The sequence below is a fragment of the Neofelis nebulosa genome, chromosome X (genome assembly GCF_028018385.1).
Source record: "Neofelis nebulosa isolate mNeoNeb1 chromosome X, mNeoNeb1.pri, whole genome shotgun sequence".
Lineage (NCBI taxonomy): Eukaryota > Metazoa > Chordata > Mammalia > Carnivora > Felidae > Neofelis > Neofelis nebulosa.
Genome location: NC_080800.1, coordinates 84,408,928 through 84,481,016, shown reverse-complemented (window position 1 = coordinate 84,481,016; position 72,089 = coordinate 84,408,928). Strand labels below are relative to the sequence as shown.

The window sequence follows — 72,089 nt, the reverse complement described above, 5'->3', positions numbered from 1 at the left end:
CTCCTGGAGAGGTCTCTCTGTGAATTCTGCCTCTCTGGGACATGCTCTGAGATGAGCAAATAACTCCCTACGGTGTGCTCCAGGCACTCTTCAGATCGCTGATTCCACAGTATGTCTGTGGGCTGTTTGCTCTGCCATCTCTCTAGGAGCACCCCCAATGCCCTCTGAGCTATCCTTGAGGAAAGCCCACTGACCTTTGAACTTCAGGGTTTAATACTTGCTGGTTGCAAGATCTCAGAATTTGGCCCCTCTCATTTTCCAAGGCAATTGTGGGGTCTCATTTTACTCATGTGCTCCCCTGTGTGATAGTCTGTCTCTCCCCCTTCTCCATGACTGCAGCTCTGTCCCCACTGCAGTGGCCAGGATCCAAACCACATCTCTGCACTTCCTAACTTCTTCAATGTGGCCTCTACCTTTATTTTTGGAGTTGTTCTGCCAGTCTTCAGGTTGATTTCTGGGGTACTAAGGATGATTTGATAGTTATCTAGTTGTATTCATAGGACAAGGCAAGCCTAGTATCCTCCTACTCCACCACTGTCTTCTCCTATATTGATTATAGTAAGTTTTGAAATCATGAAGTGTGAGTCTCTAACTTTATTTTAGTTTTGCAGGAGTGTGACTATTTTGGGTCTCATATTTCCACATCAATTTTTGTATCAGATTGTCATTTTATTCAAAAAAATAGGTGGTTATGATTTTGATAGGGATTGTGTTGATTCTAGAGATTAATTTGGGATCTTTAAACAATGTGGGGGTTAGATGTGCTGACCCCCTGATGCAGTGGAAAATTTGTACGTAATTTTTCACTTTCCCAAAATTTAGCCTTCAATAGCCAACTGTTGACTAGAATCCTTACTTATAACATAGTCAATTATATGTTATATATATATATTATATACTATATTCTCACAATAAAGTGAGCTAGAGAAAATAATATATTATTAAGAGCGTCATAAGGAAGAGAAAATACATTTACATTACTGTAATTTATTTACTGGATCAAAATCCACATATAAATGGACCTGCACTGTTCAAACCCTTGTTTTTCAAGGTCAACTATATCTCCTGATTTATGAAAATGGGGTGTCATCCAATTTATTTAGGTCTTTAATTTATTTTAATGATGTTTTGTTCTTTACTATGTGTGTCTCAAAGTTTTGTTAAATTTATTTCTAAGTATTTTATTCTTTTTGATGTTATTGTAAATGGAATTGTTTCCTAATTTCTTTTTGGATTGTTCATTGCTAATGTACAGAAATTCAATCTATTTTATATCCTGAAGCTTTGTTGAACTTGACTATTAGTTCTAATAGTTTTTAACAAATTTCTTGGGATTTTCTATATTTAAGATCATGTCATCTGTGGATAAAAATAATTTTACTTCTTTCTTTCCAATTTGGATGCCTTTTATTTCATTTTCTTGCCTATTTGTCCTTGGCTAGAACTTTAAATACAATGTTAAGTAGAAATGATGATAGCAGACATTCTTGTCTTATTCCTGATCTTATGTGAAAAGTTTCCTGTCTTTTCCCATTAAGTGTGATGCTATCTGTGGGGGTTTTGTTGATAACCTTTATTAATTTGAGGAATTTCCCTTCTACTTCTAGTTTATTAAATGTTTTTCACCAATGAAATCTGACAATCTGCCTTTGATCTGGAGTACCTAAATCCAGAGGCCAGCAAATTATGGCCTGTAGGCCAATTCTAGCCCAGCCCACTGCCTGGTTTTATAAATGTTACTAGAACAAAGTCAATCTCATTCTTTTATATATTATCTATAGTTGTTTTCATACTATAATGGCAGAGTTAATTCAAAGTTTCTACAACCCTCAAAGCCTAAAATATTAGCTATCTTATCCTTTACAGAATAGCACTGACCACTGATTTAGGTAATTTAAATTTTTGTAAATGTTTATTTATTTTTGAGAGGGCGGAGGGGCAGAGAGGGAGACAGAGAATCCCAAGCAGACTCCACACTGACAGCAGAGCCCAACGTGGGTCTCGAACCCAAAACCCGTGCGATGATGACCTGACATTAAATCGAGTCAGACACCCAAACAATTGAGCCACCAGACGCCCCTAGGCAATTTAAATTTAATGTCATTATGGAGGTGGTTTTAAATCTTGCTATTTGTATTTGTATTATATTTATTATATCTGTTCTCTCTTCCTTTGTTTCCCCCTCTTTTCTTGTCCTCTTCTGGACTAATTGAATTTTTCTTAGAATTCATTTCATCTCCACAAATTGACTTATAAACTATTTCTTTGTTTTGTACTTTTTAGTGGCTGTTAAGCACTTCTTATCACAATTTAACTTATCACAGTTTACTTTCAAATAAATTTATACTACTGAACATATAGTGTTAGAATTTATAACAATATGTTTTCTTTTCCCCACTTTTGTCCTTTGTACTATTGTAATATGCTTTACTTATACATATGTTATAAACCCCACAATATATTTGGGGGCTTTGTTTGCTTTAAAATATTATCTTTTTGGTGTCTACATCTTTAAATTCATTTTTAAATTTACATTTGATAAAATTTTCTTTTTCTGGAGTATAGTTCTATGAATTTGGACCAAAAACATAAAGTTGTGTATCTTCCACAAAAATCAAGGTTCAGAACATGCCATGGATGCTGTCCTGTCATGCTTGATATTTATAGAAAGGATTTTTTTTTTGTCATTCTTGTACATCCTAATTGTTTTCTCACAAAATTGGTAGTTGGGCAGTGAAATGATTTACACATTTCTTGAGAGCTGGAAGGCAGTACTCTATAACTGAGAAAACAAATTCTTTCTTTTCTAAAGACCTATAGGTATCTCCTAAACACAATTCACTAATACATTTGTTCTCATAAGCAAACCAAGGAAAAATCACAGGTTTTTATTCCCAGAATATCTCAGACTAGTTTTCTTTTTTTTTTTAAATGTGTATTTATTTTTGAGAGAGATAGAGTGTGACCGGGGGAGGGGGAGAGAGAGAGAGGGAGACACGGAATCCAAAGTAGGTTCCAGAATCTGAGCTGTCAGAACTGAGCCCAGTGTGAGGCTCAAGCCCACAGCCGTGAGATCATGACCTGCGCTGAAGTCAGATGGCCAACTGAGACACCCAGGCGCCCCTCAGACTAGCTGTTTTCAAATTTTAGTGTGCCTCAGAATCAACTGGAGGCCATGTTAATATGCAGATTTCTGGGTCCCACATAAAATGATTGGTAGGTCTGGAGAAGGAGCAGGGAATTTGCATTTCTAACAAATTTCCAAGCAAGGCTGATGCTTACACATGGTGAAACCACACTTTAAGAATCATGGGCTCATATTATAGCTATTGTTTTTTTTTTTTTTTTAAATCTGCATTCCTTATCCAGCATGCTACTTCCAGTCCCTTCTATTTTGTGGTAGCAGTAAGGAAGTGTGGGAAGGGGAAAATAAGTGCATCTGAAGTAGATTTCAGTCTTCTGGCACCATCAACAGCACTAATACCATATAATGCACATGTTGAAAAAACCAGGTATGTGATATTTTCTATTGTTTAATGTTGTTTGTTGTCTGATATTTTGTAAGTAGACAAGAATGACATAGAGAGGGGCACCTGAGTGGCTCAGTCGATTAAGAGTCCAACTTCAGCTCAGGTCATGATCTCTGTGACTTCAAGCCCCATGTCGGGCTCTGTGCTGACAGTTCAGAGCTGAAAGCCTGCTTAGGATTCTGTGTCTCCCACTTTCTCTGCCCCTTGCCTGCTCACACTCTGTGTGATTTTTGCTCTCTCAAAAATAAACATTTTTTAAAAATTAAAAAAGAATGACATAGAACCCATAAGTCAGAGTGTTAAAAATTGATAATCATGAAAGATGAATGCATTAAAGGTTACTGCTTATACCCTCTAACTTTAAATTTTTTTTTAAAGACTGAGTTTTTCTGTGAGGTAATTAATCTGCAGTACTTTTCACACTACCCAAGTGTCAATGATATTATATTAAATTTCATTTTTATTTAAAAAATGCTTATGTGATCTTTCTCTTTATTGTATGCTCTAGAAAGGCCTCAAGCAAATGCATTGGAATTCCATAGACACGATGAAATAATAGCAAGTAGATCATGACATAAACTTTCCCTACAAACTGGAGTAATTATGTAGTTAGAGCTATTTCAAGAGGTGAAGTATTTCATCATTTTATTTTCTCCTTGACTGAAATTTATCAGAAAAATAATTCTTTCTATCTGGCTCTGCTTTTGGTTGTGTGGTGGCATGATTTTTTCAGGGGAAGTGATTTTTTTTCAAAAACAGCTTCTGAAAATGTAAAGCAATATACAAACTGTAGTGATCAATACTCTAAAATTTCCTTATGGAAGAATTATAAAACTGTGTAAAGGGATAAGCTTTTTACCCTGTTCAGAATTGAAATACAATGACTAATGAAAGAGATTTCTATTTGTATACTGATTTTCATTTTCCAAAGTGCTTTATGGACATTATCTCATTTAGTTTTTCCCAGAAACATTATGATGATGGCAGGGTAGATAATATTACCCTGATTCTATAGATGAAGAGATTGTGGCAGGGAGGTTAAATTACTTGGCAAAGATCACATACATCCTATAAAATTCAGCCAGTACAAATCCCCAGGCATGCTGACAACTGGTCTCATGTACTTTCCGTGATGTCAACTGCCTTCTCCAAATAATAATAGAAACACATTTCACTCATACACTACTCCATTTATATATAACCATGGGTCCCTCAGCGCCACTTCCAGTCTGTATCTTAATGTTGTCTAGATTTTGCTGTTAATTTATAGTGAAGAATCTACACGAATATTTTCTACTGTAAGAATCAAAAATTTGAGTATTGGGATTATTGTACTGAAAGAAGATAGAAGATATTTTCCTTAATTGGAAATTTAAACTTTGACTTTTTTCCAGCAAATTACAATTTTTATAGTGAATTATAGTCCTGTCCAAACACTTTCCATGTAAACAGAGCTTCTTATCCTCTAATACACCTCTATGAATGTCCAAGCCATGAGTCTTTCAGTTCCCTTCTGTAATAAATGATGTCATTGATGTTATTGATATCCTATACATATTGTGACATTTAGATTTTTTAAACTTTTTAAATCAAGATTTTCCTTTTAAAGTAATTTTAAGTTCAAAGAAAAATTGAAGGGAAGGTACAGAAATATACCTTCTCCCCCACATATGCATAGCCTCCCCAATTATCAACATTCCCCACCAGAGTGGAAATTTGTTACAATTGATAAACCTACATTAACATGTTATAATCATTTAAACTCCATCACTTATGGTTCACTCTTGTAGTTGTCCATTCTATGAGTTTAGACATGTTTATGATGACAGATGTCCATTATTATGATAACATACAGAGTATTTTCACTTCTCAAAAAAGCCCTGGCAACCACTGATCTTTTTACTGTCTCCATAATTTTTCTTTTTTGAGAATGTCATATAGTTGGAATCTCACAGTATGAAACCTTTTCAGATTGGCTTCTTCTACATAGTAATATGCATTTAAGGTTCCTCCATGTCTTTTCATGACTTGTTAGCTCATTTATTTTTAGCACTGAATAATATCCCATTGTCTGGATGTACTGCAGTTTATTTCTCCATTCACCTACTGAAGGACATCTGAATTGCTTCCAAGTTTTGGGAATTATGAACAAAGCTGCTATAAACATCCATGTGCAGCTTTTTATGTGGAAATAAGTTGTAAGAAACTGCCAAACTATTCTCCAATGTGATTGTACCACATAGATTTTAATCTAATAAATTGTAACCCATGAGACCAGGTGCTATCTTTTTTTTTTTTTAACGTTTATTTACTTTTGAGACAGAGAGAGACAGAGCATGAACGGGGGAGGGTCAGAGAGAGAGAGGGAGACACAGAATCTGAAACAGGCTCCAGGCTCTGAGCTGTCAGCACGGTGCCTGATGCGGGGCTCGAACTCACGAACTGCGAGATCATGACCTGAGCCAAAGTCAGACATTTAGCCGACTGAGCCACCCGGGCGCCCCAAGGTGCTATCTCTTTTTGCTCACCACCAAAATTCTAGGTTTTAGAGCAGGATCAGGCACAAAGTAGACAATTATATTTGCTAAATAGGTGGATAAATTAATTACCTAAATTATAGAATCAAGAACATGCTCACAAAATTTATAAAGGAAGCTAAATTAAGATGAGACTAGAAGGGGAGGGAAGATGGCGGCATAGGAGGACGCTGGGCTCACCGCGCATCCTGCTGATCACTTAGATTCCACCTACACCTGCCTAAAGAACCCAGAAAACCGCCAGAGGATTAGCAGAATGGAGTCTCCAGAGCCAAGCGCAGACGAGAGGCCCACGGAAGAGGGTAGGAAGGGCGGCGAGGCGGTGCGCGCTCCACGGACTGGCAGGAGGGAGCCGGGGTGGAGGGGCAGCTCGCCGGCCAAGCAGAGCCCCCGAGTCTGGCTGGCAAAAGCGGAGGGGCCTGACAGACTGTGTTCCGACAGCAAGCGCGACTTAGCGTCTGGGAGGTCATAAGTTAACAGCTCTGCTCAGAAAGCGGGAAGGCTGGAGGACAAAGGGAGGGAGAGCTGCTGAGCCCCCGACGGCAGAGCTCAGCTTGGCGGGGAACAAAGGCGCTCGCCAGCGCCATCTCCCCCGCCCATCCCCCAGCCAAAATCCCAAAGAGAACCAGTTCCTGCCAGGGAACTTGCTCACTCCGCGCAAACACCCAACTCTGTGCTTCTGCGGAGCCAAACCTCCGGCAGTGAATCTGACTCCCTCCCGCTGCCACAGGGCCCCTCCTGAAGTGGATCACCTAAGGAGAAGCGAGCTAAGCCTGCCCCTCCTGCCCCCGTGCACCTTGCCTACCCACCCCAGCTAATACGCCAGCTCCCCAGCACCACAAGCCTGGCAGTGTGCAAGTAGCCCAGACGGGCCACGCCACCCCACAGTGAATCCCGCCCCTAGGAGAGGGGAAGAGAAGGCACACACCAGTTTGACTGTGGCCCCAGCGGTGGGCTGGGGGCAGACATTAGGTCAGACTGCGGCCCCGCCCACCAACTCCAGTTATACACCACAGCACAGGGGAAGTGCCCTGCAGGTCCTTACCACTCCAGGGACTATCCAAAATGACCAAACGGAAGAATTCCCCTCAGAAGAATCTCCAGGAAATAACAACAGCTAATGAACTGATCAAAAAGGATTTAAATAATATAACAGAAAGTGAATTTAGAATAATAGTCATAAAATTAATCGCTGGGCTTGAAAACAGTATACAGGACAGCAGAGAATCTCTTGCCACAGAGATCAAGGGACTAAGGAACAGTCACGAGGAGCTGAAAAACGCTTTAAATGAAATGCAAAACAAAATGGAAACGACGACAGCTCGGATTGAAGAGGCAGAGGAGAGAATAGGTGAACTAGAAGATAAAGTTATGGAAAAAGAGGAAGCTGAGAGAAAGAGAGATAAAAAAATCCAGGAGTATGAGGGGAAATTTAGAGAACTAAGTGATACACTAAAAAGAAATAATATACGCATAATTGGTATCCCAGAGGAGGAAGAGAGAGGGAAAGGTGCTGAAGGGGTACTTGAAGAAATTATAGCTGAGAACCTCCCTGAACTGGGGAAGGAAAAAGGCATTGAAATCCAAGAGGCACAGAGAACTCCCTTCAGACGTAACTTGAATCGATCTTCTGCACGACATATCATAGTGAAACTGGCAAAATACAAGGATAAAGAGAAAATTCTGAAAGCAGCAAGGGATAAACGTGCCCTCACATATAAAGGGAGACCTATAAGACTCGTGACTGATCTCTCCTTTGAAACTTGGCAGGCCAGAAAGGCTTGGCACGAGATCTTCAGTGTGCTAAACAGAAAAAAATATGCAGCCGAGAATCCTTTATCCAGCAAGTCTGTCATTTAGAATAGAAAGAGAGATAAAGGTCTTCCCAAACAAACAAAAACTGAAGGAATTTGTCACCACTAAACCAGCCCTACAAGAGATCCTAAGGGGGATCCTGTGAGACAAAGTACCAGAGACATCACTACAAGCATAAAACATACAGACATCACAATGACTCTAAATCCGTATCTTTCTATAATAACACTGAATGTAAATGGATTAAATGCGCCAACCAAAAGACATAGGGTATCAGAATGGATAAAAAAAACAAGACCCATCTATTTGCTGTCTACAAGAGACTCATTTTATTTTTTTTATTTTTATTTTTTTTTAATTTTTTTTTTTTAATGTTTTTTATTTATTTTTGGGACAGACAGAGACAGAGCATGAACGGGGGAGGGGCAGAGAGAGAGGGAGACACAGAATCGGAAACAGGCTCCAGGCTCCGAGCCATCAGCCCAGAGCCTGATGCGGGGCTCGAACTCACGGACCGCGAGATCGTGACCTGGCTGAAGTCGGACGCTTAACCGACTGCGCCACCCAGGCGCCCCAAGAGACTCATTTTAGATCTGAGGACACCTTTAGATTGAGAGTGAGGGGATGGAGAACTATTTATCATGCTACTGGAAGCCAAAAGAAAGCTGGAGTAGCCATACTTATATCAGACAAACTAGACTTTAAATTAAAGGCTGTAAAAAGAGATGAAGAAGGACATTATATAATAATTACAGGGCCTATCCATCAGGAAGAGCTAACAATTATAAATGTCTATGCGCCGAATACCGGAGCCCCCAGATAGAGAAAACAATTACTCATAAACATAAGCAACCTTATTGATAAGAATGTGGTCATTGCAGGGGACTTTAACACTCCACTTACAGAAATGGATAGATCATCTAGACACACAGTCAATAAAGAAACAAGGGCCCTGAATGATACATTGGATCAGATGGACTTGACAGATCTAGTTAGAACTCTGCATCCCAAAGCAACAGAATATACTTTCTTCTCGAGTGCACATGGAACATTCTCCAAGATAGATCATATACTGGGTCACAAAACAGCCCTTCATAAGTTTACAAGAATTGAAACTATACCATGCCTACTTTCAGACCACAATGCTATGAAGCTTGAAATCAACCACAGGAAAAAGTCTGGAAAACCTCCAAAAGCATGGAGGTTAAAGAACACCCTACTAACGAATGAGTGGGTCAACCAGGCAATTAGAGAAGAAATTAAAAAATATATGGAAACAAACGAAAATGAAAATACAACAATCCAAATGCTTTGGGACGCAGCAAAGGCAGTCCTGAGAGGAAAATACATTGCAATCCAGGCCTATCTCGAGAAACAAGAAAAATCCCAAATACAAAATCTAACAGCACACCTAAAGGAAATAGAAGCAGAAGAGCAAAGACACCCCAAACCCAGCAGAAGAAGAGAAATAATAAAGATCAGAGCAGAAATAAACAATATAGAATCTAAAAAAACGGTAGAGCAGATCAACGAAACCAAGAGTTGGTTTTTTGAAAAAATAAACAAAATTGACAAACCTCTAGCCAGGCTTCTCAAAAAGAAAAGGGAGATGACCCAAATAGATTCAATCATGAATGAAAATGGAATTATTACAACCAATCCCTCAGAGATACAAACAATTATCAGGGAATACTATGAAAAATTATATGCCAACAAATTGGACAACCTGGAAGAAATGGACAAGTTCCTAAACACCCACACTCTTCCAAAACTCAATCAGGAGGAAATAGAAAGCTTGAACAGACCCATAACCAGCGAAGAAATTGAATCGGTTATCAAAAATCTCCCAACAAATAAGAGTCCAGGACCAGATGGCTTCCCAGGGGAGTTCTACCAGACGTTTAAAGCAGAGATAATACCTATCCTTCTCAAGCTATTCCAAGAAATAGAAAGGGAAGGAAAACTTCCAGACTCATTCTATGAAGCCAGTATTACTTTGATTCCTAAACCAGACAGAGACCCAGTAAAAAAGAGAACTACAGGCCAATATCCCTGATGAATATGGATGCAAAAATTCTCAATAAGATACTAGCAAATCGAATTCAACAGCATATAAAAAGAATTATTCACCATGATCAAGTGGGATTCGTTCCTGGGATGCAGGGCTGGTTCAACATTCGCAAATCGATCAACGTGATACATCACATTAACAAAAAAAAAAAGAGAAGAACCATATGATCCTGTCAATCGATGCAGAAAAGGCCTTTGACAAAATCCAGCACCCTTTCTTAATAAAAACCCTTGAGAAAGTCGGGATAGAAGGAACATACTTAAAGATCATAAAAGCCATTTATGAAAAGCCCACAGCTAACATCATCCTCAACGGGGAAAAACTGAGAGCTTTTTCCCTGAGATCAGGAACACGACAGGGATGCCCACTCTCACCGCTATTGTTTAACATAGTGCTGGAAGTTCTAGCATCAGCAATCAGACAACAAAAGGAAATCAAAGGCATCAAAATTGGCAAAGATGAAGTCAAGCTTTCGCTTTTTGCAGATGACATGATATTATACATGGAAAATCCGATAGACTCCACCAAAAGTCTGCTAGAACTGATACATGAATTCAGCAAAGTTGCAGGATACAAAATCAATGTACAGAAATCAGTTGCATTCTTATACACTAACAATGAAGCAACAGAAAGACAAATAAAGAAACTGATCCCATTCACAATTGCACCAAGAAGCATCAAATACCTAGGAATAAATCTAACCAAAGATGTAAAAGATCTGTATGCTGAAAACTATAGAAAGCTTATGCAGGTAATTGAAGAAGATATAAAGAAATGGAAAGACATTCCCTGCTCATGGATTGGAAGAATAAATACTGTCAAAATGTCAATACTACCCAAAGCTATCTACACATTCAATGCAATCCCAATCAAAATTGCACCAGCATTCTTCTCGAAACTAGAACAAGCAATCCTAAAATTCATATGGAACCACAAAAGGCCCCGAATAGCCAAAGTCATTTTGAAGAAGAAGACCAAAGCAGGAGGCATCACAATCCCAGACTTTAGCCTCTACTACAAAGCTGTCATCATCAAGACAGCATGGTATTGGCATAAAAACAGACACATAGACCAATGGAATAGAATAGAAACCCCAGAACTAGACCCACAAACGTATGGCCAACTCATCTTTGACAAAGCAGGAAAGAACATCCAATGGAAAAAAGACAGTCTCTTTAACAAATGGTGCTGGGAGAACTGGACAGCAACATGCAGAAGGTTGAAACTAGACCACTTTCTCACACCATTCACAAAAGTAAACTCAAAATGGATAAAGGACCTGAATGTGAGACAGGAAACCATCAAAACCTTAGAGGAGAAAGCAGGAAAAGACCTCTCTGACCTCAGCCGTAGCAATTTCTTACTTGATACATCCCCAAAGGCAAGGGAATTAAAAGCAAAAGTGAATTACTGGGACCTCATGAAGATAAAAAGCTTCTGCACAGCAAAGGAAACAACCAACAAAACTAAAAGGCAACCAACGGAATGGGAAAAGATATTTGCAAACGACATATCGGACAAAGGGCTAGTGTCCAAAATCTATAAAGAGTTCACCAAACTCCACACCCAAAAAACAAATAACCCAGTGAAGAAATGGGCAGAAAACATGAATAGACACTTCTCTAAAGAAGACATCCGGATGGCCAACAGGCACATGAAAAGATGCTCAACGTCGCTCCTTATCAGGGAAATACAAATCAAAACCACACTCAGATATCACCTGACGCCAGTCAGAGTGGCCAAAATGAAGAAATCAGGAGACTATAGATGCTGGAGAGGATGTGGAGAAACGGGAACCCTCTTGCACTGTTGGTGGGAATGCAAATTGGTGCAGCTGCTCTGGAAAGCAGTGTGAAGGTTCCTCAGAAAATTAAAAATAGACCTAACCTATGACCCAGCAATAGCACTGCTAGGAATTTATCCAAGGGATACAGGAGTACTGATGCATAGGGGCACTTGTACCCCAATGTTTATAGCAGCACTCTCAACAATAGCCAGATTATGGAAAGAGCCTAAATGTCCATCAACTGATGAATGGATAAAGAAATTGTGGTTTATATACACAATGGAATACTACGTGGCAATGAGAAAAAATGAAATATGGCCTTTTGTAGCAACGTGGATGGAACTGGAGAGTGTGATGCTAAGTGAAATAAGCCATACAGAGAAAGACAGATACCATATGGTTTCACTCTTATGTGGATCCTGAGAAACGTAACAGAAACCCATGAGGGAGGGGAAGGGAAAAAAAAAAAGAGTTTAGAGTGGGAGAGAGCCAAAGCATAAGAGACTGTTAAAAACTGAGAACAAACTGAGGGTTGATGGGGGGTGGGAGGGAGGGCAGGGTGGGTGATGGGTATTGAGGAGGGCACCTTTTCAGATGAGCACTGGGTGTTGTATGGAAACCAATTTGACAGTAAATTTCATATATTAAAAAATAAATTTAAAAAAAAAGACAAAAAAAAAGAGATGAGACTAATATCTCAATATACACAGTAAGAATTTTGTTTGACCCTGACAAATGGGAGAAATGGCTAGAAATGAAACAAAGTGAGCATTGATAGGGTAAAATAGGTAATCATTTTCATAAATTATTGTTAATGTTATAAATGTGGTCAAAGCATTATTTGTATTAACTTCACATCTAGCCACCATATTTAGAAGAACAATGATGTCATAGACTCTGGGTCTAAAGTTCTCTCTTGTCCAGCAAGAGAACTGATGTAGGATTAAAATACAAGAGATGGCTAATGTCTGGGAAAAGACAAGAGCCCTGAATAAGGGTCCTTGCTCCGTATTTATTAAGATCAGAAGGCTTAAAAACGTGATGGGCATACACAAAGAGACAGTGAATCTGTGAACATTAACTCATGGGTATAAGGGAAAGGAGGTTTTGAAGATATATTATATTATGGTTTTGGGTCAATATAAGCCAAAATCCTGGTGCTAGGCAGATGGATGTTAGCGGCAGACAGGAGGCACTGTGTCTATCTTACCTAGCCTAGGGGATAAGACAGATAAAGCATGTAACCTCAGGGTTAACAAGGCACCTTTTTTTGTTAATTAGCTCTGCTCTGGGCAACATCACCACACAGGCCTGTAGCCGTATTTACTTGTTTACCTAATTTGGTCCTTCCTTTCTGTGAAAGCAGCTTTCTGCTATAGTACTAAATTGGGAGGGGGTGCATATCTGCCCCAAATACCTAATCTTGTTTACCTCATATACCTTTGTATTGGGGACTTTGCGGAACACCTGCGTGGCTCAGTCAGTTGAGAATTGACTTCAACTCAGGTCATGATCTCACACTTGATGAGTTCGAGTCCCGCATCAGGCTGTGTGGTGACAACTCAGGGCCTGGAGCCTGCTTTGGATTCTGTGTCTCCCTCTCTCTCTTCCCCTCCCCCATTCATGTTCTGTCTCTCTCTGTCTCAAAAATAAACATTAAATTTTTTTTTTGCGTTGGGGTCTTTGCCCCACCCTCTCTATCCTGGAGCCTCAGCCTCACCCTCTTTATACTGGGGCCTTTGCCCCACCCTCTCTATACTGGGGCCTTTATCTCACCCTCTCTATACTTATTTACCTAATCTTATTTACCCAAACTTGGGTGTGAGCATCCTATGGCTTTGTAATTCTTTTTTGCCTTGTTAACCCATCTGTGCAGGCTCAGGGAATTCTTAAACTTATTCTCCACACAATGAAAATGTGGATGTTTGGTGGGGAAGAGAAGAATGAAGGATCTAAAAACCAGGTCTATATGAAGCCTTATTAAGGGAAAAGAAGACTTAAAGGGTGTATGAAAGCAATCTAAATATTCAGAGGTCTATTATGTTGAAGAGGAATTGCATTGACTAGGGCATGGTGTGCATACTGCCACCATCCCACTCCCATCCCCACAGCAGACATCACAACATGTTTTCCCATTGTGATCTAAGCAGTAAATATCAATTGATCTAAGTTGGCAAATGAGATGAAACTATCATTAGTTAGATAAAATTTTATACTATATGTAAAATTTAGGAAAACCATTTTTATTTATAAGGCAATAAGAAGATGAAGCATTATCCTGTTTAAAATGTCTATTTATTTTTGAGAGTGAGAGAGATTGAGTAGGGGAGGGGCAGAGAGAGGGAGACAGAGAGTTCCAAGCAGACTCTGCACTGTCAGTGTAGAGCCCGATTCTAGGCTCAAACACATGAACCGTGAGATGATGACCTGAGCTAAAATCAAGAGTCGAATATGCAACTCACTGAACCACCCAGGTGCCCCAATGAAGTTTTATCTTGACTTTAACATTACAGTCCAGATAAATTGATCTTCTACACCCATGCTGCAGCATAGCTACATGTCACAGCCAAGTGGAGTATCAGCACCATTCACTCTCACAGCACAGCACAGCTACTATCACAGCCAGATTGGGTGCCATCCCCACCCAATACAACCTTATCATAGCAGACAGATGTGCGGGGGGTGCTTCTTGGGTACCCAGCTCTGGTGTTTGGAGAGGATTGAGCTTCTGGTCTCCACATAATGTCTTCTATACAAGACTGCTCCTTTAAGACTGGGAAAGGTAGTTGATTTGCCTAATACATAGAAATCAACACAGAGACAGGCAAAATGAGACAGAGGAATAAATTCCAAATAAAAGAATAAAACATCAGAAAAATAAAATGACACAGAGATAAGTAATCTGCCTGATAAAGAATATGAAGTAGTGGTCATAAAGGTGCTCACCAAACTCAGCAGAAAAATGGATGGGCATAGTGAGATCCTCCACAGAGGTAGAAAATATAAGAAAGTTCCAAACAAAAGTTACAGAGCTGAAGAATATAATAATGGAACTGAAAAAAATTCACTAGAGGTGTTCAACAGCAGACTGGATAAAGCTGAAGACTGGATTGGCAAACTAGAAGACAAAGGAATAGAACTTACCCACACAGAGCAGCAAAAAGAAAAAAAGAATTTTAAAAGATGGAAACCTAAGAGACCGTTGGGACAACATCAAGCAGAATACTATTTGCATTATAGGTGTCCCAGAAGGAGAATAAAGAGAGAAAGGGCTAGAAAACTTATTTGAAGAAATAGCTGCTGAAAAGTTTCCTATTCTGGGGAAGGAAACAAACATACAAGTCCAGGATGCACAGAGTTCCAAATGAGATTAACCCAGAGACCCAAAGATCCACATCAAGACACATTATAATTAAAATGGTAAGTTAAACATAAAAGAGAGTATTTTTATTTATTTATTTTATTTTTTAACTTTATTTCTTTATTTTGAAAGAGAGAGAGAGGGTGAGACAGAATACCAAGCAGGCTCCGTGACATCAGCACAGAGCCTGGTGTGGGGTTCAATCCCACAAACCGTGAAATCATGACCCGAGCTGAAATCAAGAGTTGGATGCTTAACCAACTGAGCCACCCAAGCACCTCAAAGAGTGAATCTTTAAAGCATCATGAGAAAAACAGCTTATTACAAACAAGGGAAACCCCATGAGTCTATCAGATTTTTCAGCAGAAACTTTGCAAGTCAGAATTGAATGGTACAACATATTTGAAGTGATGAAAAGAAAAAAAAAACTTCCAGTTGAGAACTCTCTACTTGATAAGTTATTATTCAGAGTTGAATGATAATTTAAGAATTTTCCAGATAAGCAAAAGCCACTAAACTAGCATTACAAAAAATGTTAATGTGATTTTTCAAAACTGAAAAGAAAGGTCACTAATTACTAACAAGAAAGCATAGAAAGTAAATTCTTACTGGAAAAAGTAAATATATAATAAAAATTATGGATCAGTTACTTATAAAGAAGTATTGAAGGTTAAAAGACAAAAAGAAAACTTAACTAAAACTATAGTAATTTTTTAACAGATGCATAAAACAAAAAATATATAAAAGATGACAACAAAAATATAAAATGTGGAGGGGGAGAAAAAATGTAAAGTTGTGGTATATGTTCAAAATTAAGTTGCTATCAACTCAAAGACAAATGAAAACAGATATGCAACATACCAAATGTTGTATATCTTTAGAATGCAGCAAAAACAATTCTGAAAGGGAAGATAATAACAATGCAGGCCTACCTCAAGAAACAATAAAAACTTCAAATAGACAATCTAACTTTACAAATAAAGGAACTAGAAAAAGAAGAACAAATGAAACCCAAGGTCAATAGAAGGATGGAAATAATAAAGATATAAGCAGAAATAAATGAAATAGAGACTGAGAAAAAAAAGACAAGATCAATAAAACTAAGAGCTGTTTCTCTGAAAAATTTTAGAAAATGACAAACCTTTAGTTTGACTAACAAAGTAAAAGAAGAGTTCTAATAAAAATAGAAGAAATGAAAGAAAAGAAGTTACAACTAGCACCACAGAAATACAAAGGATTATAAAAAACTAGTATGAACAATTATATGCCAGCAAATTAGACAACCTAGAAGAAATGGATAAAACGTTGTGTCTTAGAAAACACAATTTTCCAAGACTAAATAATGAAGAAGTAGAAAATTTGAATAGACCAATTATTAGTAAGGATATTGAACCAGTAATAAAAATCCTCCCAGCAAACAAAAGTTCAGGACCAGATGGTTTCACTGGTGAATTCTACCAAACATTCAAACAAGGTTTAATATCTATCCTTCTCAAACTTTCCCAAAAAGTTGAAGAGGCTGGAACACTTCCAAATTCATTTTATGAAGCCAGCATTACCCTGATACCCAAACCAGACAAGGGCACCACAAAAGAAGATAATTACAGGCCAATATTCCTGATGAACACAGATGCAAAAATCCTCAATAAAATATTAGCAAACTGAATTCAACAATCCATTAAAAGGATCACACACAATGATCAAGTGGGATTTATTTCAGGGAGTCAAGGATGATTCAACATCTGCAAATCAATTAACATGATTTTCCAAATTAACAAAAATAAAGGATAAAAAGCATATGATTACCTCAATTGATGCAGAAAAAGCATTTGACAAAATTCAACATCCATTTGATAAAAACTCTCAACAACGTGGATTTAGAGGGAATATAATTCAACATAGTAAAGGTTCTACATGACAAACCCACAGCTAACATCATAGTCAATGGTGAAAAGCTGAAAGATTTTCCTCTATGATCAGGATCAAGACAAGGGGGCCCACTTTCACCACTTGTATTTAACATAGTATTGCTCCAGCCACAGCAATGACAATAAAAGGTATAGAGTTCATAATGGAAAAAAAATAGAAGTGTCGCTATTTGCAGATGACATGATACTATATATAGAGAACCCAAAAGACTACCAAAAACTGTTAGAGCTAATAAATGAATTCAGTAAAGTAGCCAGATACAAAATTAACATTAAAAAATCTGTGGCTTTTCTATATACTAATAACAAACTATCAGAAAAAGAAATTAAAAAATAATCTGATTTATAATTACATCAAACAAAACACAATAAAATAAAATACCTAGGTATAAATTTAACCAAGGAGGTAAAAAGGTTGTGAAACTGTGTAAATTCTGTGAAAACTATAGGACACTAAAGAAAGAAACTGAAGAACACACAAATAAATGGAAAGATACTCTGTGCTCATGGATTGGAAAACTTAATATTGTTAAAATGTCCATATGACACAAAGCAGCCTACAGATTCAATAAAATCCCTACCAAAATTCAAATGGCACTTTTCACAGAATTGGAACAAGCAATTCTAAAAATTATGTGGAACAATAAAAAATCCTGAATAGCCAAAGCATTCTTGAGAAAGAAGGACAAAGGTAGAGGTATTACACTCCCTGATTTCAAGTTATACTACAAAGCTCTAGTAATCAAAGCAGTATGGTATTGGCATAAAAACAGACACACTAATCAATGAAATAGAATAAACAGCCCAGAAATAAGCCCACAGATATATGAACAATTCATTCATGACAAAAGAACCAAGAACATAAAGTGAAAAAAGGACAGTCTCTTAAGTAAATGATGCTAGGAAAACTGGGCAACCACTTGCAAAAGAAAGAAAGTAGACCATCTTATAATATACACAAAACTTAACTCAAAATGGATTAAAGACGTGAATGTAAGACCTGAAACCATAAAATTCCTAGAAGAAAACATAAGTAGTAAGCTCCTTGACATTGGTCTTAGTGATATTTTTTTCGATCTGACTCCAACTCACAGGAAACAAAAGGAAAAATAAACAAATGGGATTACATCAAATTAAAATGCTTCTGCCCAGAAGAAAAAATCATAAAAATGAGAAGACAAGCTACTGAATGGGAAAAGATTTTTGCTAATTATATATCTGAAAAGGGATTACTATCCAAAATATATAACGAATTCATATAACACAATAACAACAAAACCCAATTTAAAAATGGGCACAGTATTTGAGTAGAGATTTTTCCAAATAAGACATACAAATAGCCAACAGACACATGCAAAGATGTTCAACACAACTAATTATTAGGGAAATGCAAATCAAAACTATAATGAGATATCACTTCTCACCTGTTATAATGGCTAATATAAAAAAGACAAAAGGAGCAACTGGGTGACTCAGTGGGTTAAGCATCTGACTCTTAATCTCGGCTCAGGTCATGACCTAAGGGTTTGTGGGTTCAAGCCCTACATTGGGCCCTCTGCTGACAGAGCAGAGCCTTCTTGGGATCCTGTCTCCTCTCTCTGCCCCTCCCCCACTTGCTCTCTAAATAAATAAATAAATAAATAAAATTTTAAAAAGTTATTAAAAATAAAATAAAAACAAAAGAAAAAAGAGGTGGAGAGAATGTGGAGAAAAGGAAACTTTTATACACTGTTGGTAGGAATGTAAATTGGTACAGCTACTATGGCAAACAGTATGGAGATTCCTCAAAATATTAAGAATAGAACTGCCATATGATCTAGCTATTCCACTTCTTGGTATTTATCCAAAGAACACAAAAATGCTGATTCAAAAATATATATGTACCTTTATGTCCATTGTAGCATTATTTACAATAGCCAAGAAATGGAAACAACTTAAATGTCCACTGATTGATGAATAGATGAAAATGTGGTAGATAATTAGATAGATAGATGATAGATAGATAGATAGATAGATACAATACTACTCAGCATTAAAAAGAAATCTTGTCATTTGCGACAACATGGATGAACCTTAAAGGTATTATGCTAAGTGAAATAACTCAGATAGAAAATGATAAATATTGTATTTCACTCATGTGGAATCTTAAAAAAAAACTGAAGAAAACAAAAACAAACTCATGGTTACCAGAGGGGAAGGAAAATGGGGGTGGGTGAAATGGGTGAAAAGGGTTGATTGTATAGTGATGGATGGTAACTAGATTTTTTAGTAGTGATCACTCTGTAGTGCATATAGATGTCAAATCATAATGTTGTACACCTGAAACATATAATTTTATATACTAATTTTACCTTAAAAAATCTGGCTAGGATGGACCGCACTTTATTTTTTTATCTCTATTATAACTGAATCATTAAAACAGCTATGAGTTGAGAAAAAAGATAAAACTAACTTCTTATAGACTTAGAACACAATGCTTTATTTTTGAAAAGTTGAATAAGCTTACTTTGGATATTTTACATTAGCCAACGCAATTTTCAAAATGTTAATTTTCATGCAAACCATCATATTATGACTTAAACACTCATCTGAATTTATACGACAACATACCTGTAATGGTCTCAAAACAAAAAGAGTAAAATATTGACTCTTCAGCCTTAGAAAATTCTTATTTTTCAAAGAGAAATTGTTAGTGTTTTAGTGAACAATGACTTCTTGTACAGAGATGCTGAGCATAGTATTTGCTTTGATTTTTTTTTCTATTAATCTGCATTCTTGCTAACAAGCAATGTATTTTAAGAAGCTACTCACCATCCTCAAAATAAAAAAATATATTTCTTATATTTTTTTTCCTTAAGAGATACTTCTACAAAACTTACAAAAACTCTGAGGAAAAACTAGTAACAAAATAGTAGGAGTTAGAAGTTGCATATTTCATCATTTCATAAGGAAAAACTTTCTAGCAAAGTAAACTAAATAATGGAATAAGCTGCTTGTGAAGTCATCATTCAGAGGCTGAATCGCCACAAGTCAGGGAGTTATAGAAGGGATTCCGGCAATAGGTGAGAGGCTAGAAAAAGTTTGATTCCTAAATGCTTATACAAGGGCCAGATTATTAGAATTCCCCAGATAACTTGTTAAAAACATACATTCCTGGGTCCCACTGCAGAGATTTCAATGCCAGGGACTTGGAATCCATACTTTTGATAAATCCTCTAAGTGATTTTGATGGCAGTTGGTTTGGGTTTCAAAGGATTAGGTCATTTTTAATATCCCTGCCAAGACCAACAGTCTATATACTGAATTCTGAAGACATCAGGGAAAGATGGATTTTCTTCTATTAAAGGGGGAATTCAGGGGCGTCTGGGTGGCTCAGTCCATTAAATGACTGACTTTTGATTTCGACTCAGGTCATGGTCTCAGGGTTTATGATATTGAGCCCCACATCAAGCTCTACACTGAAAGTATGGAGCCTGCTTGAGATTCTCTCTCTTCCTCTCTCTCTGCCTCTCTCTCTCTCTCTCTCTGAAAATAAATAATAATAAATTAAAAAGGGTAGGACTTCAAAAGGTAGAAAGACTGTAATAAACAGGCAAGATGTAAGATATTGTCCTTAGTTTTTCAGATTCCAGAAACCTCGAAGGAGACTAATACATGTCAATCAAACTCATGATAGCCATATGTCAATTTATCCACTTATAATGGATAAGTTGTAAATTTACAAAATATCCCTATGGATTTTAGGATCAGCTTATAAGTTTCTTTTTTTTTTTTCAATGTTTTTTATTTATTTTTGGGACAGAGAGAGACAGAGCATGAACGGGGGAGGGGCAGAGAGAGAGGGAGACACAGAATCGGAAACAGGCTCCAGGCTCCGAGCCATCAGCCCAGAGCCTGACGCGGGGCTCGAACTCACGGACCGCGAGATCGTGACCTGGCTGAAGTCGGACGCTTAACCGACTGCGCCACCCAGGCGCCCCTCAGCTTATAAGTTTCTACAAAGAAGCTACCTGGGATTCTAGTAGATATTGCATTGAATATGTAGATCAATTTGGAGAGTATTGCCATCTTAATAATATTAAGTTTTTTGATCCACAAACATGGGATACATTTCCAATTACTTAGATCTTCTTTAATTTCTTTCAAAAGTTTGTTGTTTTTAAGACTACAAGTTTTGTACTTCATTTTACAAATTTACTCCCAAATATTTTATTCTCTTTGAAGCTATTATAATTCAATTTTTTCTTACTTCCACTTTCAGATTTTCTCTTTCAATCTATTTGTTGAAGAAACCATGCTGATTTCTATAGAGTCCTTTTCCCCAACATCCCCACTCTAAACTCAAGTCTAGATATTCTTTTCTTATATCCTTGTGATGTTATTTAACATCATTGTCCTTATAAGTTCCTAAAAATTCATGGTTATATTTAGAGGCTTTATAAGATTCAAATTCCATTTTTTTGACAAAAATATTTCATAGGTGCTGCCTTGTTTTTCTATTAGGAGTCATATGATATTTGGTTATTACTCTTTTTGTAATACTAGCCGACCTTAGTGATCATTGCCTAGATCCATTAATTCGTTAACCATTGTAAAATTCTATCATTCTTTCTTTAAATTTTTTTAATGTTTATTTATTTTTGAAGGAAAAAGAGACAGAGCATGAGCAGGGGAGGAGCAGAGAGAGAGGGAAACACAGAATCTTAGCAGGCTCCAGGCTCTGAGCAGTCAGCACAGAGCCCGATGCGGGGCTCAAACTCACAAGCTGTGAGATCCTGACCTGACCTGAAGTGGGTCGCCCAGCCGACTGAGCCACCCAGGCGCCCCTCTATCATTCTTCCTTAATTTATTAGTTGGTAGGGGCGCCTGGGTGGCGCAGTCGGTTAAGCGTCCGACTTCAGCCAGGTCACGATCTCGCGGTCCGTGAGTTCGAGCCCCGCGTCAGGCTCTGGGCTGATGGCTCGGAGCCTGGAGCCTGTTTCCGATTCTGTGTCTCCCTCTCTCTCTGCCCCTCCCCCGTTCATGCTCTGTCTCTCTCTGTCCCAAAAATAAATAAAAAACGTTGAAAAAAAAAATTAAAAAAAAAATTTATTAGTTGGTAATCTTCTAGCAATAGCAAAACAACATTTTCCTCATGAGCTGTTTGGTTACACAGAGAAAGAATATGTATATAAAAAGGTAGGTTAAGTGTTTAGTTCATTATTTTATTTACCAGTTTCAAAATAATAAGCTAGTTTCCTAGCTTTCTCCAAGTTGATCAGTTACATTTTAAGTATCTTTATGAACTCGTATACTTAAACATATTTGATATATTTCATCTGTATGCTCACATTGCTTCATATTTGATCAGTGAGAGTCTTTTTAATTTGGCTCCCAAGTCCTTTTTAAAAAAATTAATGCTTATTTTTGAGAGAGAGAGAGAGAGAGAGAGAGAGAGAGAGAGTAAGGGGTAAAGAGAGAGGGAGACACAGAATCCGAAACAGGCTCCAAGCTCGGAGCTGTCAGCACAGAGCCTGACACAGGCTCAGGCTCACCAACTGTGAGATCATAACCTGAGCCAAAGTCGGATGCTTAACAGACTGAGCCACCCAGGCACCTCATTCCAAGTCCTTTTTGACTCAACTCTAATAGTGTTCCTCTATAGGTAAAAACCCAATTGCAAGCCCAGGTTGTTACCTGTACTTCTGATCGATTAGCTATAAATCAGAGGTTCCCATGACTTCCTTCCCCTTGTATTCTATTAATCACTAGAGCAGCTCACAGAACTCAGGGAAATGCTTGCTTACATTTACCAGTTTATTAAAGAGTATGTTAAAGGATGCAGATGAACAGCCAGATGAAGAGATTCATATGGAGGATCCATATGAAGGAGGGTCCCAGAGATTCAATCTCTGGGAGGGTCCTCAGGGGAGGAGCTTCTATCCCAGTGGAATTGGGGTGTATCACCCTTTCAGTACCTCGATGTGTTTACCAACCTGGATGCTCTCCAAGTCCCATACTTTTGAGATTTTTATGGAGGCTTCCTCACTTAAACAGAATCAATTTTTAGCTCCATTTCCAGACCCTCTCCCCTCACCAAAGAAGTGGGGGGCAGGGCTGAAAACTCCAAGTTTCTAATTATGGCTTGGTATTTCTGGTGACCAGGCCCCATCCCATCCAGGAACCATCCAAGAACTCACCCAGAGTCACCCCATTAGAACAAAAGACAGTTCTATCACCCAACAAATTCCGAGGGATTTAGGAGCCTTGTGTCAAGAACTGGGGTTGAAGACCAAATATGAGAAAAAAAGATGCTCCCAATGCTCTTATCAATTAGGAATTTGCATGGATTTTAGGGGCTCTGTGCCAGGAACCAGAGCCAGAAACCAATATATATATTATTTATTATCTAACCATTCCTTAGCTTCTTGGCTATCTAGTGTGGCAAAAAATTCCAGGTTCATCTTGGATGCTTCTTGCCATAGACCCAGAATCAGCCAGTTCTCTAAGAAACTCTGGGGAATGGTATTTAGAATCCTAATATGGGGACTAGAAGTGCTCTTTGACACTAGTTTTTCATTGTTTCTGAATGTTTTTCAGTGAAAAGAGCTTCAAAATACATGTTTTTAAATTAATAAAACTAAATTCATACTGAGGATTTTAATAATTGGATGGTTTTCAGAGATCTTTCCTTCAGGCTGTGGAAAAACTTGCAAAGTATCCCCATTCCACAAGATTATACCCAGTCAAGTGATAAAAAAAAATACTGTGTCACCAGAACCAGTAACATGCTTTGGACAATGATTGGTAAATATTGGCAAATTCTTATCGTCCAATTTCCTTTTTACATATCTGTGGCTACTATATTTTCTGAATAAAACATCAGATGGTGCCACAAGTATTACTGTAAATATGGGGACAAAAGAACAAAGTATTCAAGATCAGAACTATCTGTAAAATATGAAAAGTACAGTTGCTATATAAATACTCTGGGTCAAGGATGGCAAACACATTGCTTCATCCATGGTAGTCATCACGAACTATTCACTCTTTCCTACTGAGCTAGATGCACCTTGGAATCCTCCGCAGCACAATTCTCCAAAAAGCCACTGCAAACCAACCTGAGTGGCCAACCAAGATGACATGTATTGCCATCCATGTTTAAGGCAAACCAATTTCCTGCTATCACATTACAATGTTGTAAAATTGATTAAGACACCAGTTGCCAAATTGGGTTCTCAGGTATATTAGTCCTGTTACCAGGTGTTCCATAAATAAAAGGAATCTGGAATCTGTGTCACATATATTTGGAAAATGTTGGATTTTTAAAAAATGGTTTCTTTAATGCAAAATTCCAAGAGCCTTTAATGTTCTAATATGCATTGTTATTCTCCAGGAAGGGAAATAGTATGCAGTGTTTATTAATTTATTTGGACCCTTCATGGACTCTTCTTTTCATATGCATCTGTGAACACTGAACAGGGTTTTTCTTTTACATTAATCACATTCCAATTGTGTCTTCTTTAAGCCCAGGTCAATGTATTTAAAACTAAATCAAGATTGGGGGCTTTTGGAGATAAGAAATTCCATACATTGAATGCTGATTTTTGCATGTGTGTGTCACTCTACAAAAGTAACCCTTTCTCCAGTATCTGAGGACAATTCTGGTTTAGCTTCCTATACACTGACCACACTATGATTCTATTTTTGGTAGAAAAGTGATTGTGTGTGTGTGTGTGTGTGTGTGTGTGTGTGTGTGTGTGTAACTGTGTCACAAAGATAGGATTAAATTATTTCATTATGCATGGAAGCATTAGTCATGGAGGGCATGGTTTCACCGACCTCAATGATGGGTTATTTAGAATAATCCAGTCTGAGAGCCACAAAACCACCTAATGCAGTTACTTTGACACTTTAAGCTTCCCATTTTGTGTTGTTTCCTCATCAAGTAATGGTAGTCGCATAGCTTCTATTTATTTTATTTTATTTTTTTATTTTTTTAAATTTACATTCAAATTAGTTAGCATATAGTGCAACAATGATTTCAGGAGTAGATTCCTTAATCCCCCTTACCCATTTAGCCCATCCCCCCTCCCACAATCCCTCCAATAACCTTCAGTTTGTTCTCCATATTTATGAGTTTCTTCTGTTTTGTCCCCCTCCCTGTTTTTATATTATTTTTGTTTCCCTTCCCTTATGTTCATCTGTTTTGTCTCTTAAAGTCCTCATATGAGTGAAATCATATGATTTTTGTCTTTCTCTAACTAATTTCACTTAGCATAATACCCTCCAGTTCCATCCACGTAGTTGCAAATGGCAAGATTTCATTCTTTCTGATTGCCGAGTAATAGTCCATTGTGTGTGTGTGTGTATATATATATATATACACATACCACATCTTCTTTATCCATTCATCCATCGATGGACATTTGGGCTCTTTCCATACTTTGGCTATTGTTGATAGTGCTGCTATAAACATGGGGGTGCATGTGTTCCTTTTAAACAGCACACCTGTATCCCATGGATAAATGCCTAGTAGTGCAATTGCTGGGTTGTAGGGTAGTTCTATTTTTAATTTTTTGCATTGATTCTATTCTATGTGAATGGTAGTTGCTTTTCAAATGAGCTCTAAATATTCTTTTAATATAGGATTTGTAGTTAGGAGTGTTTGGACTAACATAGGTTTTCACTTACTACCAGGGGTTCCCACATTCTGCAAATATGTAATGCCTTCAGCAGTATGAGCTACAGAACTGATTGCCCAAGACTAGAAATTAAAAATTCCTTAAAACTTGAAGGTAAGTTTGGAGAATTCTCAGAGATTATTAAACTGTTGGAAAATAGCACCTATGAGAAAAGGAAAAAAGAGTCTAAATTCACTTCAAGATGAGAGACTCTAATATGAAGAACTGCTATTTTGAGCAGTTCACAAAACAATTCATTGGCGTGCAGAAAGAAAACATTGAGACATCAGCATATTTTTCTTGTCATTCTTTTTAAATTTCTGTGTTGGCATATTTTTTATTTTAGAGAGTGAGAGAGATTGCACAGGAGAGGGGCAGAGGGAGAGAGAGAGAGAGGGAGGGAGAGCACGAGAGAGGAGATCCTATGCAGGCTCCATGCATGGAGCCTGACACAGGGACCGATCCCACAACCTTGGGATTATGACCTGAGCTGAACTCAAGTGTCAGATGCTCAACCAACTGAGCCACCCAGGCCACATTCTATGTTGGAGTATCTTTAATGTATATGCATTATAATGTATATGCATTATAATGTATATGCATTATAATGTATATGCATTATAATGTATATATAATATAATGTATAAGGTATATATGCATAGTAGTCAATGTATATAATCTATAAATACATATACATATATTGGGGCCATGCTCAAAAGATTTTTCAGTGAAAAGGAAGAAGTAAATTTTTTTATTTTCCATAAACAACATGACTATTTTATGTAGTAAAAACTACAGACAGAATCTACAACAACAAAAAAAGCTATAAGAACTAATAAGTTAGGAAAGCTGCAGGATGAAGGTCAACATACAAAAATCAATTGTATGTCTACATATGTAGAATATGACACTGTACAGCCACTTTGGAAAGTAATAAACATTTGGAATTAAAAAAAAAAAAATACCGGGGCACCTGGATGGCTCAGTCGGTTAAGCGTCCAACTTCGGCTCAGGTCATGATCTCACAGTCCCTGAGTTCGAGCCCCACGTCGGGCTCTGTGCTGACAGCTCAGAGCCTGGAGCCTGCTTCAGATTCTGTGTCTCCCTCTCTCTCTGACCATCCCCTGTTCATGCTCTGTCTCTGTCTCAAAAATAAATAAACATTAAAAAAAATTTAAAAAAATACCACTTATAATAGCTTTCCAAAGCATAAACTCTTAGGGATAAATTTTTTAAATGTGCATAACATCTGTTCAATGAATATTATAAAGCATTGCTGAAACAAACTAAGGAGTACCTAAATAAATGGAAAGGCTTCATGTACATGGATCAGGACATTTAATATTTGTTAAATGTCAATCCTCCCCGAAATGAGCTATATATTTGGTACAATAAAAATACCACCAGTTTATTTTTTAGCAGCTGACAAGGTGATTCTAAAGTCTATTCTCACAAATAGCTAAATCAATTGTGATAAGAAAAACCAACTTGGATTGCATACAATGCCTGAAGAATTTTTTTTTTATTACAGATAGGAATGTGTGAGTAAAAAATTGATTTGGAGGATTAAGTACATCTCTTTATCAGAAGTGTGTTTTAGGGTGTTTGTGGGGGGCAGGACTAGTTTATTCAATTAGATCCATTCATTTTGTTTTCAAATAATAATTGTTGATGATATAACATTAATCAATATTAAACAAATATTCTTCAAGCATGTCCTGTGTAATAAACATTGACCTAGGCTCTGAGATATGATGGTAAGTCTAAACAAACACAATCCTTGACTTTACGGTAAAATATAGTTTAGTGGAGGAAGGCAGTTGTCAATCAAATAACCATACATTTAAATATCTCATCATAAATGGATACTATTATGAAGGAAAAGTACAGCAGACTACAGGAGGCCACAAGAAAATAAATCGGGGCACTCTCTCTATTCTGAAGATATTGAGAAAGTTTACCCTGAGGAAGTGACATTTAAGCTGGTGCCTGTGGGATTGATTGAGTTGTTGATTTGTGAAGAGATAGACAATGGCCCAAATGGAGGGAGAGCATGCGTGAGAGCCCTGAGGGGGCATATGGTGAGTGAGGGGTAGTGCCACACAGGTACAGGTCCTTATACATCAGGGAAGCTTCTGAGATGGATCTGCCTGACAGAGAGTTGGAGTGCAGGCTAATTGACCTCAGGAGCTCCATCCTCTTTTGGTTTCAAGGGAAACAATCACAAACTAGTTGTAGGTACCAGAGGACCACAGAAGATAAGAAGGGACTGGCTGGGTGGCTAGGCACAACTGGAACATTGTGTTCTACCCCAGCATTTCCACAAACCTCAGGTAGTACTCTCTGTGTGGCCATCTAGAAAGGTAACTGTTAAAGATAAAGGGCAGTGTGTCTTCTATGCCTGAACTACCAATATGAACCTTTCCCTTTGGATTGCCAAGAGAATTTCATGCAGTGCTCAGCTAGAGGGCCTAGTAATGCGTTGTGATCACGTATTTCCCTGCATTATTTGAAACCAGAGGATGTTATGTGCTATCTTATGCAGAAGTAGAAGGTATGGAGGAAAGGTAAATGAGATAAGTTGAAGGGTAATTGCAGGAAATGTGGCGTGGCCCCAGGCTGCAGAGGAGCTGAGTGGGAGAGCAATATTTGACGGTCCATTGTCATTGTGCCTACTAATCGGCGAGGGGAGGAGGAGAGGACAAGGGAGGCCAGGGCTTGACCATAAACATGAGAGAAAAACGAGCGAGCCAAGGAGCCCTCTCAACACGCGATGGCGGAAGGCGGCTATGCGGGGTCTCCAGCTCCTAGAAAGGGGCACGAGGAGGCGGCGCGGGCCCCGCCCCCTCCCCTGGCGGGCGCGGGCGCGAGACGCTGCGCGGCGGCAGTGCCGGGCGCGAGCGGCAGCTGTCAGGCCACTGAGGTCTGAGCTGCTCTTGCTGCCCCAGCGAGGAGGAGGCAGCAGGAACGGTGACCGTGTCGCTGAGGAGTCGGACTGCCGGCACGCAAAGCTGACCTGCCTGGCACCCGCGGCCTCTTCCCGTCTCTCTCCCATTGTATTGGGTAAGATGTCGGTGCGTGGGCAGGGAGAGGGGCTAGCGGCCGCGGACGCTGGAGGCCGGGAGGTAGGGGGCCTGTGGGAAGAGGGAGAAAGGCAGGTCTGGGTGATTCCGGGGGCATTTGCACCTTGGGAAAGAGGCCTAGGCGCTGCAGGGGTCGGAGTTGTGGGGGAGGTGACGGTGGAGTGGGGCGTTGCTGAGTAATTTGGAGAGGCTGCCAAAGCCCGGCAGATAGACGCAGGGCTCCGTGGGGAGCGGGTGTGGCTCAGTGCGCATGCGCCACAGACGCGTGTTCTGAGAGATGGGGGTGAGGTGAGACGACGTGGATCCGAGGTAGTTGGAACTGTGCGTAACATCTCACTTTCTAGGTTCCCAATGCTAACAGTGACCCTGTTGTAGAGATGACCGTATTCCTGGTCTCCTAAGGAAGCTTCTTTTCTCTGTACCCTGCTCACTTAATGTCACCCAAACATCACCTACCTGTCTCCCGGCAGTCTACTTGGGAATAAGTGGCCTCGGAACACTGCCAAATTGCTACCTAGTGTGCCTTCGAGCTCATAGCCCTAGAGCTGTCATTATGAGGAGTGAAAAGTTAGAGGTGAAATTCCACATTGAACCCTTCTGATGGCATATAGGATATAAATATGGGCATAAATGTGGGAATAGCGTTTCAGTGGCATGACAGCTGTGACATTTGGACTCAGAGTAGGGATGCAGCCGATAACTTGTTCGCTCTACACGATGAATCCAGTGTGTCAGAGGGCTTCCCCACTACAGAACCCACCCCACCCCCACCAACAAGCATCAGGTTGTACTGGCAACAACCTATATACCATTTAAGGTAGAGGGTCTCAAAGATGCAATCATTTCTTATTTGTATTGATTTTTACATAAGTTAAAGCCCTGCCCAATTCTCCAGTGCTTAATTTCCAAATATTGTGCCAGGAATCAACAGTGAGTTGAGTAGCCCAACCAGTGTGTCACCACAAGATGGGCTTTCCCTATAGCTTTAACCATGGCTCCTCCCTTGTGCAGATTGTCACCAGGGCCACTCTCATCCACTGCCTAGCTCTCCCCTGATGCTCTTCCTCCACCTCCAGCCCTGCAGTACCACATCCCTCTCAACACTTGCTCCCAAACAATCTGCACTGTGGATTTGAGCATCATTCCACACATGGCAACTGAACTGACATAGCCAATTTGTTTTTTCATTTCTCTTCTCTCCATCATCATACTAAAATGTACTATTTTCAAAAGTTCAGCCTCTTTCTCGTCATTGTACTGCCTCCTTCTGCACCTCTCCCCAACCCCAAGCATTCCCAACTAAATACAATAATTTTAATAAGCTGTGTGGATGTGGTTTCAAGTGTGTTGAAGAACAGAAAAAACTAGGAAGTATCAGTTGGGTGAATTTCTAATTTACCTTATTGTCTGGGACTTAGACCTTAAGTGGGGGAAAAAGTGAGTATACTATTCTTAGAAAATTCTTGTTAATTGCGGGAAGTGGGATAAGAAAGGGGAATTGCATTTCTAGGATGTTTGAATTGTTTACAGGCAGATCTGTCTCTGAAGAGGACCAAATTCATATTAAACATTTGAGTCAAAATCCTCACCTGATATGGGACCCGTACAGAATGCATGTGGGATCAGACTTTCCTGTTAAATATACTTAGGGTTACCAAAGAATTTCACTGCCTACTTATTGCTATCTTCTTTTAAGGTTTGACTTAAATTTGGCATATTCTGGGAGAGGAAAAAATTTGGTTTGCTTTTATACTGTGCTATATCTTTTTGAGTACGTACTGAAGGATATCACACTTAGTTTCAAATGATGATGATGATGGGGATGCTAGCATCCAAAGAAAACATGTGGAGACAGTTATACTACTCTTGTATTTGGTGGGGATGCAGAAATTTATATATTTATTTTAAAAATGTAGGGGGACAGGGAGGGAAACTGGAGCATTTCCACTGGCTTTCAACAGGTGAAATTCCTGTTAAGTTCCATCTAGAAAGTGATCCAGATAAGTCCATAACTTCTCTTTAGTCACAAATAAATAATAGTATTTGGACATATTACAGAACTGCAGATCTCTTGTTCCTTGGCATCAATTCAGAGGCATTAGTTTTGGGCACCCACCTAATTAGTATTGATTATCCATGTGAAGGACCCTGGTGCTTGGTGCATGCTGGAGGGGCTTCAAAGACATATGCAAACAAGGGACTTACCTTCCAGGAATTTAAATTTGGTTGTGTAGGAAAGACATACTTAGGGAAAAAAGGGTATTTGACAAAATAAGGCAGTATAATAATATCATTTCAACTATAAACCATGAGATCTGAAGCTTATATGTTAATTTGTAAACCCAAGACAGGGAGAGAAGAGCCAGGAAGGTTTCATAACATATTAGAGCAAGGAAGATGTGGGCCAAAATGAGGATGTTAGCAGAGGACTTAAAAAGGATATTCCAAGGAAAAGTCCACAGGATTTAGTGACTAAAGGCAAGAAGACATGTATTCACTTCTAACTTCAGCAAACAAATGGGAGTTGGAGGAAGTAGAGGAGAGTGGAGGGTTACCTTTGTAAGGTGGCAGAACACAATAAGCGCTCAAATGTTTTCTCAAGCATCAGTAGCAATATTAGACCAGAAGACCCTTAAGGTCCCTCCAATGCTGAGATTCTGTTGGTATATGCAGATGCTCAAAATTGTTGGGGAACAAGGCCTTCTCAGATATTGAAGAAAGAGAAAAAGAAGAATTGTTATCCTCCTACTGGCTGATCTTTTCTGAGAAGGGTTAATAGTGACTCACAAGGCCCCCAACAGTGAATGAAAGGAGGTGGAAGAGCAAAAGGAACAAAAATCTCAAACCAAAAATTTCAGTAAATGCTTACAAATCTTTGCAGACTTCATAAGTTATTCATTTCCCCCATAATCCTGTGAGTTAAGTAGGGCAGTTATTATCAAGTGTATATTTATATAGGAAGTTATTGAAACACAGCAAAATTAAATAACCTGCTCAAGTTCATAAAATAAATGTAGTGATGAAGACTCTTGTATCCTGTAGTGCACTTGACACTGAACTACATTGCTTTTCCTCCCTTTTCCCTGGTATAGACCCTATGTACCTGGAAGTTATATGTGTAAATGACCAAAAGGGAATGCACAAGCAATTGCAGCATTATCTCAGATAGTTCTTAATACTTCATCATTATTCCTGGAGCTGAGTGTTTGGTTTCCACAATACTCAGTCCTTGACCCATCATTTGAGTTTATCCACAGCTGGGAAAATAGAGTTAGTGAGTTTAATGATGTGAACACCTGTTTGCTAGGAACTTGAGGAAGCTCTTTTGGCACTGACCCTTAATACTATCAGTACTGTTACCCAAGTTTGTACTTCCTCTGTTCCTTTTTTAAGTGAGCATCCTGTAAAATTATCCTATAGACCAGTATAAAAACTAAACAAATGTGATAATGCTTGTTTCATCTCCATTTAAAGAAATATTTGTTACTTGAGCTAGTTCTGAAGACAGAAGTTTGAAGGCAGGAAAAAAGAGGACAAAAATCAGTAATTGTAGAAAACTTGAAAGTTTTTTAGAGTAGATATAAACCAAGAAGGATATAAACCATTATATAAATTCATAATTACTGATTTAGGTCTCTAATGAATCCCTTATTATATGATTTATCTATACTTTAAAAAATAGCATGAGATTATCAGGCAATAAAGATTTCTTAAAATCTTCTTTATTCCTCAGTAAGAAAGAACACTCAAAAAATCTAAGAACTGTTTTTTCTCTTTAGACCAGCACTCTTGATACTGCTTAGATAACACTCTTGCCATAAGTAACTATTATGTTAAATGAAGTTGTGTTTGAATATAATAAAGCCAGCTAAATACTAAAACCTGTGTTCAAGACAGATGATCAAAATTAATAAGGAAAATAATTAGCCAAGAGAATATATTATAAACAGGGAATCCCCAAACATAATTATTTCTTCTCTGATCTTCTGGAATCAATTGCATAGACAGCCTTGAGGCAGATTGGTGAATGCATTAATAACTTTCTTGGAGATGGGAACATTGATAGATATAAAGGAAAGGAATTTTATCTCTTAGAATTTCAACACATCTTAGACTCCTCTGTGCTTTCCCTTTCCTGAATATCATCTATTGTGAATATCATCTTCTTTCTTTACCTTTACTTTCAATGAAGAGTTCAATGGAGAGACAATATAAAACTTTTAAAATCACATTAAGTACACTTGGGTTTTTTTAAGTTTGTTTGTTTTTGACAGAGAGAGAGAGAGCAAGCAGGGGAGGGGCTGAGAGAGAAGGAGAGAGAGAATCCCAAGCGGACTCCGCACTGTCAGCACAGAGCCCAACACAGGACTCAAACCCACGAACCCTGAGATCATGACCTGAGCCAAAATCAAGAGCTGGATGCTCAACCGACTGAGCCACCCAGGTGCCCCTAACGTACACTTGTTAGGACAAATTAAAGTTTTTGCAATAATGTTATTTTGTCCATGTGAAATATTTGTAGCATGTTGAACTCTTAAGTATATTTCTGAAAAGCATCCTCTGTAGGTAAGTTGAGATTGCTCTGTTTTTTTCCTGACTTGAATATATTTATATAGAGCCTTAACTTTGTTTTATTATAGATTTTTTAAAATAATCATTCCCAATCTGTTTTCTAGAACCCTAAGAAGAAAGAACAAAACAAGAACAAGGAAAAGAAAAGACTAAAATTGTGACAAAGACCCGACTGGGTAGGTATATATATTTTTTCGTTTGATCTCTTAAAAATGAATATTTATAAAAAATATATAACTATTATACATGCACCAACATAATAGTAAGGACTACTGGGCTTTTTAAAATTACATTTCAAATGTGTGCACCTCCAGAAGTTCTTTTGCATGTGCTCTTTTGATTAGTATTTAGTTTTCATCTCTTTGGGTCTCTTGCATAAATAACACCCAATTAACATCATCATTGTTGTGTTCCCACACTAGACCTAGTGTGAAAGTACTTAACAAAATCTAGTACAGGTTAATTGTTCAGTAAAATTTGATCTTTTTATGTTACGATGCATTCTAGATATCCCATGTACAGACATGTTGCTGAGGTAACAAGAAGGGTACTGTGTAATCATTAGCAATTTAAAGTTTACAGTATATTTTCATTGGTGCTATTATGGTATTAGAACCTACATACAAAATTAATAAGCTATTCAAGATTTTCTTCCTAAATGATAGCCGCTATAATGATACCAGCCAACAATCAAGAAAAGATTATGGAAGATCCTTTACTTGTGAGGGTATCTGTATCAATGCAAGTATAATAAGGCAAATTCCTGAAGAAACTTGACCTTTATCTCTCCTCCAAGGTCTAATTGTATCCCCAAACTCTACTGATGGAATTAAAATTTCAGCTTATGCATCTTTCTCTCCTCAATAATTCTTGGGTCCATCATGAACAGACTTCAAACTCCAAATCAATTTCACACTGTTTGCCTCTTGTTTGGACCTGTCCAAACTGGAAGCTAATAATATGGTTACACATTTGAGTGATATTCCTGTTCTGTGCTCTCTCCCCTAGAATAGGGTCAGAACTGAACCAAATTATAGCACCATCTGCTAGTCCATTTACCCATGGCATTCAGCCATTTTCCTGGCACAGGCAAAAGACCTCAGAAAAACAAGACCTTTTTTCCCTTGTATGCAAAAAGAATTTTATTCCTTCTGTTGTACTATATAATATAGTTAGTGAGCATGAATCAAGAGAGGTTAAATTATTAGGTCATATAATTCAGAAAATTTTACTATAAAGTTGATTTCAGTTCCAGGTTTAACTGTTTTACCTCCTACTTTTTCTTTTATTTTCAGGTTCTTTTGGTTATAAACTCCTCCCCATCTGGTGCTGCAACAATGAGTGGGAAATCCTTGCTCTTAAAGGTTATTCTCTTGGGTGATGGTGGAGTTGGGAAAAGCTCACTTATGAACCGTTATGTAACCAATAAATTTGACTCCCAGGCTTTTCACACAATAGGGGTAGAGTTCTTAAATCGAGATCTGGAGGTAGATGGACGTTTTGTAACTCTCCAGATCTGGGACACTGCAGGGCAGGAGCGTTTCAAGAGCCTTAGGACACCCTTCTACAGGGGAGCAGACTGCTGCCTCTTGACCTTCAGCGTGGATGACCGGCAGAGCTTTGAGAACCTTGGTAACTGGCAGAAAGAATTCATCTACTATGCTGATGTGAAAGACCCTGAGCACTTCCCCTTTGTAGTTCTTGGTAACAAGGTAGACAAAGAGGATAGGCAAGTGACTACTGAGGAGGCACAAACCTGGTGCATGGAGAATGGGGATTACCCTTATCTAGAAACAAGTGCCAAAGATGATACTAATGTGACAGTGGCCTTTGAAGAAGCTGTCAGGCAGGTGTTGGCTGTAGAGGAACAGCTGGAACATTGCATGTTAGGTCACACTATTGACTTGAACAGTGGCTCCAAAGCAGGATCTTCATGCTGTTAAAAGTAGGAAGCCTTTTAAAAGTGTGCCCCAAATTGTTCAGTCAATAGTGTCAGAATAACTGTGCCCCTCTAAGAGTGCACACACACGTAAAAGGGTAAGATAGAAGGTTGTGGTTGTATGTCAGAGCCTTTCAAATTGAGGTTGTAGAGTGATTTAAAAAAAAAAAAAAAGCTTTGTCAAGCCAAGTGTATTTTTTGTGATTTCTTCTGTTTCCTTCTTGTGTGTATCAGGGCATTTCAGAAAGCTTTGGTCCTGAGAGATTTAAGTATTTTTCAAATTGCAATTTAAACTTAGAACCCAATAGCATGAAGGAGTTAAAGAGCTACAGCTGTCCCTTAAAGTATTCCATTAGTCAACTAACAAATGTCACCATGAACTCTTGGCAAGCAGTTTCTGACATTTCTGCCACAGGAAAAAAAATAAGACTCTTGAGCTGTGTCACAATGAAAAAATAATAATGCAAACAAGGATGTCCTAAGCTTAAATTATAAAAAGGTTGTAATAATTTGTATCGTAAGAGTATAATGATGTACACTGCCTTGTTTAAGTCCTTATATGTGATTTGTTACCATGTGGGCTTTTCAAAAAGTATATCGATAAGAGATACACTGATGGCACTGGAACTTGATTATACTCTTTGTGTTTGAAGTAACATGGTACTAGTGAATGGATTATGCTTAAATATGCCCACCACTCTTGCAAATAAATGGTTGGTCTGCTTTTACTTCATAAGTCTCCTTTTGCTGAATAGGGATGTTGCTTCTCTGACAACCTCTTATCAATTTAGCAATGCTGCTTAGTATATGACTTTGGATGCAGTACTGTCTGCTGATAATTTTGATGGTCCTTTGGCCCACCATGCTCTGTTCTCAGAGAAACCTTCAGAAAAGAGTGGGGAGTGGATGGGTAATGAGCTTTTCTCACAAGGTTCCTTAACTCAAATACTGATTGTAGAAGGAACTAATATCTTGTATGTTGCACTGTACGTTCAGCTTGACAAACTAGGATGTTGAAAGTAACAAGAGAGCCGACTTTAACCAGTGGTGGAATGAATTTCTCACAGAGTTGTCCCACAGTGGAATGGACTGCCTTAATAGTGAACTCCCTTCCAATGAAAATATTCAAGAAGATACTAGATGGCCATCTGTTAAAATACCATAAAAATATTTTCTGTACTGGCTAGATGTTTGGTTTAAGGTCCCTTCCAGCTCTAAATACTGTATTATAGATATGCAGTCTAGTTCTTGTTGTCTTGCAGTCTAAGATCTGTTTGTCCTGCACAGTTTTTAATCTGTACTTTTAGAACATCTATGATAAAAATAGTGACCCAAGGTAGTAAGGGAAAGTTAGAAATGACCCCCCAAAAGACATGTAGGCTGGGGAGGAAGCAGAAGCTTTTACAGGAATACAACGTAGAACTCTCCATTGTCACCACATATGGAATCAGCCTTACACATGGGACCTTATGTACTTTAAGAGCTCTGGGAATTTTGGGCTACACAGACAAGTGGAAGATGGTATTTCAACCCATTCATATTCAATATTTCCAATTTAAATATAGTCGTGACCCCTTTGTCCAAGTAATTTTGAGACCAGAAGTCCAAAGCAGAACCGGGACCCCACAGCTCTTAAGTAATGGTCCCTATCCTGCCTATGCCTATAGCCAGCCACACTGATTTCCAAGATATATGATTGTTTTGCTACAATTATGTTAGGGTGAAAATCTGTACATCAGAACTGTTAAATGCTAATTGTTTTTAAGTGCATGAGACCTGGGGCCTTCTCTTTCTACTTGCACTTTGCTTATAATAGTTTCCATTTGTAGATCTCAGGCTTATGTAAAGACCTTCATCCATTCACAAAAGTACTTGTCATTATTAGAATGGCATGTGGTCATTTAAGTAAAAAAAAATTATGTGGGTATTCTATTCATAGACCTCCTGTCTAACCAAGGCAAGTGTTAATTTTATTGACAGGTCATCTGAAGCCCTTTCCTCTTAGCCATACCAATTTTCTTCTGCCAAATCACTACACAATATGTTAATAAAATCAGTTAACACTAAGTGATAAAAACAGTGGCATTTTTGGTGAGTAACACTCAGTGGGGTGCTGACATACAGTTTGGGTAAAGTTATCAAACACCAAAGGCTGAAATCTGTGAGTACCAGGAACTGTGCATATAGGCTTAGAAATTGTGTACACTAGAATGTGCAGTGCTGTATTTTCAGAACGTTTTTTAAAATTAACACTGGATTTTTTGAATATTTCTAATTGGAACTATACTCTTTTTCAATAGTCCATTAAAACATCATACAGAAAAATTTTTAGTTTATTGTCATGTATTAGGCTAACATTCAGGGGGCCTCAGATTCCATATGTCTTCAAGTGGATTGATGAATTTCAGGTTAATTTGTGCCTGCCTCAGCCATCTCTATTTTACCTTGAGGTATCCCACAATCCTCTCCTCGTAGGTGCTGTTAAAACCTGTGTATCAGAAATTTTGTTTCAACTGTAAAAAAAATCATCTGTGTTAAAGCGAATAAAAAACGCATTTTGAATAACCAGTATACAGTATTTGTGCTTTTTTCCCTCCTCCCTTTCTCTTTTTGAGAAACTGGTTGGCATGACAGACAGTACCTGTCAATCAAATCACTCTCTGAGACTGCACTACATGTGGCCTCTGGATCATTTTTTCACCAAGGTACTCCAAGCAGCCACGTGGGCTTGAACTCAGGGACTGCAAGATTATGACCTGAGCTGAAGTCAGAGGCTTAACGGATTGAGCCACCTAGGCGCCCCTATTTTATGCCACTTTTTAATGCATGAAGAGAGAGCGTTGAGACTGGAAATTGGATCTTGACTCTCCACTTTATCTCTTCTTTATAATTTAAAGCAAATATTAAAAACCATCACAAAATATAGACAGAATATACATATTCCCTTTATTTTCTTGCCTGATATGCTGTCCAGATCTTAGGAAAACACAAAAATATAGGTGAGACAAATCAGAAAACAAAGGATAATTTTGTTAAATAACTCTGTTCTCTTGCTTCTCACATATTGGACTTTGAAGATACTTGCATTAGCATCAAATGACTTGAAATATCCATAGTGGTGACTTTTAAATTGTGGACACACATCTCTCAAGAGCACATAAGTTCATTACATTGATTCCATCTGTCACAGATTTAGGCTTCTTCTCCCCTTCCTCTATTTTTGCCTATAAGAACTTTGGGCAATTGAAATCACAGGGGAAAAAACTTTTTTTTTGGGGGGGGGCTACATGTACTGTTTCATCTCTGAGGATAATAATTTAACAAATTATTAGACCGTGCTTCAAATACAGCACCTACAATCCTTCTGATTAGGCTATAATAATGCAGCCTTTAGACTGTAGAAGATCATAGATTTAGAAGTCTCTTTAAAAGGATTTGCTCATTCAAAACTGATATTTTGAAAGCAAAATATTAGCTTTCTGTCTTTGCTGTTTTTCTGCCTAATTCATAACCCAGTGGGAAATCTCCATCTCTGGATGTCTTAACAAAGAATATAGATCCTCATTTTTTGGAAATAGTTTGGCTATGATCCTTCCAGGAAGTGGAGGGTGTGGTATAGATGGGTTTCTCTGCAGTTTTACGATTTAATTTAAAAATAAAAAAAAACGCTGGAAAATCAAGGCAGTGTTTTGAGTAAGGTCAGGATGGGAGTTGGGGCAGGCATCTTTACTTTGATTTGAACTACATGAAGTAGTTGTAACTACAACTTTTTATTTTTTATTTTTTTTATACATCAGCGATCCAGATAAGCATTTCACTTTTTTTCTCTCCTTGCTATGGAGATGTAAGATTCATTACAGTGGAGTGCTTTTCTTACCCTTGATTTAAGGGCAGGTAAACTGTGATACACCTTTTGATAAAATGTTAATATATTTTTTTCAAAACTGGTCGTTTTTCCCCCGTGGCTTTATCAAAGTATAATTGATGAATACAAATTATATATATTCAAGGTGCTCAACTTGATGATTTGATATACATATGCACTGTGAAATCATCACTGATATGAAGCTAATTAACATAACCATCACCTCCTGAGGGTTTTTTTTTTTTTGCTTTTAAATTTTTTCAAGTTACCATCACCAATGAAGCCCTCATTCTTTACTCCTTTCTCTTTAAGAGAAGGAAGGGATAATGATAGAAGTTAGGTATCTTTCAAGAATGAAAGAAGTTACTTTTTTAAATGTTTATTTATTTTGAGAGTACCGGGAACACACACGTGGGAGAGGGGCAGAGAGAGGGGGAGGGAGAGAATCCCAAGCAGGCTTCGTGCTATTAGTGCAGAGACCAGCACGGCGCGATCTCACAAAATTTGAGATCATGACCTGAGCTGAAATCAAAAGTAGGACGCTTAACTGACCGAGCCACCCAGGTGCCCCAAGAATTAAAGAAATTATTAAATGTCCCTTTATTGATATATTTCCAAAAATGTTGAGCAAGGATCTGAGTCTTAATTTTCTGGTGGAGGTGGTGATGTTTGTGTGAGGTGTTTTTGAGGAGGTTAAGGGTTACTAAAGTGCTTTCCCAGTGAGAATAAGCATCTTCACAACTCAAGATGTGAAGAAATTGCCATTTTTAGTCATGGAGGAACTGCTGCAGTGAACTATGTGTCTTTATAAATTGTTTTGGTCTTCTCTAAAGCAATACAAAGAATTTTGATTCAGCCATATTCAAGTGCTTTTTAAAATTTGTTTAAATGTTTTTATTTATTTTTGAGACAGAGAGAGACAGAGCATGAGCAGGGGAGGGGCAGAGAGAGAGGGAGACACAGAATTTGAAACAGGCTCCAGGCTCTGAGCTGTCAGCACAGAGCCCCACGCGGAGCTTGAACTCACAAGCTGTGAGATCATGACCTGAGCTGAAGTAGGACACTCAACCGACTGAGCCACCGAGGCGCCCCGTTTAAGTGCTTTTTTAAATGGTGAGTTTTGTGAGTGCAACTATGTGTATTTTTGACTAATCTCTCAATTCCTTTCATGCTTTATTAATTATGGGTAAATGTGTAATGAGTGTAACTCTAGCACCCCTGAATTTTATTCAGACAAACCAAGCTGTGCATCTTCTACTTAACTGATTGATAAAAAGGGATTGAGAAATGCTGCTATAGTGAAAGAAATAGCTCTTAATTCAGCATTAGCTGTATTGATTAGAATAAAAATACAAATCATGCCTTCTTGTGGTGCATTCATTAGGAAACAAGCGATAGGTTTATCTCTTCTTTTTCCTCTTTTATTGTTCCTGGCAGTCTTAAAAACAGCATATCCAAGGGTATGTTCTGTAATATATTGCTCAATATCAAGTCTGCTGATAGATGAACAAGTATTGGTATAAACTTTCAATCATCTCTTATTCCATTTGTTCCCAACGAGAAAACAGTGTCACCAGTAAGCACTTTAAAACCTTGTCTTTAGTTTAGTTTTTTTTTTTCTGATTATAAAAGTTATATACATCCATGGTAAAATAAATAAATAAATAAATCCAAACAAATCAAACTAAAGAACTAAAGAAACAGAAAAGCAAGACAAAGAAAATAAAAGTTATCTGTACTTTTAATACTCTGAGATAACCAGATTTTAATTATGTATTTTATTTATTTATTTATTTTTAAGTTTATTTATTTGAGAGAGAGAGAGTGTGTGTGTGTGCAAGCAGAGAGGCAGAGAGCAAGGGAGAGAATCTCAAGCAGGTTCCGAGTTATTAGCCCTGAGCCTGACACAGAGCTCAAGCTCACGAGTTATAAGATCATGACCTGAGCCGAAATCAAGAGTCAGACGCTTAACCAACTGAGCCACCCAGGAGCCCCATTAATATATTTATATAGTAAAGAAAATTGATATAATACTACACACACTGATTATAATCTTTCATTATATATATACTGAACTTTCCTCTAAGTCTTCCTGTATTCTTCTAGGAACTGTGTTTATTTTTTGCTAAGTTTTAAAGTTTATTTATTTAGAGAGACAGAGAGAGTGAGCAGGAGAGGGGTGGGGGTGGGGGCGGAGAAGGAATCCCAAACAGGCTTCACACCATCAGCACGAAATCTGATGCGGAGCCTGAACTCACCAACCATGAGATCATGACCTGAGCCAAAACCAATGTGGTTTTTTTTGTTGTTGTTGTTGTTGTTTATTTATTTATTTAGAGAGACAGAGAGATAGGAACTGTATTTAATGCTTGCATAATATTCTATTGAAGGATTTTCCATGATATATGTACTCAAACACTTATTGCTAGGCATTTAGATTGTTTCCCAACTCTCTCCTTTTATGAAACAGCAGTGAATGTCCCTAATATTAATCTTAATTAACATCTCTCTTTCTTTTTTATAATTTTTAAAATAATTTTTAAAATTTATCTTAGAAAGAGCTCAGACATGAGCTGGAAAGAGGATCAGAGGGGGAGAGAGAGAGGGACAGAGAGAGAGAGAATACTAAGCAGGCTCCATGGCCAGCATGGAGCCCAATGCAGGGCTCCATCTCATGACCCTGGGATCATGACCTGAGCCGAAATCAAGAGTCAGAGGCTCAACCCACTGAGCCACTCAGGCGCCCCTCTCTTTGTTTTCTATAAGTAAAATTTCTGAGTCAAAGATTGTGAATATTTATATGGCTTTTAATATATATTGGCAAATTACCCTCTAGAAAGTTGTCCCAAATTACATAAATACCAGTAGAATAAGAGGAGGCCTATTTTCCTAAACACTCCATCACTCATGGAGTATTATCTTCCTTTCAAACCACATTTACTCAATTTGATGGATGAAAAGTGGTCTCATGTTTTGATTTGCATATTCTTCATCCTTTGAGTGTAAATAGTTGTCATGTGTTTATTGACCATTTTTATTTTTTCTTGCATGAATAGCTCATTCTGGTCCTTAGCCACTTGGGTGGAGAACATTCATTTTTGTTTATTACTGATTTCTGGAAACTTTTTTTTATATATTATAGGTATTAACCTTTGATCTTATCCATACTGATGGTTTTCTACAATCCTCTCCCATATGTCTTACCTTTTAATTTTTTTTACAGTATTTTTAAATGTTTACTTATTCTTGAGAGAGAGAGAGAGAGAGAGAGCAGAGAAGAGGCAGAAAGAGAGGGAGACACAGATTTCGAAGAAGGCTCCAGGCTCCCAGCTGTCAGCACAGAGCCGGACACGGGGCTCGAACTCACAGACCGAGAGATCATGCCTGAGCCAAAGTCAGACTTTTAACTGACTAAGCCACCCAGGTGCCCCTTGTTTACAGTATTTTTAAAAAAACACTGACAGATTATTGAAAAGGTAATTTTCTAATGAAATAGAAAAGTAGGGTGGGTAGGGGAGAGAAAAATGCCTACTTGATCTGTCCTTTGTTCCTGAACGCATGAGACTATGTACTTATTTTTATTTTGAAAGGTTATGAGTCTAAGCTTATGTCACCATGATGAAAAAGAAGGCAGAAAGCAGAACAGTCATTCATCCAGCCTTTTTATCTGCATGATGCCCAATGTTTGATTTGGATTTATTGTTGTTATTTTAATAAGCCAATATTCTGAGATCTTGTGTAAATACAGTGATACAGCTCATCTTTCACCCACAAGAGGGCAATAAAGACCGCATAGTGTTCTGCCATAGACTAAGAAGAGGACAGACTGAAAGAGCTGAAGGGATGCCTAAAAAATATCCATGTAGTCCACCTCTTCCTTACTCTACAGGCTGGAATACTGAATTCTGGAGGTGTGAAATGACTTGTTCCAAGGCAGAGCTGGCTAGTCAAAGAGTTGAGTCCTATGCATTTTCCAGTTTACCATACTGTGATTTATCATATTGTGAGTTATTCAAATTGACACAAACTATAAACCCATACAGCTGATCCCAATTTAAAATGATTCGACTTATGATTTTTTGACCTTACAATGGTGCAAAAGAGATACACATTCAGTAGAAACCATACTATGAATTTTGACATTTATTTTTGAGAGATAGAGAGAGATAGAGCACATGCAGGGGAGGAGCAGAGAGAGAGGGAGACACAGAATCCAAAGCAGGCTCCAGGCTCCGAGCTGCCAGCACAGAGCCTGACGTGGGGCTCGAACTCACGAACCGCAAAATCATGGCCTGAGCCTAAGTCGGATGCTCAACCAACTGAGCCACTCAGATGCCCTCATACTTTGAATTTTGAATTTTGATCTTTCCCCCAGCTAGCAATATGTGGTGGATTATCTCATAAGCTGGGCAATGGCAATGACCCAGGACTTCCAGTCAGCTACAAGATCATGAGGGTGAACAACCCATATGCTGACAATCATTCTGTACCCTACAGCCATTCTGTTTTTCACTTTCATTACTGTATTCAATAAATGGCATGAGATAGTTGACACTTTATTTTACAATATACTTTGTTAGATGATTTTGTCCAACTGTAGGCTAATGTAAGTGTTCTGAGCATGTTTAAGGTAGGCTAGGCTAAGCTGTCATGTTCCGTAGAGTAGGTATATTAAATGCATTTTCTTCTTATGATATTTTCAACTTACGATAGGTTTATCGGGACATAACCCCACTGTAAGTGAGAAAGAGCTGTATCTTTTTTTTCTGATTTAAAAACTTTTTTGTCTTTTGAATAAGAGTCACATAACAACATTAAGCATTTTAAAGTGCTTTAAAGTACAACTTAGTGGCATTTAGTTGTGAATATATACGTTTTAATCTGGATTCAAATCCCAGTCCTGCCTCTAAGTAGGTGTGTTACCTTAGGCTAGTTACATAACCTTACTGAGTTTCAGTTTCTTCAGAGGTGTAGGAAGAAAATGTCTTCCTTAACAGGTTTTTGTGAGGATTACCAGAAATAATATTCACAAGTGCCTTTAATGTCCTTGGTACAGAATAGATAAGAAATTCTTTCTTTTCAAGATATTAATCCATTGCTCTCCATCAGGTATCAGTGTACTTATTTCATATTAAGAATAAAAACAGATTCCAGGGGTGCCTGGGTGGCTCAGTCAGTTAAGCATCCAACTTTGGCTCAGGTCAAAATCTCGCGGTTTGTGAGTTCGAGCCCCTTATCGGGTTCTGTGCTGACAGCTCAGAGCCTGGAGCCTGCTTCAGATTCTGTGTCTCCTCCTCTCTCTGCCCCTCCCATGCTCATGTTCTCTCTCTGTCTCTCAATAATAAATAAATGTTAAAAAAAAGAATAAAAACAGATTCCAGAGGAGACTTTTTCCCATTCCATGACCATTACTGCATTATTTATGTTGAATTTTAAATGCGCTCAGAGTTTAAAACTAATTAAAAAGAACTTCACAACTCAGGTTCTTGTGACATAGTTGGCAAAGATCGCAGTATTTAATAGATGCAAAGGCCCCCTTTAAACAAACAAAAGTCTTTGAGGAATTTTGAAAAATGGAGGATGATTCTAGTGAGGCACAGAAAGCATGATGATATGTGTGCTACTTTAGGTCAAATTTTAGAACTAACTCTAATGTAAGGTAATCCAATCCCCCTTTTTTTATATAAATAATAAAACTGAGGACCACAGAAGTTAAAGAAATTCCTGGTGTGACAGATCAGGCCTTGGAACATCCATATCCTACTTCTCCAGTGCTGTTTTCAGCACACTTCACTGTCTGGGACCAGGATTTATTTTTTTCATTTTCCCCCAGCTTTATCCAGATATAACTGACATAACATTGTGTCAGTTTAGGTAAGGTAACATAAGTAAACATAAACATATTTATACCTTACCTTTAGGTAAGGTAAACATAAGTTTAAGGTATACAATGTGATGACTTGATACATGTGTATGTTGCAAAGGGCTTAGTACAGTAAGGTTCACCTCATGTAACTACCATTTTGTTGTTGCTGCTGTTGTTATGGTGAGAACATTAAAGCTGTACCCTCTTAGCAACTTTTAAGTATAAAATACAGCACTGTTAACTATAATCATCATGCTGTACAATAGATCCCTGGCACTTATTCATCTTATGTTGTTTGAGAGATGCAGAAGAAAGAGGGATGGGGAAGAAATGAAAACAGAGGGGCAAAAAAAGGAAAAGTTCTAAGCAAAGCAGAGTTTAGACTTTAAACAGTGGAAGGAGAAGAAGCAAACAGTGGCAAGCAACTTTTGCGTGGAGAAAATTTTTAGAGTCAGTCATTCCCTTATTCCTCCCAAGGAAGTAACCCTAGGAAGTACTGAGAAGGTATGCCTCCCCAATAGCCTTCTACTTATTGAATAAACACAATATACTGAAAATCCTTGAAATCAGGAGCTGTTAGTTGTTGTTAGCATCCAAGTCTTTAAAAAGTCTTACGAAAAATTACTCACATGACTAAAATCTAAGTGGCCCTAATAAAAAGAACAAGACAAGAGATAACTGACAAAGATTTTTAAAATTCTGTTCTTCAGTCCCATAGTCTCCTTGTTCCTTTTATGTGCAAATAAAAAAGAAAAATAGTTACTGGCAATCAATTGTAAAAATTATTGTTTAATTTTATAGCAGTTGCTAGCTTTTTTTAGCTAAATCTCAGCCAAATGAGCTTTCTGATCTGTAGTGTTATTCTTTAGATTGTCATGGCTCTTTCTCCCAGTGAAATTTTTTAAAATAGATCTGGAGAGTTATTGTCTCTCTACATGATACACTTTTAATTGTTTTTTTTTCTAGAATCCTCCTTTAGTTACAGTGGTAAAAGCTAATTTATCTAAAATTCTGGCAGATTTTTCTTAACTGGCACTTGCACATTTCAATATTATAATGAGAATTAATGTTTATAATGATAATCCATAGACATTGTAAGAGACTAAATTACTTACTGGATCACTAAAGAAAAAAATAAGGGATATTAATTTTAGTCCATTCTATAGTATAGAAAAAAAGGTATTCCATGTATGATGTATATAGTTATTATGTGGGAAACAAAGGCAAAAGAAAAACTTTCCTTACAAATTATAAATCCTTGAGACAGGCAGACTGACCTCCCTCTAGGACCTCAGCTGCCTCGATGTTGACACTTTGCTAAGGGCAAAAGACAATCTTGGCTTAACATTATCCCGACCCCCAGGACCCTGTAAGTCTACTTTAACATATAAAAATTCCATTGGAAACTTCCTTTATGTCTACTCCCCAATATATATGTTAGCAATCATCCTCCAAGCATATGGCCTACTGATATATATCTGAAGGGTCTCATAACTAAGGTTTGCTAGACAGTGAAAAAATGATTTTTTCCTAACAACAGCTAGGCCCTTCAAGGTCCTGGAAACCTTGCTTCCAAAATTCCTTAGAGACTTATGCTATCCTTAACCTCCAAATTTGAAAGTATATAATCAGTCATCCAAAACAACCCCAGTGCAGCTCTTCCTGCCCATGGGTCCTGCTCGTGCACTGTAATAAAACCACCTTTTTTGCACAGAAGACATCTCAAATTCTTCCTTGACCATAGGTTCTGAACCAGGACATTTCCACATAATTTATGGTGTTCATGATAACATAAACCCAATACTCTACTTCCCTGGAATGGGGAGTTCATTTTTTTTTCCATTTCCCCTTTACCTTCATTTTCCCCCACAGGATCTAATTTTTTTTTTAATATATGAAATTTACTGTCAAATTGGTTTCCATGCAACACCCAGTGCTCATCCCAAAAGGTGCCCTCCTCAATACCCATCAGCCACCCTGCCCTCCCTCCCACCCCCCATCAACCCTCAGTTTGTTCTCAGTTTGTAACAGTCTCTTATGCTTTGGCTCTCTCGACTCTAACCTCTTTTCTTTTTTTTTTTTTTCCTTCCCCTCCCCCATGGGATTCTGTTACGTTTCTCAGGATCCACATAAGAGTGAAACCATATGGTATCTGTCTTTCTCTGTATGGCTTATTTCACTTAGCATCACACTCTCCAGTTCCATCCACGTTGCTACAAAAGGCCATATTTCATTTTTTCTCATTGCCACGTAGTATTCCATTGTGTATATAAACCACAATTTCTTTATCCATTCATCAGTTGATGGACATTTAGGCTCTTTCCACAATTTGGCTATTGTTGAGAGTGCTGCTATAAACATTGGGGGTACAAGTGTCCCTCTGCATCAGCACTCCTGTATCCCTTGGGTAAATTCCTAGCAGTGCTACTGCTGGGTCGTAGGCTAGGTCTATTTTTAATTTTCTGAGGAACCTCCACACTGCTTTCCAGAGCGGCTGCACCAATTTGCATTCCCACCAACAGTGCAAGAGGGTTCCTGTTTCTCCACATCCTCTCCAGCATCTATAGTCTCCTGATTTGTTCATTTTGGCCACTCTGACTGGTGTGAGGTGATATCTGAGTGTGGTTTTGATTTGTATTTCCCTGATAAGGAGCAACGTTGAACATCTTTTCATGTGCCTGTTGGCCATCCGGATGTCTTCTTTAGAGAAGTGTCTATTCATGTTTTCTGCCCATTTCTTCACTGGGTTATTTGTTTTTCGGGTGTGGAGTTTGATGAGCTCTTTATAGATTTTGGATACTAGCCCTTTGTCCGATATGTCATTTGCAAATATATTTTCCCATTTCATTGGTTGCCTTTTAGTTTTGTTGGTTGTTTCCTTTGCTGTGCAGAAGCTTTTTATCTTCATAAGGTCCCAGTAATTCACTTTTGCTTTTAATTCCCTTGCCTTTGGGGATGTGCCAAGTAAGAGATTGCTACGGCTGAGGTCAGAGAGGTCTTTTCCTGCTTTCTCCTCTAAGGTTTTGATGGTTTCCTGTCTCACATTCAGGTCCTTTATCCATTTTGAGTTTATTTTTGTGAATGGTGTGAGAAAGTGGTCTAGTTTCAACCTTCTGCATGTTGCTGTCCAGTTCTCCCAGCACCATTTGTTAAAGAGACTGTCTTTTTTCCATTGGATGTTCTTTCCTGCTTTGTCAAAGATGAGTTGGCCATACGTTTGTGGGTCTAGTTCTGGGGTTTCTATTCTATTCCATTGGTCTATGTGTCTGTTTTTATGCCAATACCATGCTGTCTTGATGATGACAGCTTTGTAGTAGAGGCTAAAGTCTGGGATTGTGATGCCTCCTGCTTTGGTCTTCTTCTTCAAAATGACTTTGGCTATTCGGGGCCTTTTGTGGTTCCATATGAATTTTAGGATTGCTTGTTCTAGTTTCAAGAAGAATGCTGGTGCAATTTTGATTGGGATTGCATTGAATGTGTAGATAGCTTTGGGTAGTATTGACATTTTGACAATATTTATTCTTCCAATCCATGAGCACGGAATGTCTTTCCATTTCTTTATATCTTCTTCAATTACCTGCATAAGCTTTCTATAGTTTTCAGCATACAGATCTTTTACAGCTTTGGTTAGGTTTATTCCTAGGTATTTGATGCTTCTTGGTGCAATTGTGAATGGGATCAGTTTCTTTATTTGTCTTTCTGTTGCTTCATTGTTAGTGTATAAGAATGCAACTGATTTCTGTACATTGATTTTGTATCCTGCAACTTTGCTGAATTCATGTATCAGTTCTAGCAGACTTTTGGTGGAGTCTATCGGATTTTCCATGTATAATATCATGTCATCTGCAAAAAGCGAAAGCTTGACTTCATCTTTGCCAATTTTGATGCCTTTGATTTCCTTTTGTTGTCTGATTGCTGATGCTAGAACTTCCAGCACTATGTTAAACAATAGCGGTGAGAGTGGGCATCCCTGTCGTGTTCCTGATCTCAGGGAAAAAGCTCTCAGTTTTTCCCCGTTGAGGATGATGTTAGCTGTGGGCTTTTCATAAATGGCTTTTATGATCTTTAAGTATGTTCCTTCTATCCCGACTTTCTCAAGGGTTTTTATTAAGAAAGGGTGCTGGATTTTGTCAAAGGCCTTTTCTGCATCGATTGACAGGATCATATGGTTCTTCTCTTTTTTTTTGTTAATGTGATGTATCACGTTGATCAATTTGCGAATGTTGAACCAGCCCTGCATCCCAGGAACGAATCCCACTTGATCATGGTGAATAATTCTTTTTATATGCTGTTGAATTCGATTTGCTAGTATCTTATTGAGAATTTTTGCATCCATATTCATCAGGGATATTGGCCTGTAGTTCTCTTTTTTACTGGGTCTCTGTCTGGTTTAGGAATCAAAGTAATACTGGCTTCATAGAATGAGTCTGGAAGTTTTCCTTCCCTTTCTATTTCTTGGAATAGCTTGAGAAGGATAGGTATTATCTCTGCTTTAAACGTCTGGTAGAACTCCCCTGGGAAGCCATCTGGTCCTGGACTCTTATTTGTTGGGAGATTTTTGATAACCGATTCAATTTCTTTGCTGGTTGTGGGTCTGTTCAAGCTTACTATTTCCTCCTGATTGAGTTTTGGAAGAGTGTGGGTGTTTAGGAATTTGTCCATTTCTTCCAGGTTGTCCAATTTGTTGGCATATAATTTCTCATAGTATTCCCTGATAATTGTTTGTATCTCTGAGGGATTGGTTGTAATAATTCCATTTTCATTCATGATTGAATCTATTTGGGTCATCTCCCTTTTCTTTTTGAGAAGCCTGGCTAGAGGTTTGTCAATTTTGTTTATTTTCTCAAAAAACCAACTCTTGGTTTCGTTGATCTGCTCTACCGTTTTTTTAGATTCTATATTGTTTATTTCTGCTCTGATCTTTATTATTTCTCTTCGTCTGCTGGGTTTAGGCTGCCTTTGTTGTTCTGCTTCTATTTCCTTTAGGTGTGCTGTTAGATTTTGTATTTGGGATTTTTCTTGTTTCTTGAGATAGGCCTGGATTGCAATGTATTTTCCTCTCAGGACTGCCTTCGCTGCGTCCCAAAGCGTTTGGATTGTTGTATTTTCATTTTCGTTTGTTTCCATATATTTTTTAATTTCTTCTCTAATTGCCTGGTTGACCCACTCATTCGTTAGTAGGGTGTTCTTTAACCTCCATGCTTTTGGAGGTTTTCCAGACTTTTTCCTGTGGTTGATTTCAAGCTTCATAGCATTGTGGTCTGAAAGTAGGCATGGTATAGTTTCAATTCTTGTAAACTTATGAAGGGCTGTTTTGTGACCCAGTATATGATCTATCTTGGAGAATGTTCCATGTGCACTCGAGAAGAAAGTATATTCTGTTGCTTTGGGATGCAGAGTTCTAACTAGATCTGTCAAGTCCATCTGATCCAATGTATCATTCAGGGCCCTTGTTTCTTTATTGACTGTGTGTCTAGATGATCTATCCATTTCTGTAAGTGGGGTGTTAAAGTCCCCTGCAATGACCACATTCTTATCAATAAGGTTGCTTATGTTTATGAGTAATTGTTTTATATATCTGGGGGCTCCAGTATTCGGCACATAGACATTTATAATTGTTAGCTCTTCCTGATGGATAGACCCTGTAATTATTATATAATGCCCTTCTTCATCTCTTGTTACAGCCTTTAATTTAAAGTCTAGTTTGTCTGATATAAGTATGGCTACTCCAGCTTTCTTTTGGCTTCCAGTAGCATGATAAATAGTTCTCCATCCCCTCACTCTCAATCTAAAGGTGTCCTCAGATCTAAAATGAGTCTCTTGTAGACAGCAAATAGATGGGTCTTGGTTTTTTATCCATTCTGATACCCTATGTCTTTTGGTTGGCGCATTTAATCCATTTACATTCAGTGTTATTATAGAAAGATACGGGTTTAGAGTCATTGTGATGTCTGTATGTTTTATGCTTGTAGTGATGTCTCTGGTACTTTGTCTCACAGGATCCCCCTTAGGATCTCTTGTAGGGCTGGTTTGGTGGTGACAAATTCCTTCAGTTTTTGTTTGTTTATCTCTCCTTCTATTCTAAATGACAGACTTGCTGGATAAAGGATTCTCGGCTGCATATTTTTTTCTGTTCAGCACACTGAAGATATCGTGCCAAGCCTTTCTGGCCTGCCAAGTTTCAAAGGAGAGATCAGTCACAAGTCTTATAGGTCTCCCTTTATATGTGAGGGCACGTTTATCCCTTGCTGCTTTCAGAATTTTCTCTTTATCCTTGTATTTTGCCAGTTTCACTATGATATGTCGTGCAGAAGATCGATTCAAGTTACGTCTGAAGGGAGTTCTCTGTGCCTCTTGGATTTCAATGCCTTTTTCCTCCCCCAGTTCAGGGAAGTTCTCAGCTATAATTTCTTCAAGTACCCCTTCAGCACCTTTCCCTCTCTCTTCCTCCTCTGGGATACCAATTATGCGTATATTATTTCTTTTTAGTGTATCACTTAGTTCTCTAAATTTCCCCTCATACTCCTGGATTTTTTTATCTCTCTTTCTCTCAGCTTCCTCTTTCTCCATAACTTTATCTTCTAGTTCACCTATTCTCTCCTCTGCCTCTTCAATCCGAGCTGTCGTGGTTTCCATTTTGTTTTGCATTTCGTTTAAAGCGTTTTTCAGCTCCTCGTGACTGTTCCTTAGTCCCTTGATCTCTGTGGCAAGAGATTCTCTGCTGTCCTGTATACTGTTTTCAAGCCCAGCGATTAATTTTATGACTATTATTCTAAATTCACTTTCTGTTATATTATTTAAATCCTTTTTGATCAGTTCATTAGCTGTTGTTATTTCCTGGAGATTCTTCTGAGGGGAATTCTTCCGTTTGGTCATTTTGGATAGTCCCTGGAGTGGTGAGGACCTGCAGGGCACTTCCCCTGTGCTGTGGTGTATAACTGGAGTTGGTGGGCGGGGCCGCAGTCCGACCTGATGTCTGCCCCCAGCCCACCGCTGGGGCCACAGTCAGACTGGTGTGTGCCTTCTCTTCCCCTCTCCTAGGGGCGGGATTCACTGTGGGGTGGGGTGGCCCGTCTGGGCTACTTGCACACTGCCAGGCTTGTGGTGCTGGGGATCTGGCGTATTAGCTGGGGTGGGTAGGCAAGGTGCACGGGGGCGGGAGGGGCAGGCTTAGCTCGCTTCTCCTTAGGTGATCCACTTCAGGAGGGGCCCTGTGGCAGCGGGAGGGAGTCAGATCCTCTGCTGGAGGTTTGGCTCCGCAGAAGCACAGAGTTGGGTGTTTGCGCGGAGCGAGCAAGTTCCCTGGCAGGAACTGGTTCCCTTTGGGATTTTGGCTGGGGGATGGGCGGGGGAGATGGCACTGGCGAGCGCCTTTGTTCCCCGCCAAGCTGAGCTCTGCCATTCGGGGGCTCAGCAGCTCTCCCTCCCTTTGTCCTCCAGCCTTCCCGCTTTCTGAGCAGAGCTGTTAACTTATGACCTCCCAGACGCTAAGTCGCGCTTGCTGTGGGAACACATCCGTCCGGCCCCTCCGCTTTTGCCAGCCAGACTCGGGGGCTCTGCTTGGCCGGCGAGCCGCCCCTCCGCCCCGGCTCCCTCCCGCCAGTCCGTGGAGCGCGCACCGCCTCGCCGCCCTTCCTACCCTCTTCCGTGGGCCTCTCCTCTGCGCTTGGCTCCGGAGACTCCTTTCTGGTAATCCTCTGGCGGTTTTCTGGGTTATTTAGGCAGGTGTAGGTGGAATCTAAGTGATCAGCAGGACGCGCGGTGAGCCCAGCGTCCTCCTACGCCGCCATCTTCAAAAGCCCCTCCTACAGGATCTAATTTCAAGAATGGTAGGTTATTTCTTCCAAATTCCACTGCATGTTTGAGTACTTTCACCAAATGCCTACCAAGTGATCATAGAATCAATCTGGAATACTGTAGGTGACAGGGAACTTACCATTTTATAATGCAGATGACTACATCTTTAAAAAGATGGCACACATTTCCTTACATGGAATCAAAATCTGACTTCTTATGAGTTCCACTGACTGATCCTAGGGACATTCAAAACAAGTGTTTCACATGACATAGATCTTCCAAAATTTGAAGACAGCTCTATCTCTCATAGATATAATTTTCATGACTTGAAATCTACCAGGCCTCAGTGAAATACAACATGCTTAAACCCATCATCTTCATAGTAGTAAATAAAGGTTTGTCCAGTGTCTACCCTGCACCAAACACTATTTGAGGTATGAGGCTGAAAAAGGATAAATGGGAAGCAGCAGGAGCACAAGTTGAGGTAGAAGAAAAAGCACAAAGAACCATTTAATTTCTGCTAAATAAAGTGGATGTATTTTGAAAGTAATAGGCAACAAGAGAATGGGTTTAATCAAAGAGGTGGAATGCTCAGGTTTGTGTTATGATATGATTACTCCAGTGATGTATGATGGGTTCTGGCGGACTAAGGTTGAGCAACCTAGAAGCAAGTGACCAATGACTATAACCATAGACTTGCCAGTTATGCAAGGCATTTGACTTTAACCTGCCAACATTTTCCAGGAATGCTCCACAGACCAGCAGACCACCTATGGCAGAACCACCTGGGGATCTTGTTAAAAACACAAATTCTTGGACCTCACTCTTCCTGCTAAATCCAGGTCTCGGGGCAGGAGGGTGGTGCAGACCAGGCATCTATATTTTACTGAGTTTTCTAGCCAGCTGTGATGCACATGGTCTGAGGGTTGGTGTTGAAAAGATTCAACGGCAGCAGTCAGAGGCAGTTTGACAAGTGAAAGCCAACAAGCCTGATTCTCTGAAAGCCTGACTCCTCCAAGGCAAAGGGCTTGGAAATGCCCTGGGCCCAAGGCAGGGACACACCTCAGCCCTCCTGCACACATCTTCCCTGCACTGTTTGCCTGGCTGGTGCCTTCTCTGTCTCAGGGTCAAGCCTACACACCACCTCCTCAAGAGTCCTTTCCTGGCTTAATACTTGATTGTGTGGGCATGCACAACATCCTGCTCTTTATTTTCTTCTGTTTATTACAAGTTGTAATCTCACATCCATGTGTGTGGTTCTTCATAAATTCTCTCCGCCCTCCTCACTAGACTTTAAGCTCCATGAAGTCCAGGTCCGTGCCTATTTTTCTCATTGCTGAGCACCCACAGCACCTAGTGCAGGGCCAAGCACAGGAAAATGGCAGCTACATACTTTGGAATGAATGCATGAATGAATAAATGAATAAATGAAGGCACGGATGAGGAGGCAGTGGTGACAGCCCCACCCTGGAGGACAATGCCGAGTAGCAATCCTCTGTGGGGCCAGTTCTAGCTTCTCTGTTGGCAAGGTTGCTTGCGATACCATTAATGGTGTTGAAAGGTGGCAAAACAGGGCCTGGTCCCCCTTCCTCCTAAGTTCCAGCCTCTTGGAAGAATCCTAGGTCACTCTGAAAATGTAAAGCAAACAGAGAAGTCAAGGCAGCCAAGTCTGAGGCAACAGGCCAGGGCAAGTGTCACATTTCCAGCTACTTGGCTGGGTACCTGGAGGCCAGGGAACTTGCTGCCCTCTTGCCCTGGTCCTGGCCTGCCCAGCCCCCTGGCTCCCGGAGGGTTAAGTACTGAAGGGAAGCACAATTTGCCACCCCAAAACATGCCCTTTGGCACAAGGATTATTTTAGGCTGATTATTTTTAAGAAACAGCAGACAGGTAAGAGACATTGACATTTACAATGGAAATCTCCATTTGTAGAGGTGTCTCCCTCTCTGTACCAGGAAGAAAAGGATGGCTAAATCTCAGAAACTCTTATCGCTGGGGAAGGCAACAACCTCAATCTGCATAGCAACCTTGCCCTTGCTTACTGTGCTTTGCTTGGTAACCTCCCAAAACTGAATCCACTCCACCCCCAACACCTTCCTTTGTCTTTAGCTGAAGATGATATTTGAGGCGGTGGCTTGTGGCATTTGGGGGAGTTACTCAGTTTTCCTGGGTCTGTCCCATGGATGCATGTTATTAAATGTGTGTTTATTTTTTTTCTCTTGTGAATCTGTCTTTTAATACAGGTGAGGGGGGCTGGTATCGGTCAAGAACCTAGAAGGGTACAGGGAAAACTATTTTCCCTTCCCCCACAGCCCCTATCCTGCCATATGCAGAGTCATGGGCAGGTGGCTGTGAAACCTGGGAGCATTGTTCTTCACAACAGTATTTCCAAGGGAACCTAGAAAATGAGGACGGTCACACATGGGTTTGCATGAAATCACATGCAATTTGTGTCAATCTGTATATATCCTTCAGGGGTGGCTCAGGTAATCTGCAAACCACATCTCATCACCAGAATGTCATGCCCCCTCCAGAATGAAAAGCCAGTCCCAGTGACTTGAACCCAGGGACAAATGAAAGATTTGAAAGGTCACCATTCAACAGAGCAAACTCTGGAGAAGGAAGGTCTCTGATGAGAGACACAGAGCTACCATTTATTGAGTGTTTCTTAAGGTTGTGTGCTGACTGCTGTACATGTGTTTGCAGGAATATTTTGAAGTAGGCACTATTGTTGTTCCTGTTTTACAGATGAGGAGACTGAGGCTTTGTCGGGCTAAACAGGTTTTCACAGCCATGCACCTCGGAAGAGGCAGAGCTAGGGTGTGAACCCAGGAAGGCTGTCTCCAGAGCCCACGCTCTGTATCACTAAACTGTATATGTTTCCTCATTTGTACAAGTGAAGATTCAGCCAGAGAAGCCAAGCCATGTGCCTGGAGTCACACAGCCAGATAGTGCCAGAGCTGGAACCAGAAATGAGGTCTCCTCTTCTCCACTCTGGATCTCTTCCCCACATGGCCCCATCTCTCTAGGTACAATAGGGATAACTTGACCTACTTTACCCAGCCAAGCAGAGTCCAACAGCCTAGACAGGGGCTGAGTTCTCCTCAATCCCATGACTGGGTTTTCTTTGACCCCTCAGCACTGCAAGGTTCTAAGGCTGGGAAGCATGGTGGAATCAAACCTCTGTTTGTCCAAAGCTTCTGAGAAGGATAACAGCAGATGTGCACTGTTGTTACCCTGCAGTGAAGAGCCTGCATGTGTCCCATCACCCTCAGGGACTCCCTGTCACAGGCTCTATAGAGAAAGCTCCCACCCTTGTCACTGTACCTCTTCTTCTGCTTGGCTCTGTTTCTGGCTAGCTGTGGGAGCTGGGGCCAGAGAGGTCACTGCCATCCAGGGCCTTTAATGAGAGGTTTTGTCATGCCCAGGCAGCAAAGATGAATAATTTAGTAAAGGAAGCCCAGGAAATTTTGTTTTTTCAGAAATGAGTCCCTTGACACTGGGAGAGGCAGAAAGGGCTGCATCTTATTATGGGTGTAATGGGGGTGGGATGACAGTGTACAGGAGAAGAGGAGGAAGGCTACACATGAGTTCTTAATAGTGTAGGTTTTCAGTAAAACGTTTTAAACAGAACAGTTATGGTAGATCAGAATTGATTTTTTAAGGATTCCTGACTCTAGTGAGTAGGGTGGATTGGATTGGGGGATAGAATAGAGAGGCAGGGAAAGCAAAGAGGAAGCTATTGCAGTCATTCATATTTCAATTCCAATGAGAGGGGGTAGAATAGAATGGACAGGATTAGATGTGGGTCATGAAGGAAGAGTCTAGTATGATTCTTTGGTTTCTGAGCAATGACTTCAGAGCAATCTTTAATTTGTTAGTTTCTCTCTTGAAATGTGTTATTTTAGCTGTGTTTGCAGAACCACAGCGGTCTTCCTGCCAGCATGGGATTTAGTGACAGCTATATCCTGGTGCAGAGCTGGAAGGTGGGGCAAGCTTTGAGCCACAGAGAGCACCTCCCAGCTTCCAACTATTCCTCCCCCAGTAACTTCATTGCTGTGGGATTTTCTTGAGGTAATCAACTCCTACTAATTCAACCTGAAGTTACATTACCTTTCTTTGCAGCCACTACCAAAGCTTCTTCCCTTTCTCCTTCCCTTCTTCCCTTCTTTCTTATTTCTCCCTTCCTCACATATTTTTGAGGCACTGGGCTAGGCATGAAGAACTCATTATCAATCATACCTCTTCGGTGGTTTCCTCATTGTTACTGCTCAGCTTTGTACTCCTATCTGGTACTAGTGCGATTCACTGGAGGAGATGGAGATAGGAAGATATTACTGTATTCAATGGATAACACTTAATACTGTGAGTATACTTAACCCTAATAAATTGCATCTTCTTAGAGCCAGCCTATGGTCACAATTTGTTAACATGGTTTCTTATCCTAATTCTGGCAGCCACTATATTTGCTATCACTTTCAACCCTTGTCATACACAGATTTAATATATCTTTCTTTACCTTACTTGTTGATTAAAAATTTGTTGTGCTGAAGGACAGAGCTTTTCAGTTTGACCTAAAACCACTAATTAGAACTTTTAGGATACAATCATTCAACTTATTACAAGCCCACCTAACTATATCATCCAATAATCAGTATTTTTTCCATCTTATCTGCAAGACTACCATGGAGATATTTAGTTAAATGTCTTCCTGAGGTCTGGGTACATTCTCTTATCACTTTGGCATAGATCGGAGATAAGCAACCTTCAAAAATCTATCCCATATGTTCATTTAACAACAGAGCCCCCAAATATATGATGCAAAAAAGGGGTCAGAATTGAAGGAGTAAATAAACAATTCAACAGTAATCATTACAGACTTCAATATCCAACTTTCCATAATAGAACAACTAGACAGATGATCTAGGAGGAAATAGAAAACTTGAAAAATATCATAGACCAAATAGACCTAAAGGACATCCATAGAAAACTTCACTGCAAAACAACAGAATATCTATTCTTCTCCAGTGCACAAGGAACATTCTCCAGGTTAGATCATATGTTGCACTATAACACAACACTCAGTAAAATACAAAGGATTGAAATTATATAAGGAATGTCCTCTGACCACAGTAGAATGGAATTAGAAATCATCAACAGCGGCACCTGGGGGGCTCAGTCGGTCGAGCATCAACTCTTGATTTCTGCTCGGGTCATGATCTCACTGTTAGTGGATTCAAGTCCCCGTTCTGAAAGCCCAGAACCTGCTTGGGATTCTCTCTCTCTCTCTCTCTCTCTCTCTCTCTCTGCCCCTCCCGCACTCATGCGTGTGTTCTCTCTCTCTCTCTCTCTCTCTCTCTCAAAATAAATAAATAAACATTTTTTTTTAAAAAAAGAAATAAACAGGGGCACCTGGGCGGCTCAGTTGGTTAACCGAACAACCGACTCTTCATTTCAGTCATGATCTCATGGTTTGTGAGATTGTGCCCCTTTTTGGGCTCTATGCTGACAGCATGGGAGCTGGCTTGGAATTATTTCTCCCCCTCTCTCTCTGCTCCTCCACTGCTTGCTGTCACACGTGCTCTCTCTCTCTAAGTAAATAAATAAACATTTTTTTAAGAAAACAAGTCAACAACAGGAGATTTGGAAATTTGGAAATTTGGGGAATTTACAAATATGTGGAAATTAAATAACACTCACCTAAATAACAAATGTATAAAAGGAGAAATCACACAAAAATTACAAAATACTTTGACATGAATGAAAATTAAAGTACAACATGCCTAAACTTAGAGGATGCAATGAAAGCAGTGCTTAGAGGGAAATTATAGCTGTAAACACCAATATTAAAGAAGAAAGATCTCAAATAATCTAACCTTTCACTTTGAGAAACTGGAAAAGAGTAATCTAAACCCTAACCAAGCAGAAAGAATGAAATAGCAAAGCTTAGAGTAGAAATAGATGAAATAGAGAATAAGAAAACAATAAAGAAAATTAATGAAACTAAAAATCGTTCCTTCGAAAGATCAACAAAGCTGACAAAACTTTAGCTAGAATCAACTAAGAAAAAAGAGAGAAGACTCAATTTATTAAAATTAAGAATGAAAGATCATCCTACAGGAATAAAAATTAGAGAGAAGGGGCAGTGACTATGAAGAAGTGTAGGTAAATAACTTAGATATTCCCTCCCAAAGCAAAGAAAGATACTTCCTTCCATAAGGACATGTTCCCACCACCCCTGTTTGAGCCCCAGGAAATGCACTTCTACCTTAGAACAACCACTTTGTCCCAGCTTGCAGCTACCCAGGGTTCAGGAACTCAGAGCATCTCACTAGGCAATCAAGAATTATTTTTTTTTAATTTTGAGAAGGACATTTACAAGACTCTTTCAGTCAACTTTAATCTCAGGGAAGAGTTAGCAAAAACAATAGTGGTCTGGCTCAACAGCAATCACTGAAAAACCATCTGAGGGAGGGTCGTATGAAAGACAAACTTCCCCAACTTCCCAGTTTTTTTTTTCTTGACTGCCTCTGGATTGATTAATTTCAGAGAAACTGAAGAGGGTCCAAAGGAAGAATCATCAAAATGATTAATAAAAGCAAGCTACCGAATGGTGTTAGGAGCTTCTAGTGAAGGACAAGAAAAGGGGATAGAGAGGGGGAGGCCCTGAAAGCTGAAGTCAAAGCAGCCATCAGAGACTGCATTGCTGCGGGGAGCTATGGGAGGAAAGGGCAAGCAGCCTGGGCCCAGCTCCCCACTAGCCATCGCCCAGCATTGGACCAGGCACTCTGGAGATCGACAGGCACATAAGGCTTGGTCTGTGCCCACAAAGATAGGGAGAAAGGGATATATCCACAAAGGGACAAATTACAGTTCAAGCCAAGAATACACGTGCTGTGAAGAAGCATTCATATGTGCCAAATGACTAGGGCAGAGATAAGTGCTCAGCATTCCTAGGAGGATGGGAACCTTCACAGGTAATGGGGCTGAAGCCTAGGGGGAAGGACAGGATTGGCTAAGCAGAGAGGAGGGAGAGCCACACAGGCCCGGGAGAACTGCAAGACCAAAATGCAGAAGGTGGGATAGGAGCAAGAAAGAGTGAAAATCCACACCTGGTGAAAGGTGCAGTTCTCAGAACAGACTAGCGGACACTAGCAAAGGCGTTTACAGTTTATGCTATGGGGTGAGGGCAGCCACTGAAGGCATATGAACAGGACAATGTCATAGTGCCAACCATGCTTTGGCAAGATGGATCTGTCTAGGCACAGTGGATTGGAGGCTAACACTAAGCCTTTTTTTTCCCCAAAATCTGAGCTCTTTATTTTTTTTTTTATTTTTTAATATGAAATTTATTGTCAAATTGGTTTCCATACAACTCCCAGTGCTCATCCCAACAGGTGCCCTCCTCAATGCCCATCATCCACTTTCCCATCCCCCAACCCCCCATCAACCCTCAGTTTATTCTCAGTATTTAAGAGTCTCTTATGGTTTGCCTCCTTCCCTCTCTGTAACTTATTTTCTCCCTTTCCTCCCCCCTGTTCTTCTGTTGAGTTTCTCAGGATCCACACATGAGTGAAAACATATGGTATCTGTCTTCTCTGCCTGACTTATTTCACTCTCCAGTTCCATCCACATTGCCACAAAAGGCCATATTTCATTTTTTCTCATTGCCAAGTAATATTCCATTGTATATATAAACCACAACTTCTTTATCCATTCATCAGTTGATGGACATTTAGGCTCTTTCCATAATTTGGCTATTAACACTAAGCCTCTAAGAAACCATATGCAGGGGCTTCTGGGTGGCTCAGTTGGTTAAGCATCTGACTCTTGGTTTCAGCACACGTCACAATCCTAAGGTTTGTGAGATGGAGCCCCGTGTCAGGCTCTGCGCTGACATTGTGGAGCCTGCTTGGGATTCATCCTCTCTCTCTCTCAAAATAAATAAATAAACATTAAAAAAAAAAGAAACCTCTTGCAGCTACAGCCACAGAAAATGTGTTCAAGCTCTGACAGGGACCAGGCCTCAGTTGACAAAGCCAGCTGGAATCCAAGATTTTCTCCAAAAGATGCAGTCTGGGTTCCACACCCTGAGACCACAGCCTTAGAAAGAAAGAAAGAAAGAAAGAAAGAAAGAAAGAAAGAAAGAAAGAAAGAAAGAAAGAGGAAAGGGAAAGAGAGGAAAAGAAAAGAAAAAAAAGAAAATAAAGATTGATTTTAGATGTAATGGGCACATTCCTAGAAAGGCATACACTACTGAAACTGACTCTAGAAGAAATAGAAAATAATAGGTAAAGAGATTAAATTAGTAACCAAAAAGCTTCCCACAGAGAAAAGCCCAGGACCAGATGGCTTTATTAATTAATTCCACAAAACTTTTAAAAAGGATTAACATCAATTCTTTGCAAGTTTTTTAAAAAAAATAGAGGAACAGGAAACACTTTGCAATTCATTGCATAAGGCCAGTATTACTATCCTGATACCAAAGTCAGATAAAGACATCATGAGAAAAGAAAATACAGACTAATAATCCTTATAAATATATATGTAAATATTCTCAACAAAATACTAGCAAACTGAGTGAGGCAATATATATAAAAGATTATACACCTTGACCAGGTGGGATTTATCCCAGGAATATAAGGCTGAACATGTGAAAATCAATTAGTGCAATTCACTATATTAATAGAATAAAGGGAAAAAACACATGATCATCTTAGTAGATGACAAAATTGAACACCCTTTCATGATAAAAAAAAAAAAACTCTCAACAAACTAGGAATACAACGGGACTTCCTCAACCTGGTAAAGGGCATCTATGAAAAACCTAATCTAACTTCACACATAATGGGGAAAGACTGAATGCTTTCTCCTTAGATCAGAAACAAGATATGAACTTTCTCCACTTTTATTCATTATTGTAATGGAAGTTCTAACCAGGGCAATTAGGCAAGAACAAGAAAAAAAGTATCCACATTGGAAATAAAGAATTAAGATTATCTCTATTCTCAGATGACATAATATTATATATTTAAAAATTTAAATGAACGTTAAACATAGAATTAGTAAATGACTCAGTAATTCTACTCATATGTATATACCTAAAAGAATTGAAAGTACATCTTGTCTCAAAAATTTGTACAGGAATGTTTATTGCAGCATTATTCATAATAGACAAAAAGACAGAAAAAAAAACAGATGTCCATTAACTGAAGAATAGATCAAATGCAGTATATCTATACAGTGGAATAAATGTTACTTGGTAATTGGATATAAAATTCAACAATTGATAGATGTATTATTGCCAACAAATAGAACAAAGTGCTGATATATGCTACAACATGGATGAGCCTCAAAAATATTATGCTAAAAGAAAGAAACCAGTCACAAAAGATCAGATATTATATGACACTATTTATATGAACTGTCCAGAACAGACAAATTCTTAGAGATGGAAAGTAGATTAGTGGTTGCCAAGAGCTGAGAGGGAGGGGTAGGATTATGGGAAGTGACTGTTAATGTGTATGGAATTTCTTTTGGGGGTGATGAAAATGTTCTAAAATTGTGGTGATGGTTGCACGACTCTGTGAACACAATGAATTGTACCCTTTAAATGGGTCAGTTGTTGGTGTGTGAATTATATCTCCATGAAATTGTTAAAAACTAATCTATCACACACTGATAGCCTAAAGTATGAGTTTATTTTCACAGCTAACTTCAAAGAAAAGAAGAGGCAAATAATAGCCTAGTCATCTTCCAGGAAAGCAAAAACTGTATCAAGCTACCTCCTAGATATTAGTCCCACTTACCCTTTAGATATATCAGAAACTCTATATACATCCAACCAGAAAAATTATGAGCAATTTCAAGAACAAAGGATTCCATTGTAGAAGAGCTATTTATTTGTTTAATTTGGACCTCAGGTGGCTAAGAATTGAATAGATTATACTCTTCATTTTTATTAAATGATCATTGTCATTCTGGGCGAGGCCTCTCTCTCTCCCTGTCTCTATTTTTCCTTCTTCCATGAATCTACTCTCATTTTCTTCTTCTACTTCAGGTACCCACTCTCATATGTTTAATATAGTTTGTAAACATGCTAGTACTCCTGTGAATTATGTGTTAGTGTTTTATGTAGTATATATTTTTTAGCTGTTTAATTTTTGATAAAATTTGTTCCACACTTTGTGGCTACATAATCTGCACAGTGGCATTTATGTTGTGGGACTCTTCCACATTGAGGGGACTAGGTGTCTCAAGTTCTGATTAGCTTGTTCTGGCCCTGGGCATCCGATCATCATTAATCTTATTTTGTCCTCAACATACCCTCCTTCTAGGATACACAGGACAGTTTTGTTACACAAATGTTTTTCTTAATTTCAAAGTCCCGCTCCCCTAAGATAGGAGGATGTGTCCCTGTCCTGTGGATCACAGAGCAATGGTTAAATGCAGAGACTCTGGAATCTGACTACCTAGGTTTAAATCTTGCTAGGAGCTGAATTGCTCCTTGCTAGGAGGAGGAAAAAATGGGGACGTTTTGTCTAAAGGGTACAAAATTTCAGTTATGCAAAATAAATAAGTTCTGGAAATCTACTTTACAACATAGTGCCTATGATTAACAATACTGTATTGTACACTTAAAATTTTGCTAAAAAGGTAGATCTTATGTTATGTGTTCTTACCACAAAAGGAAAAACAAAACAAAAGGGACAGAAGGAAACTTTTGGAGGTGGTGACTAACGTTATGGCATTGATAGTGGTGATGCTTTCAAATTGTACACGTATTTCCAAACACATCAGGTTTTAATATATTAAATGCCTACTGTTTTTTGGATGTCAGTAGTACCTCAATAAAGTGGTTTAGAAAATCTTAGTTCTAAGAGTGCCTGTTCGGCTCAGTTAAGCGATTGATTTCAGCTCTGGTCATGATCTCATGGGTTCATGGGTTCCAGCCCCGCCTGGGGTTCTGTGTGGACAGATCAGAGCCTGGAGCTTGGTTTGGATTCTGTGTCTTCCTCTCTTTCTCTCTTCCCTTCCCCCACTTGCGTTCTCTCTCTCTCTCTCTCTCTCTCTCTCTCTCTCTCTCTCTCTCTCTCTCTCCCAGATAAACATTAAAACTTTTTTTAATAGATTTTGGATACTAACACTTTATCTGATATGTCATTTGCAAATATCTTCTCCCATTCCGTCGGTTGCCTTTTAGTTTTGCTTATTGTTTCCTTGGCTGTGCAGAAGCTTTTTATTTTGATGCGGTCCCAGTAGTTCATTTTTGCTTTTGTTTCCCTTGCCTCAGGAGACCTGTTGAGTAAGAAGTTGCTGCGGGCAAGATCAGAGGTTTTTGCCTACTTTCTCCTCAAGGATTTTGATGGTTTCCTGTCTTGCATTCAGGTCCTTCATCCGTTTATTTTTGTGAATGGTGTAAGAAAATGCTCTGGTTTCATTCTTCTGCATGTTGCTGTCCAGTTTTCCCAGCACCATTTGTTAAAGAGACTGTCTTTCTTCCATTGGATATTCTTTCCTGCTTTGTCAAAGATGAGTTGGCCATACTTTTGTGGGTCCAATTCTGGAGTCTCTATTCTATTCCATTGGTCTATGTGTCTGTTTTTGTGCCAATACCATGCTCTCTTGATGATTACAGCTTTGGAGTAGAGACTAAAGTCAGGGATTGTGATGCTTCCTGCTTTGGTCTACTTCTTCAATATTTGGCTATTCAGGGTCTTTTGTGGGTCCATACAAATTTTAGGATCGCTTGTTCTAGCTTGGAGAAGAATGCTGGTGCAATTTTGATTGGGATTGCATTGAATGTGTAGATAGCTTTAGGTAGTATTGGCATTTTAACAATATTTATTCTTCTAACCCATGAGCATGGAATGTTTTTCCATTTCTTTATATCTTCTTGAATTTCCTTCCTAAGCTTTCTATAGTTTTCAGCATACAGATCTTTTACAGCTTTGGTTAGGTTTATTCCTAGGTATTTGATGCTTCTTGGTGCAATTGTGAATGGGATCAGTTTCTTTATTTGTCTTTCTGTTGCTTCATTGTTAGTGTATAAGAATGCAACTGATTTCTGTACATTGATTTTGTATCCTGCAACTTTGCTGAATTCATGTATCAGTTCTAGCAGACTTTTGGTGGAGTCTATCAGATTTTCCATGTATAATATCATGTCATCTGCAAAAAGCGAAAGCTTGACTTCATCTTTGCCAATTTTGATGCCTTTGATTTCCTTTTGTTGTCTGATTGCTGATGCTAGAACTTCCAGCACTATGTTAAACAACAGCGGTGAGAGTGGGCATCCCTGTCGTGTTCCTGATCTCAGCGGGAAAGCTCTCAGTTTTTCCCCATTGAGGATGATATTAGCTGTGGGATTTTCATAAATGGCTTTTATGATGTTTAAGTATGTTCTTTCTATCCCGACTTTCTTGAGGGTTTTCATTAAGAAAGAATGCTGAATTTTGTCAAATGCTTTTTCTGCAACAATTGACAGGATCATATGGTTCTTATCTTTTCTTTTATTAATGTGATGTATCACATTGATCGATTTGCGAATGTTGAACCAGCCCTGCAGCCCAGGAATGAATCCCACTTGATCATGGTGAATAATTCTTTTTATATGCTGTTGAATTCAATTTGCTAGTATCGTATTGAGAATTTTTACAACCATATTCATCAGGGATATTGGCCTGTAGTTCTCTTTTTTTGCTGGGTCTTTGTCTGGTTTAGGAATCAAAGTAATGCTGGCTTCATAGAATGAGTCTGGAAATTTTCCTTCCCTTTCTATTTTTTGGAAAAGCTTGAGAACGTTAGGTATTATCTCTGCTTTAAATGTCTGGTAGAATTCCCCCAGGGAAGCTATCTGGTCCTGGACTCTTATTTGTTGAGAGATTTTTGATAACTGGTTCAATTTCTTCACTGGATATGGGTCTGTTCAAATTTTCTATTTCTTCCTGTTTGAGTTTTGGAAGTGTGTGGGTGCTTACAAATTTGTCCATTTCTTCCAGGTTGTCTAGTTTATTGGCATATAATTTTTCATAGTATTCCCTGATAATTGCTTGTATTTCTGAGGGGTTGGTTGTCATAATTCCATTTTCATTCATGATTTTATCTATTTGGGTCATCTCCCTTTTCTTTTTGAGAAGCCTGGCTAAAGGTTTATCAATTTTGTTTATTTTTTTCAAAAAAACAACTCTTGGTTTCATTGATCTGCTCTACAGTTTTTTTAGACTCTATATTGTTTATTTCTGCTCTGATCTTTATTATTTCCCTTCTTCTGCTGGGTTTGGGGTGTCTTTGCTGTTCTGCTTGTATTTCCTTTATGTGTGCTGTTAGATTTTGTATTTGGGATTTTTCTTGTTTCTTGAGATAGGCCTGGATTGCAATGTATTTTCCTCTCAGGACTGCCTTCGCTGCATCCCAAAGCGTTTGGATTGTTGTCTTTTCATTTTTGTTTGTTTCCATATATTTTTAAATTTCTTCTCTAGTTGCCTGGGTGACCCATTCATTCTTTAGTTGGGTGTTCTTTAACCTCCATGCTTTTGGAGGTTTTCTAGACTTTTTCCTGTGGTTGACTTCAAGCTTCATAGGATTGTGGCCTGGAAGTGTGCATAGTATGATCTCAATTCTCGTATACTTATGAAGGCCTGTTTTGTGACCCAGTATATGACCTATCTTGGAGAATGTTCCATGTGCACTCGAGAAGAAAGTATATTCTGTTGCTTTCGGAAGCAGAGTTCTAAATATAACTGCTAAGCCCATCTGATCCAATGTGTCATTCAGGGCCCTTGCTTTTTTATTGATCCTGTGTCTAGATGATCTATCCATTGTTGTAAGTGGGATATTAAAGTCCTCTACAATTACCACATTCTTATCCATAAGGTTGCTTATGTTTGTGATTAATTGTTTTATATATTTGGGGGCTCCCATATTCGTCACATAGACATTTATAATTGTTAGCTCTTCCTGATGGATAGACCCTGTAATTATTATATAATGCCCTTCTTCATCTCTTGTTACAGCCTTTAATTTAAAGTCTAGTTTGTCTGATATAAGTATGGTTACACCAGCTTTCTTTTTATTTCCAGTAGCATCATTGATAGTTCTCCATCACCTCACTTTCAATCTGAAGGTGTCCTCAGGTCTAAAATGAAATGAGTCTCTTGTAGACAGCAAATAGATGGGTCTTGTTGTTGTTTTTTTTTTTAATCCATTCTGATACTCTATGTCTTTTGTTGGAGCATTTAGTTCATTTACATTCAATGTTATTATGGAAAGATATGGGTTTAGAGTCATTGTGATGTTTGTAGATTTCATGCTTCTAGTGATGTCTCTGGTACTTTATGGTCCTTGCAACATTTCACTCAGAGAATCACCCTTTAGGATCTCTTGTAGGGCTGGTTTAGTGGTGATGAATTCCTTCCGTTTTTGTTTGTTTGGGAAGACCTTTATCTCTCCTTCTATTCTGAATGACAGACTTGCTGGACAAAGGATTCTCAGCTGCATATTTTTTTTCCGTTCATCACATTGAAGATTTCCTGCCATTCTTTTCTGGCCTGCCAAGTTTCAGTAGATAGGTTTGCCACTAGTCTTATGGTTCTCCCTTTGTAAGTTAGAGGCTGTTTATCCCTACCTGCTTTCAGAATTTTCTCTTTATCCTTGTATTTTGCCAGTTTCACTATGGTATGTCGTGTAGAAGACCAATTCAAGTTATGTCTGAAGGGAGTTCTCTGTGCTTCTTGGGTTTCAATGCCTTTTTCCTCCCCCAGGTCAGGGAAGTTCTCAGCATGATTGGTTCAAGTACACCTTCAGCCCCTTTCTCTCTCTTCTTTTTCTTCTGGAATTCCTATGATACGGATATTGTTCCATTTGATGGCATCAGTTAGTTCTCTAATTCTCTCCTCATACTCCTGGATTTTTTTATCTCTCTTTTTCTCAGCTTCTTCTTTTTCCATAATTTTATCTTCTAATTCACCTATTCTCTCCTCTGCCTCTTCAATCCATGCTATGGCCACCTCCATTTTATTTTGCACCTCATTTATAGCATTTTTTAGCTCCTCATGACTATTTCTTAGTCCCTTGATCTCTGTAGCAATAGATTCTCTGCTGTCCTCTATGCTTTTTTTTCAAGCCCAGTGATTAATTTTATGACTATTATTCTAAATTCTTGTTCCATTTTATTGCTTATATCGTTTTTGATCAATTCGTTAGCGTCGCTACTTGCTGGAGTTTCTTTTGAGGAGAATTCTTCTGTTTCATCATTTTGGGTAGTCCCTGAGGTGGCTCCAAACTACAGGGAGCTTCTCCTGTGTTGTCCAGAGTAACTTGTGTTGGTGGGCGGGTCCACAGTCAGACCAGATGTCTGCTCCCAGCCCACCACTGGGGCCACAGTCAGACTGGTGTGTACCTTATCTGCCCCTTCTCCCAGGGGCAGACTCACTGTGGAGTGGTGTGGCCCTTGTCTGGGTTACTTGCACACTGCCAGGCTTGTGGTGCTGCTTTGATGGGATCTGGCATATTAGCTGGGGTGGATCCGCAAGGTGCACTGGGGTGGGGGGGCAGGCTTAGCTAGCTTTGTTATAGGTGATCCCTTGTGGGAGGGGCCCTGCAGAACTGGGAGGGAGGCTGACCCAGCAGAGGGATGGATCCACAGAAGCACAGCTTTGGACGTTTGCACAGTGCAAGCAAGTTGGGTTACGGGAACTGGTTCCCTTTGGAACTTTGGCTGGAAGATGGGAGAGGGAAATGGGGCTTGCCAACGTCTTTGTTCCCCCTCCAAGCTGAGCTCTGTCTTCCGTGGCTGAACACCTCTGCTTCCCAGCGTCCTCTCACCCTCCCTGCACTCTGAGAGCAGAGCTGTTGACTTTTAACATTCCAGATATTAAGTCTCGCTGGCTGTCAGAACTCATGCAGTCTGGCCCCTCCACTTTTGCAAGGGGCTCTGCCTTTCCCGTCGGGCTGCCCCTCCACAACCCAGGCTCCCTCTCCCCGGTCCGTGTAGCACACACCACCTTTCTGCCCTTCCTACTCTCTTCCATGGGCCTCTTGTCTACACTTGGCTCTGCAGAGTCTGTTCTGCTAGTCTTCTGGTGGTTTTCTGGGTTATTTAGGCAGTTGTGGGTGGAATCTAAGCAATCAGCAGGAGGAGGTGAGCCCAGCGTCCTCCTGTGCCACCATTGTCCCAGGTCTCTCTCGATTTTAAATGTTTTCTCAACCAATGAATACAAAAAGTACAGCTACTACCGTGGTGGAAAATTGAGAAAATTTTTAACTTGGAAAGAGATTCTCATACTCAAAATGCTTTGGAAAAACTGCTACTCAGTATGGTCTTTAACATGCCATGTATGAAACTGCAACATGATCCATTAGCACTGGTATTTACATTAATTTTTTATCTTAACATAAGAAAGAAATTTTTTTGTTCATATCTAACATAAAGTTCGACTCTGATGTAATCAGTTTATTTGTCAAAGGAATGATGCCTTTTTCACAATGAATGAGAAAAGCAAGTGCTTTTCAAAGAAATTGCCATAGAGAGAACATTTTGAAAACAAATATTTGAGAATGTTTCCTTCATCTTATGATTTTGCTGCTGAGCACTGCGTGTGACACCAATTTGCCCAGTTGTAAAAAATGAAGGTAATGGGACATCTAAAATTTGTCTAAAACATTCTACTCCAATAATTTGGGCTCATGTGTAAAAATATTGTAGCAGGCAAGAGCCACTGATTGCTGTCAGGGAGGGTGGAAATTTAATAGCCAAATCTTAACAAAAAGTTTTGCATAACTGCAGAGTGAGACCAAACAGTAGCGTGCTTTGCTAAGCACAGCTAATGTCGTATTGCAGCCATTTAGATCTATGAATCTTTGTGAGGTATCATTTTCAGCTATGACATCCATTAGATACAAGCACTGGTTTAAAATGAACTTAGTATTTCAAAATGTTAAACCATCATTTCAAAATTAATGAGGCATAGTCTGTCATAATGTTGTTACAAAAATATTTAAAACAATGTTTCAAATAAGAGATAAATTTGTACATAATCAAGTAAAATAAATTTATTTAAAAATATTATTATGTTTATCCCATCTTATAATTTTAAATGTTCCATTTTGCAAGATTTATAATGCATACATTAGTACAGCAGTACATGAATATAACATTAATTTTTAAATATAAATGTATTACAGGTTTTAATACATTTATATGTAATGACATACAAAACATCTCAAATTTTAATGTGCATGTACATCATCCTGGGATATTATTAAAGTGTAGTGTCTGATTCAGTAATTCTAGGGCAGGGTCTGGGTATGCATTTCTAATGAGTTCCCAGGAGATCCTGATGTCACTTGTCCTCAGACCACACTTTGAGAAGCATGGGGCAGACGTGTGGGTTCTAACATGTTTTACTATAGGGTTGCACCATCAGAGATGTTTGGAGATGACTAGGAATAGACTAAACTCCCTTCAGGTTATCCTTTGGAACTACCGCTTCTCTTAGTGGACTTTCTGGTAGGGACTGCGCTACAGTGACTTAGGTTCTGCTTCCTGACAAACACCTGGATGCAACTCATATCTACAGCTTTACCAGCCAGTTGAAGTGGGATAATATTGACATCCTCAAATTCAAACTGATGTGACCAATAATGGCACGTGTTCCAGCCTGGAACTGAGGGATGATAGTTGCCTCAGCCTCGGAGGACTCAGTGTAAGGATTCAGTGAGATAAGATGTCTGAAGTACTGTACTTTGTGGAAAGCTCAATAAAGTATCACTGTTATCATTGGAGGTGGGCTGCTTGTGGACTGGACCAAGACTTTTTTTTCAGTTATTCTGGGTCTTCTTCACCACTGAGACAAATAGGCCATCAAACCCCCATGTCATAAAGCATGACATCTAAATTTTTTTTTCAACCTGGAAATATTTTAAAGTATCTGTAACCACCTCAGCTACTAAAAACAAACAACAACAGGAATACACACACACACAGACACACACACACACAATCAGTAAAAACTCATAAACCACCTGTCTTCGAGAAATGTAATTTATTTGTGTGTCCACCCAGATAAACCAGTCACAGAATATATCCTATGATACTTTGTCTATGGAATTATTTACACTATTCACCAACAAGAAGTTGGAAACATGTACTGAAAATAGCAAATCTGGTTTTAGGAAAAATGTAGGCTTTCTTTCTAACAATAATTAGCTGAGCTATTTGTTTAGTAAAACACTCCTAGCTTGTAATAACATCATGTACATATAGGAGAATGCTTATGTTTCCATTCACATTTATTTTTTGTTAATGAGGACTGATTTAAGATTTTAAATCAAATGAAACTTTACCAAATTCATGTCTGGTATGTTTGGGATCATGGAAGGGAGCTTTGATTGCAAGAGCTATATCTCCCTTCTTTTTTTAATGTTTATTTTTAAGAGAGAGAGTGCGAGCAGGGGAAGGGCAGAGAGAGAGGGGGACACAGAATCCAAAGTAGGCTCCAGGCTTCGAGGTGTCAGCACAGAGCCCAACGTGCAGCTTGAACTCATATCGTGAGATCATGACCTAAGCCAAAGTCAGACATTCAACTGACTGAGCCACCCAGGTGCCCCCATTTCCCTTCTTTTTTTAAGCCACTCTACATGTGATCTCAAGTCATCAAATAGAATTGGAGCCATCTACACATTTTCAAATATCAGCTGGTTTGTTTGAAAAGCTCAGAATCCAGCTTTGTGGTTTTCCCCTTTCATGTTTGAAAGGCAGAGTTTCACATAACACATGGAGTATCCACGAAGCTAGTTCTTTGGAGCCTAGAGCTGGCTTACTGTCCATGTTGGTCAGCGAAACAGTACAAGGCCATTTAACATTTTTCAACCCTAAATACCATAGCATGTCAGCACTCTTTAGATACAGACTTGCATGCCTACACCTTCTTTTACTTGACCCTTTGTTTCTAAGGGGACTGTACAAGATTCTCCCTGATTCTGTTTTCCACCTTTTCTGTTAAATGATGTTCGTCTCATTCTTTACCACAAATCCTATTTCCCTCTCTAACCCTTTTTTGTCTTTGAGTTGAATTCTATAAGGGCAAAGACAACCTATTTTATTCACTGCTGTATTACCAACAGCTAACATAACACTTGGCACAGAGAATTTGTTAAATAAATATATGTTGAAATTTTGAATAAGATGTTAATGTTGTATTTATTTTGGTTATTTCATAATCTTGAAAATGCTCATTTCTTTACCTTATTTTTCTTTCCTTTGTAATAAATTAGACC

General features: G+C 39.0%; 1 protein-coding gene across 1 annotated transcript; it reads left to right on the top strand.

Moving 5' to 3' along the window:
* The first annotated feature begins 28,552 nt into the window (after positions 1-28,552).
* On the top strand, positions 28,553-37,853 carry RAB9B (RAB9B, member RAS oncogene family). Its single transcript, XM_058713189.1, has 3 exons — positions 28,553-28,754; positions 33,451-33,522; positions 34,642-37,853. The coding sequence occupies exon 3, from the start codon at positions 34,684-34,686 to the stop codon at positions 35,287-35,289; it is 606 nt and encodes a 201-aa protein (XP_058569172.1). The 5' UTR covers positions 28,553-28,754; positions 33,451-33,522; positions 34,642-34,683; the 3' UTR covers positions 35,290-37,853.
* The last annotated feature ends 34,236 nt before the right edge of the window (positions 37,854-72,089 follow it).

Coding starts and splice junctions, on each gene's coding strand:
- RAB9B (XM_058713189.1), top strand. CDS start 34,684: ATGAGTGGGAAATCCTTGCTCTTAAAGGTTATTCTCTTGGGTGATGGT.